This window comes from Musca autumnalis, unplaced genomic scaffold (genome assembly GCF_047663935.1).
Source record: "Musca autumnalis isolate F117 unplaced genomic scaffold, ASM4766393v1 scaffold_1, whole genome shotgun sequence".
In the NCBI taxonomy this organism is placed as follows: domain Eukaryota; kingdom Metazoa; phylum Arthropoda; class Insecta; order Diptera; family Muscidae; genus Musca; species Musca autumnalis.
This window is the reverse complement of record NW_027411644.1, coordinates 200,907,564-200,966,449: the sequence shown is the minus strand read 5'-3', so window position 1 is coordinate 200,966,449 and position 58,886 is coordinate 200,907,564. Positions and strand designations below refer to the sequence as shown.

Below are 58,886 nucleotides of genomic sequence, written 5' to 3'. Positions count from 1 at the left end.
TAGTATTAGTGTTTTGTAGAGCGTTATTTTTGTTTGACGAGATGTGGCTTTGTTTTTAAACTGCTTACTTAAACCAAAGTAGCATCTGTTGGCCAATAAATTCATCTTTTTATTTCACAACTGATGTCGTTTGTTGTGTTTACGATGGTGCCGAGGTATACGAAGTCTTTTACTACCTCAAAATTTTAGGAACCAACTTCCACTGTTGGTCCGAGCTCAATGGACGCATTGACCGTCGACACTGTTAACTTGGTCTTCTCACCGTTTACCGCCAGACCCACTTTAGCAGATTCTCCTTCGACCTTTATAAAGGTATCAATTACTTATTTTACTGATCGTCCCATGGTGTCTACTCGTATTTCATCAGCATAAGCAAGTAACATGTGGCTATTGATTTAGATTGTGCCACTTCTTTTGACGTTTGCCTCTCGTATAACCTTTTCCAGCAGGATGTTGAAGAGATCACACGAAAGGCTGTCCCCTTGTCTGAAACCTTCTTTGGTACAAAACTCTTCGGAGAGGTTCTTTCCTATTTTAACTGAGGACCTGGTGTCAGTTAAAGTAATTTTACAAAGCCAGATGAGCTTTGCGGGGATACCAAATTCAGACATGGCTTGGAATACCTTTGGACGCAGCGGGCTGTCGAAGGCTGCTTTATAATCAACAAAAAGGTGCCGCAGAGTAAATATCTGGTCAATGGTGGACTTGCCAGTTCTAAAGCCGCATTGGTATGGTCCAATTATCTCGCTGACCATAGGCTTTAGTCGTTCGCACAATATCCCTGACACGATCTTGTAGGCAATAGGGAGTAGACATATGCCCCTATAGTTAGAGCATACAGTCTTATCTCCCTTCTTGTCAACGGGGCACAGGATACTCAGGTTCCATTCGTCGGGGTATTCGTTCTTCCTGCCAGATGGTGCTAACTAGCTGATGAATACACCTTATCAGCGTGTCGCCTCCGGCTTTGAACAGCTCGGCTGGTAAGCCATCGGCTCCTGCTGCCTTATTATTCTTCAGCCGATTTATTGCTGTCTTTACCTCATCTTGGCTGGCCGGTATACATTCAATACAATCTTCTGGGATTGGATCTGTGGTATCTTCGTAGTCTTCGCTGCTATTGGATACCAACAGTTTTGAAAAATGTTCTTTCCACATCCTGAGCACACTATCTTTATCAGTTACCAAATTACCTTGCTGGTCTCTACAGGAGGATGTGCCTGTACCAAAGCCATTCGTTTGATGCTTGACTCTTTGGTAGAATTTTCGGACTTCATTCTGGTTCCTGTACATCTCGATTTTTTCACACTCTCGCTTTTCCATCTCCCTCTTTTTTCTGCGGAAAAGACGTCTCTCCTCTCTACTTTTCTCCCGATATCTCTCTCGTGCGCTACGCGTTGCTACGGATTGTAAAGTAGCCCTATATGCATTTTCCTCTTCGGTAGCAGCACGATACTCCTTATCATACCATGGATTCCTTGGTGGAGGTCTCTGGTATCCAAGTATGGATTTTGCGGCTGTTTGCATGAGTGGGCAATACTGTAGTGGTCCGAGTCTATGTTTGCTCCTCGGAACGAACGCACATCCATCACGCTCGATGAATGTCTTCCATCCATCACAACGTGATCAATTTGATTTCTTGTTTTCTGATCAGGAGACAGCCAGGTGCCCTTATGTATGTCGAGATGTTGAAATCTGATGCTGCTAACTACCATGTTTTTTGCCGCTGCGAAGTCTATCAGCCTCATACCATTGTCAGATGTTTCACTGTGGAGACTGAATTTTCCGATTGTTGGGCCAAAGATATTTTCCTTTCCAATTTTGGCATTAAAATCGCCTAGAATAATTTTAATGTCGCCTAGAATAATTTGAATGTTTAAGCGCTCATAAAATATATCTTTGGTCAGTTCGTCCTTGTTTTCATTGGGAGCATGAGCGCAAATAAAGCTGATGTTGAAGAATTTTGCTTTTATTCGAATTGTAGCAAGTCTTTCATTCACTGGTGTGAAGCTGTTTTAACCACCGACCGACCAACTACAAATCCGCAACCAAACTCATGCTTTATGTCATGGCAGCTATAATACAGTGCGTCACCTTTAGGTGTTGTTGTGACGCCTTTCCCATTCCATCGTATTTCCTGTACACGGTGTGCCTGATGGTGCTCATAGGTCCACTCCTTCCGGCGCCTCCCCCATAAAAGTTCGAAAATATTCCCTTAAATGGTAAGCGCAATATCTCATAAACGGAGCACCCGATTTGGAGCAAACTTTGAATTTCGAAATATTTTGGCGAAACTTAGTTCATGCTTAAAAGTGGGGCCTATTGGTCTATTCATTAGGGTACCACCCACATAAATGATCAACGCTTTTGTTTAAGTGCGGCTAGGGGTATGTGCGAAAATTCTTTGGAAATTTTTACAGAAGGTACTCCTAGTAGCCTTGTATTTGAACAGAAGATGATGTAGCATCATTTTTAAATGAATATGAACAATATCGGCTACCGATTTTCGGTATAATAAGGATTTAAGCTACAATTTTCAAAAATTAATTATTTCGCCTTTGTCCACTTTTATTTGGGATTTAAACTGTTATTTTGAATTTTTGTTTTTTTGAATTTTCATTGAATATATGAATGGTTTAATTAAATAATAATAATTAGTTTCTTCATTATTCCAATGAAATTTCCTCAATTATGCAATGATACTTCTTTATTAATTCAATAAAGTAGCTAGAAATTACAATTCTATGGGCCATTATTATATGTGTTCTTTTACTATCTGATGGATTTGAAAATGCAAAATAAACTAATTTGGAGGCATTAAAAATATAATTTTCACATTTAAAGTTAATGACAAGAAGTTCCTCCTTGAAATTCAATCATCACTTTTAACTTTAAGTTATCCGGAACGCTATAAATCTGTTCGGTAAATCCAAACTATAACAAAAGAAGACTTATAATAATGGGGGTATTATTGCTATAAAACTTTTACATTATTACTATGAAACAATAATGAAAGTTATTTTATGAAACTCAATGAAACTTCTTCATTAATACAATAAAGTCTTGCGTTGGTTCAAAATCAATGACAAATTTCTTTGATACAACGTAATTTTCTTTCAGTGTAGATATAAATAAATAAAAAGAATAATACAAAAATATTTAGAATTTGTTTTGGGTTTGTATTTGTTTGCACCCAAACATATAATTTGTTCGCACCCAAACATATATTTGTTTGCAGGACCGAAACATATGTTATGTTTGGGACTGCTTGCAAACAAACATATGGGACATATGTTAGAGAGGCCGTTTTTTTTCTGTGTTTACGCTCCATATTACAGAGGACGGTCTCACAGTCATTTAAGACACATGCAGTATGATATCTTCCAAAAGTATTCTGTGGACAGAAAACCTTCAAAAAGTCTTCCATAGACAGAAGACATTCAAAAGGTTTGCTATTGACAGATGACCTTCAGAAGTTATTCTATAGATAGTATACCTTCAGAAGTTATTCTATAGATAGAATACCTTCAGAAGGTATTCTATAGAAGGTCTCAAACGGTTCAAAAGGTCTTCTGTGGACACCCGTAGACAGAAGCCCACTTATTTCCTTCAAGATACAGAAGACCTTCAAAATGTCTTCAAGAGACGAAATTCTTCAAAAGCTGTCCTATAGAGAGAAAACCTTTAAAAGGTCTTCTGTAGACAGAAGGTCTTCACAAGGTCTCCTATGGAGAGAAGATCTTCAAAAGGTATTCCATAGACAGAAGACCATCAGAAGATCTTCTATAGAGAGAGCACCTTCAAAAGGTCTGTTATAGACAGAACATCTTCAAAGGGTCTTCTATAGACAGGAGACCTTCATAAGTCTTTTACACACCGATGACCTTCAAAAGGTCTTCTATAGATGGAAGATCTTCAACACGTCTCCTATAGACAGCAGACATAACACCTTCGAAAGGTCTTCTATAGACAGAAGACCTTTAAACGGTATTCTATAGGCAGGAGTCTTTTAAAAGGTCTTCTATAGACAGAATAGCTTCAGAAGATCGTCTATAGACAGAAAGCCTTCAAAAGGTCTTCTACGAGTATAGACAGATGACCTTCTAAAGAAAGATATGCAATAGAGAGAGAGAGATGCAGTGCCCTTAATCCCAGTTATACCATTGGTTAAGGCAAATTGTGATTCACAATTGATACCCTCAGAATAAACTCAACTAACACATTCTGCGTTTCTTTGAGCTTTACCACCTTTGAATTGAAATGCAACCAAATTAATTTCTCTATATTCATTCAGTTGTTTGTCGTCGATGTGCATAATCCACTTCTCCACATAAAGCCACCTTCTCAAGTACACCTTTACCCGTGCAGCTTCCTTGTAGATATGTGGATTCCTGACTGAAATGAATAATCCTTTTCCCAAAAGAAACTAGTTCCTTATAATTCCATAGTTCCAGATAGTTTCAAAACCGAAATAGTTTATTGTCCCGAATAGTTCCTTGGAACTAGTTCTTTCCGGATCTACACAACTCTAGTGATTTCAATACTCTTAGCGGATAGCAGATGGCACACCGTTGCTGCTTGTAGGGACGACAGATTAGAGCTTTCTATTGCTCGATGATGCTGCATTGTCATTCCCTCATAGGACTAACTGTACTATTGTCGGATCAGTCAGAACTACTTTCGTAAAAACAGATATCACTGAGTTAGAAAGTATGGACACAGTCGCTTCCATTATCCTGTTTTACATGAATGGGTGTATGGTATTGGCACTAGCCGTAATCAGTGCGGCCTTTGTTCTCAATTTGCAGTTTGTAGAGGTTTTTCCCTTTTGTATACCCATTCACCTTTTATTTTGGTGATGTCAAAGAATTCCTTCGATGATTTAACAATTTGTTATACCCTCCACCATAGTATGGAGGTTATAATATTTTTGGTTTTCTGTTGGTAACTCATCGAAATAATCAGTTGAGACCCCATACGACCCCACAGCGCATCAGGGTAAAATTCTAAGTAAATGTAGCCATGTCCGTATGTTGCTATCACTCTTGCGTCCGATATAGTGTATTGTTTCCTTAGGCAGTTCATGTTCGAATATGAGCTATATCAGTCCACGTTTTGGTATAGCCCCATATAACAGTACCTTTCGATTTTAGGAATTTTGAACTTGTGGTAAATGAACATTTGAGGTTCCTAATGGTCACAAAACTTCTCCACCAAAATGTGTAACTAAAAATTCCTAATTTCGTATAGCCCTTCATGTAAAGGTATCTAAAATTCCTAATTTCGTATAGCCCTTCATATAAAGGTATCTCCCGAGTTTATATATATTAAGGATTTTAGCTACATTTTCATACCGTGTTAGGTGTAATTTCACATTTAATGTTCTCAGCGAACAAAACACTTCTGCATCAAATGTGTGGGCATAGTTTTATGTTTTTAAATATCTGCCATATAACGGTACCACCTGATTTCACGTTTCACGGAGAGGTACCCTAAGGATAAGACCGATATGTATCATTTTCGAAGTTAAACTACATAACGATAAAATATTAGGAAATCCAAAGTTTGTACCAAATCGGTTAATTCGTTCAACAGATAAATAAATAAATTTTAGTGGCTTTTTTTAACATTTTTGGAGGGGGGTTGAGGTACGGATATTGCTTACCTTCGAACCTAAACTAAGTTTGGACAAAATAGTACGAAGGCCAAATTTTGGACCAAATCCAGCGCTCCAGCCACTACACATTTTCTCGGGAAGTATGAACTTGCCCCTAAACAAATTTGTACCGTCGCACATAGGAGAAATGTAAGTTTAAAGGTGATTAAAAACCCTAAAACCCTCATATATAATCCGATTGATATAATATTTTACACGATTCATATCTTCGGTCCAAGGAATATTTCTATAGAAAATTATGAAAATCGGTCCAGATTGGGACATAGCTCCCATATATATTAGAATCTGATATGAGGTAAATAATGCACCAAAAACGCAGTATAGTCCAATCAAGCTGCAAATTGATATATGCATTCAGAACTAGCCTAGAATACAGTGTGTCAATTTTGGTTTAAATCGGTTCAGATTTAAATAGTCCTATGTATATCCATTCGATTTATTTCTACTTAAATTATTCCAATTTTATATGAGGAAAAACCGTGATTTTTTCGGCATGGCGCAAACATATATCAATAATTTTGATATAGTCTGGTATATAGGAGTTCAGGTTATAATGCAGAACAAAATGTAGTGTTGGCAAACGTCACCAAAATATAATTTTAATTATTTTACATAATTTATTTTAATTTTACTTGAGAAAAAGCCATGATTTTTCGAAATGGCGCAAACATTTATCAAAAGTTTTGATTTGGTCTGATAAAAAAGAGTCCGGCATATAAGAAAGATAAAAATGAGTGTTGACAAACGTTGCCAAAAAATTTTAATTTTTTTAATTGTTTTACATAAATTATTTTTATTTTTTATTTTTAAATTTTCTTCAGAAAGCACGTAATTTTTTCGAATGGAATACAAAAACAAAAAACTTTGAAAAATATAATTTTTCGCGAAAATTATTTTATTTTGATGTTCACCTAATTTTACGGTATTCGAACATGTACTTTTATCCTTTCATTATGGCTAATTTCAATCGACTGCTGTGTTGGATTGGTTAACCGCAGAAAGTTGCGGATGGTCAAAACAAATGGGGAAAAGGGTCAGGGTACTGTTTACCAACAGTTTGTTTTTAAAAATTTTGAGTTTTGAGCAACGTTTAGCCTATGTTTCCCGTATGTGCGTCGTAACGTGGACGGCGAAAACACGTTGCTACAACAAAAATCAAAACTATTTGAAAGCAGGTCTTAAACTGAATTTGTTCGAAATTTTGTGTGGGAGGTACCCAAAGGAGTGGACCGATCCACATTGGAACCTCATATATGTCTGGTAGAATTTTCACGATGTGCAAAGTATGGAACATATCATTTACTGCACTGTGTGGAATTTGAGTCATGGTTTATTAACCATATTCTGACACCACAGCGTAATAGAAGACAAAAAATAAGAAGATACGTGTCCAGGCGTTTTTCCCTATCACTTCAACCTCTGCGGTCATGGGCTCACAAAGACTTGAGGCCTTGATGTCAAATGGGATCATTTTGTCAGGTACATCTCTTCTAAACTGCTAGGAATTTGGGTTTACTCGTAGAGAAAAACTTGTAGCCCTCGTCTTAAAGAATAATAATTGTGAACAGATGAAATGCATTCAATTTCACCTTCAAGGTCATAATCGTCAAAGTCAAATTGCCCTTTTAATTTTTTCTCGGATTTTTATCAACAGATATCAAACAGATCAAAATTGAAGCAAACAACCTCCTAGAAAAATTTACCCTAGATTTTAATAAACAACTTTCTATAAAATACGAACTCTGTAGAAACGGTTCTTAATGGTCAAAATTTCAAATCAAATGCGATTTTTATCCACTTTCCTCGGTTCCTGCTCCATAGATACTTAACCGTTCAAAATTCAAGAAAACAATGGACCACAATAATGTAGCAAAGATATCAGCAAACAACTTTCTGGAAATGTGAAAATAGCCAAAAACTTTTGAAAATATTAGATTTTTATACTTTTTTCTCCGATTCCGGTCTACAGATTCCGAACAGCCCAAAAATTAAGGATACACTCAACTACAAAAGTGTATCTACGATTTCAATAAACAACTTTCTAGAACATAAAAATTCTAGGAGCGGTTCTTCATCGAATATTTTCAAAAGTTTTTGGCTATTTTAACATTTAAGAACCGGTCATGGACAATTTGTATCAACTAAGAACTCACCGAGTTCTGTAAGTTTAAAAGTGCTGATAGTTGTTTGCAAATATTTTTGTTCTGATGTTTTTTGGGAAAACCGAAAAGTGAGTGTGATTCTCGTTTAATTAAGAATGCTAGACACTTAAAGAGTTCGGTTTTTCGCTAAAAAAAGGCATCATTTCAAAAAGCTGAAAAGCCAATTAATAATTACCTTCGCCGGGATGAAATCATGATATTGGTAGCGATCAGTAAAATTTTGCAACACTGTCAGTTCGTTTTGAAAAACATTACTCTCTGTAACAGAAAGTAATGATGAAGTTTAAGCCATTGGGGTAATACTCCAGACTTAAAAACAATCAAATGAGATTGAAACTTCAAACAAAACAAAACAAGTCACAGAATTCATTCAATGAATTAACGTTTTATTATACTCTCGACCATAGTATGGTGGTTATATTATGTTTATTTTTCTATTTGTAACTCATCGAAATAATCAGTTGAGACCCCATAACGCATCAGGGTAAAATTCTAACTAGATGTTGCCATGTCCGTCTGTTGTTATCACTCTTGGGTCCGCAATAGTGTATTGTTTCCATAGACAGTTCATGTTCGAATATGAGCTATATCAGTCCACGCTATATCAGTTATACATATTCAAACTAATAATGATAAAAATAAAGAAAAAACTAGTGAAAAATAATAAGAAATATAAATTGATAATAAAGGATAAGTTTGTTTTTAGTAAATAATTTAATTGCATCACAAAAAGGTATAGCCCCCAAATAACGGTACCTTTCGATTTTAGGTATTTTGAGAAATTTGGACAAAATATTACGAAGGCCAAATTTTGGAACAAATGGGTTCATCCGTTCGAGAGTTATGTTGTGCTCTAGCCAGGTAGACAGACGTACGGACATTGCTAAATCGACTCCATATTGTCTGAAACGGATTTCGTCCAAACATATTTGGGGTCTCAAAACCCTTATTTCAATGAGATACATTTTTTGTCAACAAAACTATCGAGAAACTTTTTAAGACGATATCGTTATCGATAGTGTTAATATCTATTGACAATTGTGTATAGCTGTGTAATACCACGATTTAAGATTAAATGCTAGTGATTACCATCGTTTGACGCACACTGTATTTTAGCTACTGACTAATGCTCATTGTTAGCGCTCGTAGAATATTTCCAATGATCCATTATTATAATAACAAAGAAAAAATTGTTTATTTTTTATTCATTTTATTAAAATTTATTTTCGTTTTATAATAGTAATACTTATTTAAATATATGGCACAGTGGAAGTGTGTTTTGCTTAGAATAAATTCATTTTAGATTCCATAAACAGAAACACTTTTCTTTAATTGAATTCTTTTCAATTATTTCTCTTTTCATTGACAACATTCACTGTCATAGACATCCTGTTTAATCCATCCGAAGAAGAGATAACCCAAGGAAAGACCCATCACCACAGCCAAACATAACCAATAGTTATAGGTCATGAAGACTAACATCAGCAGATAGGACATTATAACTTGTATGACATTTATGGAGGCTTGAATTAAATGTGGTTTAGCAAGAATTTTTTCAAGGTAGGTCTTCTCATTTATAAGTGGCATGCGGCTGGATGTGGAGGCAGGCTCATCGGCGGGAGCATTACAAATAGATTGCGGACTATTTGAATTTTTCGCCCGAAGTTGTGCTGCTTCAATTGCGGTGCGACGTTGTAAATATTCACGTAAAAATTTAATTGCCTCATAGATGAATGCCGCCACAAAGAGAGCCAATGCAGAGAACACAAATTCGGTAACAGTCTCTGTAAGCCAATCATGCCAGAGAATGCATTCTTGGTAACCGGTGTGGAACTGAAAATGGAAAGGAGATAATTTCAATTATACACAAGGAATAAAAAGGAATTTTTAAATTATTTTTTGATGGTTTCTTTTTGATGTCCCCTTGATCATCGAGGAACCGTTGACATGTGCATATAAGAACTCAATTCTTTGGCTATATATCAATTTACATATCGAATATTAAAAATATTCGATATTTAAGGATATGTAAACCGCTGTTTATATACAAATATTTATGTATGAAATTGGATTATAAATTATTAATTTATACTTACAGCCATATTCATGGGACAATGACCCATTCCGCCCATTCCGTTTCCATTTCCCATTCCGTTGCCGTTTCCCATGCCATTGCCCATTCCATTGCCATTTCCCATTCCGTTGCCGTTACCGTGATTCATGATGATAATGATGCTGCTACTGAGTAATTAAAAGTTTACAATTTGATCAGGAATAAAATAAATTCATTGCAATAAGTAGAGAACTTTCTTCCACTTGTTACAATTGAAAGACAATCGCTTACTGATGCCAGCTAATGGTCTGCTGTGGACTTTTTAAAGCGTTTAGCTGTTCGCTAATCGTTTATTCACATATCTCCATACTGCATGTGTCGTCACAACGACTTTTGCTACCTACCGACTGACCGACCTAGGCTACGAATCGCCATTTAAAAAACAATAAACCTTTTACAATAACAATAGCGGTAATCAACAACTTCATCTGGCAAAAAAAAAAACACCAGAGAGATAAACATTTTCGAAATTGTTGCCAGATTTTCAGGTATTGTTTGCGAATTTAGCGGGACAGCTTATCTCCTTATCAATATTTCGCTTTGTTTTATTTTGTCACAAACGTATCACAAGGATAGGAGAGCCACAGAGGTACAATGAATATTATGGCCGCATGCACACAAAAGGACATGTTTTTGGTTTTCTGAGCAGTGTACGGAAAAAAAACTTTTTGAAACGTTTACCAACGTTTCGTTTAGTATTTTTCATAAATAAAACAAAACGAAACTTAACCCTAGTTTACCGAACTCGCTGTTTAGTTTCGTTTTGTTTATATTCGTGACTGCGAAGAAAACGAAAAATTAATAGTTCTCAACTTCAAAACAACTCATAGAAAACGAAACCGTACTATACACACTGCAAGCGTTTGCAAACATTTGGTGGTTTCAAGTATTTCATGCTAGCTTATAGGGTTGTTAAGCAATCAAATGTGTGTGTGTCTGAATGTATTATTGATCGTTTCTAACGGCAAACGTTTGCAAAGGATTCATTTTGTTTCGTTCGTGAATGAAACAACTCGGAACAGCATAGCCGAAGTACATTTCAGCAATCGTACAGTTTTGTTCTTCTTCAGTTGAAAAGTTTGTGGTTTTGTTTTGAGAATGAAACAATTCAAAAAAATTAAGAGTTTGTGACTTTGTGTGAATGGTACGGGAATCGTTTCGTTTGTTTGCGTTCATTGATTCTGAGGGTAGAGAATACCCCACAACATTGCCTAAAACCCACAAATAAGGCAACGTTTATTAAAAGTATTTTGTGGTTTCACCACATTTTCTAATACAATTGGATACCGACTTTCATTTTGTGTCCATGGAGGGTAGAACACATGCTTCCAAAAACGCCCATTTCGGTACACGTTTATCTATAGCCCCATATAAGAGTTCAGCTCGACTAATTGCCTATTATCTTTGTACATCCCCCCACCATTATATGGAGGATATATTAAGTCTCTTTTTCTGTTTTTAATTGATCTAAATAATCACTTGCGACCTCATAGAATATATACATATATTCATGATCAGGGTAAATTTCTGAGTCGATCTACCCATGTTAGCCTGTTGTTATCACTCTAGAGTCCACAATAATTGATCTAGAACTCTATATATTTGCAGCCAAGCGTACTTATTCCATAAGCAGGTCAAGTTTGAAGATGGGCTATATCGGCCTACGTTTTGACAGCGATACCTCCGGATGTTCGTTGTTCTAAGGATTTTAGTTTAAGTTTTTGTCCGAACTAGCTGTAATTTAATATTTGAGATTCCCAATGGTCACAACCATTGGTATAGCTTCCATATAAGCCATGGCATACCAGCTGATCAAATATGAAAAGTCAAATCCCTTTATAAAAAATTACTTTTGTTGTAATTTCCGCCACCGTGGTGCAATGGTATGCACACCCGCCTTGCACGCTGAAGGTGGTGGGTTCGATTCCCCCGCCAGTCAACATCAAAATTTTCAACGGTGGCAAAATACCCCTCAGTAATGTTGGCGACATTTCCTGAGTATTTCAGCCATGTAAAAACTTCTCTACAAAGTGGTGTCTTAAGACACGCCGTTCGGACTCGGCGATAAACAGTAGGTCCCATATCATTGAGCTAATATGAATCGGGTGCACTCATTGATATGAGAGAAGTCTCCCTTGTCCCGTATGGGATGTTTGTGGAACAATTATTATGTAATTTCCCCAACAACATAAAGTAATATTTGACATAACATATTCAAAATTTTAAGATGCCACTAACTGGGTAATTGTGCCATGATATAAGCGTACCTCTGGATTATCGGTATTTTGAGGATTTTAGCTCCAATTTTTAACGGAATTTGACATTTGAGCTTACCAGTGGTAGCCAAACTTCTACACCGAAAGTTGGCAACATAGGTCAATGTTTTGGTATAGGCTCCATATAATGGCACCCCCAGATTATCGGTATTTGGAGGGTTTTAGCTAATTTTTTTAAACTTAATTTTGCATTTGAGCTTCCGAGCAGTCAAGAATTTTCTCCACCGAAAATGGACAACATAGATCCATATTTTGGTATAGCCCCCATCTCACGGTACCTCCAGATTTTCAGTATTTTGAAAATTTTATCTAAAACTTTTTAACCGAACTAACTGTAATTTGAAATTTGAAGTTCGCAGTGGTGACAAAACTTATTCAACAAAAATGGACAACATAGGTCCATATTTTGGTATAGCCCCCCCCCCATCTCACGGTACCTTTAGATTTTCAGTATTTTGAACACAAAACTTCTTCACCAAAAATGTTTAACATAGGTCCATGTTTTGGTGTAGCCCCCATATGACGGTACCTCCCGATTGTCGGTATTTTGAAAATTTTAGCTACAATGTGTATCCGAACTAACTGTAATTTGAAATTTGAAGTTCCCAGTGGTCGCACAACTTCTTCACAAAAAATTTTCAACATAGGCCCATGTTTTGGTTACGGTACCTCCCAATTTTCGGTATTCTGAGGGTTTTAGCTAAATTTTTGGCTGAACTACAGGTAATTTGACATTTGTGATTCCCAGTGGCCACAAAATTTCTCTACCAAAAATTGTCAACATAGGTCCATATCTTGTACAGCCTTCATATAAGGGTACCTCCGGATTTTCGGTATTTTGAGGAATTTAGTTCGAATTTAACGGAACTTACTGTAAATTGACATTTGAGATTCCCAGTCGTAGCAAAACTACTACACCAAAAATTGGCAACATAGGTCCATGTTTTGGTATAGCCTCCATACAATGGTATCTCCAGATTTTCGCTATTTGGAGGGTTTTAGCTATATTTTTTTAACTTAACTACCCGTAATTTGGCATTTGAGCTTCCCAGCAGTCAAGAATCTTCTCCACCAAAATGGGCAACATAGGTCCATATTTTGGTATAGCCCCCATCTCACGGTACCTGCAGATTTTCGGAATTTTGAAAATTTTATCTAAAATTTTTTAATTAAGGTTCCCAGTGGTAACAAAACTTCTCCATAAAAAAATGTCCACATACACAGGCCCACGTTTAAATATAGCCCCCATATAACGGTACCTCTCGATTTTGGAATTTGGAGGATTTCACATGATTTTTTTGACAGAACTACCCGTAATTTTGCATTAGAGGTTGCCAGCATTCAAAAAACTTCTTTACCAAAACTGGTCAACATAGGTACATGTTTTGCTATAGCCCCCATATATCCCGATTTTAGATGTTTTGAGGAGTTTATCTACATTTGTTCACCGAATAATCTGTAATTTGACATTTGTAGTACTAAGTGGTCACAACACTTCTTCGCCAAAAATTGTTTGCTTGGTCAATATTTGGTATAGCCCCTATCGAACGATACCTCCCGATTTTCGGTATTTTGACGGCGTTTGCTAAAATTTTCAACCGAACTAGCTGTAATTCGACGTTTGAGGTTCCCGACAGTCACGAAACTTTTCCACCAAAAATGATAAACATGGGTCCATGTTTTGGTATAGCCCCCATATAACGGTACGTTCCGATTTTGAGTATTTTGAGGATCTTAGCTACATTTTTTGACCGAACTACCAGTAAATTTAATTTTTAGGTTCCCTGCGGTCACAAAGCTTCTCGGCCAAAATTTTTCAATATAGGTCCAAACTTTTATATAGCCTCCATATAAGAATACCGCTCGATTGAAGACATGTTTTAAATACATACATTTTCCGATCTAATTTAGGCATTTGGGTTATCAATGATCGAAAAAATTCTCCACCTAAAAATGTGGACAGGAAGGAAAACTTATTATTCCATTAAAAAAATACCTGGCCTGGAACTTAACAATTTTTTTCTTGTTCGACTATAATATCGCCGATTTCAATAAAAAATAATCCCAAAATTTATTTCCAATAACTAGGCAGTGACAACCCTTAGCATTACTTAAGAGAAAATTACCAATTGCGTTAAGTGGGCATTCGTAATCATCCTAACGTCTGAGCAAATTGAGCGTAATGAGTACGAAATTGTTGTGTTATCAATTGCACGGAGAGTGTGATCAACTTCAAAAATCTACAATTGAATTGCTCTTGTATTTCAGTTATTTACTCAAATTCGAATTCAATGCTCTACTCTTATCTGTTAAATGATATCAAAACAGTTTGTAAATGCTACAATAACAATAACATTGGGACTACAAAAGCATAATGACCCACCAACAGTAGTCGTCGCTGATATCAATCACAACACAGGTACTTAAAAGAATGTATTGTTTGTTTATTTGGAAAAAAGGTTGTTGTGACAAAATTTAGGTAGTAAATATATTGAATATTGAAGTGCTTCGAATAGGCTAATATTCCTTGCCTATTGAGATGTCAATTATAAAGAAGGTAAGGTTAGGGTAGAGGATCATTCGAAGATCATCCTGCCCATATGTGATCATACAATGATATAAGAAAGGCAGTACGGGTTGGAGTAGAGTACATGTAAGCTAAAAAAGTTTGGGGTAAATAAGTTCAATTGTGCTATAACTGGATTAAGGAAGTTCGAGAAGATGATCGAAAAAATCGAGTCGGGTCTTTGGGCCCCCAAATAAGTACGTATGGTCGGAGACTCGAAAATTAATTTGAAACCGATACATTCGTTATTTTTGCAAATATTGTTTTTATACCCTCCATCATAATATGGAGGGTATAACTAAATACTTAGTCTTTGTTGGGTGTATAAAACTTTCCCCCAAAATTTTGTCGGTATAGGTTCACGCTTTCATATAGCCCCCATAGAACGGTACCTCCCGATTTGAAGAATTTTAAAGTTGTGGTTGTGGCATTAATATTTCGCCGAAATGGCTGGCAGTTGGTGTTTAGTGTTTATTTGGGGTACTAAACATTTCATATGAAGTTTGTTGGTAAAGGTCCACCCACGCCTTCTTATAGCTCCCATAGAACGGTACCTCCCGATTTCCAGTATTTTGAAGGTAGTGACCTCAATATTCCACCGAAATGGCTGAAAATTAGTATTTAGTCTTCATTTGGGGTATTAAACATAGAGCGGTACCTTACGATGTTCGTTATTTTTAAGGTTATGTCCTCAATATTGCTTCGAAATGGCTAAAATTTGGTATTTAGTCTTCGTGAGGGGATTAAACTTTCTAAGGAAAGTTTTCAGTACTGATCCACGCCTTAATATAGCCCCCACAGAACGGTACCTCCCGATTTTCGGTATTTTGAAGGTTATGGCCACAATAATCCATCTCCCATGGGGTTGTATCTTTATCTTACCGAAATATCGGAAATTTGGTATTTAGTTTTCTTTGAGTCTAAAAACTTTCCACCAGCGACATTGTTTTACCGAAATTTCTGAAATTCGGTATTTAGTCTTCTTCATAAACGAGGGGAAACTAATTGTTCCATTTTACTTCAATACAACTTGTTGGTTATAAAATTCGCATATAGAATTTTTAAATATTTTAAATATAAATGCAACATATAATAATTCAAGCTAGTGCTGATAGACTCAACATATGTGTACACAAAGTTTACATTCTTCTACTATAAATACAAAATGATAACAACAGCGAAAATCATAAGAAACGTTTGAAATTACAATCTTCCAATAAAAAAACATAAGCGGTATTCACTCATGGTGGTAAATTGGCATTGTAGATCTTGTACATCTTGTTAATATTGTAGATCTACAGCAGTTTACAATACCACAACAACAAAATAATTGAAAGTTTAATTTGCCACAGGGTTGTTAATTTACTCGACCTAAAAGTCTTGTAATCTTTGCACTGTACTTTACACACCCTTGTAGAACAGCTGATTGTTTTGCCGCCACTTTGTTTTGAGTTTTATTGTATGACGGAGTTTTGTTTTGTGGTAAAAAATGGGAAAAATAAAAAGAATAAAATAATGGAGGCCACGAAAAAAGTAATAAAACTGAAACTAAAAGATAGACTGAAGACGATGTTAAGATGTTTTGATTTGTTTACAATATTCACAAAAAAGACGTTCACACTTCGTTGTAAAAAACTCTAGTACATATACAAGAGTTGTAAATCTACTACCATGAGTGAATTCCGCTATAACAAAAGAGGCATCAGAGAAAATTGTTTTCCTTCGAAATTCGGAAGGTACCTCCGATTTTCATACGACATTATTCCGAAATAGTTCAGAAATCTGTACGAAAATTCGGATGAAAAAAATCGCCTTCCGAATTTCCCAAAGATTTTCTTTCGATTTCTTTCCGAATTCTGACCGAAATCAATCCGATTTCGGTCCGATATTTCGTTCTGAAATTATGTCAACCATTTCATACAACTTTCGTTAAGATATCATTACGATCGGACGTAGCATCAGAATTTTGTTCAGATTTCGTTACGATGTCGATACGATTGGTTTGCTGGGATACGAGCGAAGAACAACTGAGAATAGCATTATTTTCTTCTTTTTAATGAGAACGAACATTTATGTATACCAACGCCAATCGGCGACAGTAGTGAATTTGTGTGTCACCAGACGCTTCTGTTAGTTTTTGCAAATATTAGGTCCGTCTGGTTACCCTAAAATTTGTAACACTTACTTACTTAGCTGGCCCATTACAGAACATTTGTTCTATAGGCCGAACTAAGAAGAGATCTCCATTCCTCTCTATTTGTTGCTTCGCACTCTGGAATACCGCGCCTTTTCATCTCATCATCCACTTGTTTGCGCCATCTATTCCTTGGCCTGCCAATTCTGCGTGCACCGCCATGTGGCATGTATTCATACGCCTTTTTAGCGGGTTCACCATCGCTCATTCTTATGATATGGCCTAGCCAACGCAATCGCTGCATCTCGATACGTTTAACAGTATTGATGTCTTTGTATAGCAGATACAGCTCGTTGTTCATGCGAAGTCGATATTCACCGTCAACGCAGATTGGTCCTTAGATCTTTCGAAGAATTTTTCTCTCAAACACACCAAGCACTGCCATGTCTGCTTGCGCAAGTACCCAGGCTTCCGAGCCATACATCAGCACGGGCAGTATCAGTGTTTTGTAGAGCGTTATTTTTGTTTGACGAGATGTGGTTTTGTTTTTAAACTGCTTACTTAAACCGAAGTAGCATCTGTTGGCCAATACAATTCTTCTTTTTATTTCACAACTGATGTCGTTTGTTGTGTTTACGGAGGTGCCGAGGTATACGAAGTCTTTTACTACCTCAAAATTATAGGAACCAACTTCAACTGTTGGTCCGATCTCAATGGACGCATTGCGCGTCGACACCATCAACTTGGTCTTCTCACCGTTTACCGCCAGACCCACTTTAGCAGATTCTCCTTCGACCTTTATAAAGGTATCAGTTACTTCTTTTACTGATCGGCCCATGATGTCTATATCATCAGCATAAGCAAGTAACATGTGACTATTGGTGTAGATTGTGCCACTTCTTTTGACGTTTGCCTCTCGTATAACCTTTTCTAGCAGGATGTTGAAGAGGTCACACGAAAGGCTGTCTCCTTGTCTGAAACCTCTTTTGGTACCAAACTCTTCGGAGAGGTTCTTTCATATTTTAACTGAGGACCTCGTGTCAGTTAAAGTCATTTTACAAAGCCGGATGAGCTTTGCGGGGATACCAAATTCAGACATAGCTTGGAATACCTTGGAACGCAGCGGGCTGTCGAAGGCTGCTTTATAATCGTCAAAAAAGTGGTAGGTGTCGATCTGCATCTCTTGGGTCTTCTCCAGAATTTGCCGCAGGGTAAATATCAATGGTGGACTTGCCAGATCTAAAGCCGCATTGGTATGGTCCAATTATCTCGTTGACCATAGGCTTTAGTCGCTCGCACAATATGAATGAATACACCTCATCAGCGTGTCGCCTCCGGTTTTGAACAGCTCGGCTGGTAAGCCATCGGCCCCTGCTGCCTTATTATTCTTCAGCCGATTTATTGCTGTCTTTACCTCATCTTGGCTGGGCGGTATACATTCAATACCATCTTCTGGGATTGGGACTGTGGTATCTTCGTCGTCTTCGCTGCTATTGGATACCAACAGATTTGAAAAATGTTCTTTCCATATCCTCAGTACACTATCTGTATCAGTTACCAAATTACCTTGCTGGTCTCTACAGGAGGATGTGCCTGTACCAAAGCCATCAGTTTGATGCTTGACTCTTTGGTAGAATTTTCGGACTTCATTCTGGCTCCTGTACATCTCGATTTTTTCACACTCCCGCTTTTCCATCTCTCTCTTTTTCCTGCGGAAAAGACGTTTCTCCTCTCTCCTTTTCTCCCTGTATCTCTCTCGTGCGCTACGCGTTGCTACGGATTGTAAAGTAGCCCTATATGCCGCATTTTTCTCTTCGGTGGCAGCACGACACTCCTCATCATACCATGGATTCCTTGGTGGAGGTCTCTGGTATCCAAGTATGGATTTTGCGGCTGTTTGCATGGAGTGGGCAATGCTTTGCCATTGCGCTGATATGTTATCGGGATGAGGAGTGCTTTGATTAAGCAATTGTAACAACTTGTACCAATTGTTGCTGGAAGTCGTCTGTTAACACAAAAAACCAGCAAAAGAGAGCGATTCGAGAGAGACATTTTGACAGTTCTTTCACTGAGAGTTTGCAAATTCTTGCTGGACAAATTTCTTCTAGCTAGCACTAGCAATTCTCCTTCTTCCTGAAAACAGTCAATCATCTATTTTTAGTTTTTTGTTGGTTTATGTTTGTGAAAATTCAAAACAATTTTATTGTGGAAATAACATAGTCTAATTGTATTGTTTTATGGAGAGCAAATTTGCAAAGTGGAAAAATACTTTTTTGTTTCATTTTCTTTTTTATTTTTAATAAAATACAACGCGTTTGCTTCCTTTATTGGCGTACAAATTGTTCTGTTTTGGTAAGCCAGCTGATTACTTGCTGGTTTTTGCTGGGAAGGTGTCTGTTTACTTTTTACAATTTTCTAGCAAAAGAGAATAAAAACCCCTTACTCTCTGAGAAAGTTCTTGCTGGACAATTCTTGCTGGAAAAGTAACCAGACAGACATATTCATGCATACATATTTATATATGTGTTCTTTTTATGTTTATCAAAAATTTAATTTGTTTAATAAAGACAAAATAACTAGAAGACACATTTTATAAATTAACAGATTTATTAGATAAGATAGTATTAGGGATTTCAAAAATGTTTCATTTATTTAATGAAGCTCTTTCATTTATCTAATTAAACTGTTTCATTTATTTAAAGAAATTGTTTCAATTTTTTTTTTTTTTGGAGCAAACCAAAAACATCGAATACATCTTTTTTCTTAAATTTATAGAAATTAATAATTTCACTACATCAATGAAATGCGTTTCATTTATAAAATGATACCAAAAACCATTAAATTTTAAATAACGTAAAGTTTTATAACATGAAAGAAACCTTTCATTATATTAATGGAACGTTTCATAGAATCAATGAAACCCGTTCATTGATACAACGAAGCATTTTTCTTTCAGTGCAGTAGAAATCAAGCGACATAGTATATTTTGGAAGTCACTCCTTTCGATAGTTTAGAAGTAATTTTACGATATTTGAAGGAGTGGACCGATACAATCAAAATTAGGTTCGATCTATGTCTGGAAGAAATATTACGATGTGTAACGTTTGAACCGAATCGATAACTCCCTTCGAAAGATATCGTACGCACCATATGACTTAAATTCGTAGTGATGCATATTAATCTACAAGATGCGTATTTGGCGCTTACTACTCTTACGGGTTTTAGCGAGATGGCGGAGAACCGAGTCCATACCGATGTAGGGAGATCTGGACTTGGGAGTTCCAGCATTTTCACGGGTGAACCCATGGTGATAACATCCTTCTGGAAGGTATCTCAGTTATCTTGATTAGCCCCTTCCCAAAGTTCACTGCCAAACTGTCGGTCACCCAGATTTGCCATCGCAAAAACAAAGACACGCCGAAGACCGGTTTCCAATAGCAACCAGTGACTTTCGAGGATTCTGTCATAAGGGTCAGCTTTGTCGATGATTGCCACCCGTAGGTCTTCATCGGTAGCCATTGTGGCCGGTCTGGTAAAGGGTTTTTGCGCCTTTAACCATGCGCCTTGGAGGTCGCTTTTCCCGTGGAGGTAGATGCCTTCTATGTACTTAGTACTTCTCCTTAGCTTTATGATCAATGACATCTACATAGGAAGTCAATGGGTGACCGCCTGAGAAGTCTTCGTCTTCTTGGGCGAGGGCTGTCGGCCTTCGGAAGAACGAACGCGTTGTACAGATTTTTGCTGTGGACCATTGTTCGCCTTTCCAGAAGATGGTGGTTTGTCAAGATTTCGGTTTTGCCCCTTTGCCTGAAGCAGTGGGTTTCGCCGTCTCTCCTTTTTTGTTTGTCACCGGGGTCTTCTTAGAGTCTCTGGCTTGAGCAACTACGGCAACTAAAGTTTGCGTCGAGGCGCATGAGGATAAATTCTTTTGAATCTTCTTATGAATCTCAGCTTACCTTTGATGAAGAGGGCCTCCTTCTCAGTATGCTCGTCCCACCAACTTGCGATACAAGTTTATAGTGTTCCGTGTCCGTAGCTTATTGGGCAGTTCCGTCCTTAGACATCGGCCAGAGATTCCGTGCCATTCTGCCTTTGAAGCCTTTTATAGGCATGTGCCGTCATAGCTTTAATGGTTCCATATAGGTCGCCCCAGCCCATATCTGCGATTCTGTCAGAACGGTTTTTGCCAGTCGTCTTCATTAGAAATAACAGGGTTGTCATCTTTTTCAATTAAACGAGATGCACTAGTAACAGGTACAGCTGTAGGCATCCACACCTAAGATAGCCGGATCACAATCGCTTGATCTCGTCGACCCATGGGCTTGCCGCCTGTACTGGGTCATTTAATACCCACCGTTATTATTTGTTTAAGGGATTTTTTGTCAATTTTTTGTTTTATTTAGGTTCTCGCAGATTTGTCTCCGTCGAAAGCCACATACCCAGGCTAAGAATGTTGATGATCTGAAAGACCTCTGTAGTTTAAGAGGCATGTTGAGTCAGGTCTGGCGTCGGTTGCCCTCAGACGGTTCTGGTTCAACTCGTCACAAAAACCCTTCCCCATCCGCTAACCTGGAAGACGCCCCAGGTAAAAGAATGGCAACTCCCCAGGGAAAAAACAATGAGATTGGTAATTGGAAAACACTTATACAACTATATAAACCTCCAAAGTTTTCGGCATTTTTAAAAGCAGGTCAATTTCATATAAATTTTAAGTTTTCTCGTAAAAAAATCTCAGAGCTAAGTGGGCTAATCCATTATAGTTCAAAATATTTTATGATAAAAAAGTTCTGCCCAGCCGAACTTAACGATTTAAAAGTTAAAGAGACCTGTTGAATCAGCTCTGCCAGAGACTGCCTTCAGACAGTTCTGCAAGTCAACAAGTAAAAAGTCGTTAAGTTCGGCCGTGTCGAACTTTTTATACCAACAATTTTTCGCCCACGGATGCTTAAATTATATAATCTAATCTAAAAAATGTGTCCAACCAGGTGAAAGGTACCACCTATGTGGCTATATCAAAGTGTGGGCCTATCGTGACAATTTTTTATGGAACAGTTCTGTAACTGCAGGGAATTGGGCAGTACCGTCAAATAGTGTAGCTATAACCTTCAAAATACCGAAAATCGGAAGGTACCGGATTTGTAGTAAAGATGTTCCGTGACCACTGAGAACCTCAAGGGTCAACTTAAAGCTAGTTCGGTTTAAAATGTTGGCAAAAATCCTCAAAATACCGAAAATAAGGAGGTACCGTTATATGGGAGCTATATCAAAACATGCTCCTATGTAGTGTAATTGTAGGTAAAATAATCAAAATACCAAAAATTTGGAGGTCCCATTGTATGGGGGCTATACCAAAACATGGTCCTATGTTAACAATTTTTGGTGGAGAACTTTCGTGACCTCTGAGATTTTCAAATGTCAAAATTACAGCTATTTCGGTTACAAATTGTAGCTAAACTCTTCAAAATACCGAAAATCGGGTGGTACCGTTATATGGGGGCTATACCAAAACATGGACCAATGTCCATAATTTTTGGAATATAAGTTTAGGGGTCACTATGAACCCTAAATGTCAAATTATAGCTTATTCGGTCTAAAAATGTGACTGAAAACATCAAAATACGTGAAATCGGGCAGTACTATTATATGGGGCTATTCCAAATCATAGACTTATGTCCGCAATTTTTATACCCTACACCACTATGTGGGGAGGGTATTATAAGTTGGTTTTGGCCAAAAAGTTTGTAACGCATCGAAATAATGGTCGTAGACCCATACTTATATATATCAAAATGAATGTCTCGACGAGCTGAGTCGATCTGGCTATGTGTGTCCGTCCGTCAGTCCGTCCGTCCGTCCGTCTGTCCGTCTGTCCATCTAAACCTTGTAATCACGCTACAGGCCGCAATTTTGATCGGATCGTCACGAAATTTTGCATGTTGATGGGGGTCCCGGAGGGGAAGAAGCCTATTGATTTTGGTGATGGTCGGATAATATTTAGGGGTCGAAAAGGGCAAAAAACTAAGGTGGATAAAAAGACAACGTTTTTTTCCAAAGCGAATATCTCAGCTTCTATATGGGGTATACCAAAAGCAAAACCTGACAATGAAAGCAGAAAATATCACCTTTCTAATGATGTAAAGTAGGTTCTCGTAGGTGATCAAACAACGAAGATATCGCAATAGTAGGAAATAAAACCCCAATTTTAATTTTTGCGATTTGAACTATATTGACAAGTATCACAGCTTTGGTTGAAAATTTTCCAAAAGCAAAGCCTGACTATGAAAGTAGAAGATCCCGTCTTTACAATGATGCAAACTAGGTCGGCGTAGGTAACCAAATAACGGAGATATCGCAATAGTCGGTAATACATCCCATTTTTCTATTTTTTTGGAAATCACGCTACAGGTCGCAATATTGATCGGATCGTCATGAAAATTTCAGGGTTAATGGGGGTCTCACAGATGAAGAAGCATATTGATTTTGGTGATGGTCGGATAATATTTAGGGGTCGGAATGGGCAAACACTTATTTGGAGAAAAGTCAACATTTTATTTCAAAGCCAATATCTCTGTTTCTTTAAGAGGTATATCAAAAGCATAACCTGGAAAGGAAAGTAGAAAATATCACATTTACAACGGTGTAAAGCAGGTTGTCGTAGGTGGTCAAATAAGAAAGAGGCATATTATTTTTGGTGGTAGTCGGATTATATTCCCTAAAAGAAATGTTTACCAGTGCAGTGAAAAGATTATGCACAGGGGTAGTGGTGTAGGGTATCACATTGTCGGCCCCGTCCCGACTATAGCCTTTGCTCACTTGTTTTATATAAGTTTCTTGGCACTTAGGAACCCTAAACGTAAAATTATAGCAAATTCGGCCTGAAAATGTCAAAATACTGGAAATTGTGGGGTTACGTTATATATACCAAAACGTGGACCGATATAACTCATCAACAAACTTGACCTACCTGCAAACAAAAGACGACTCTTCCCAAAATTCAGCGCCCTAACTTCATTTTTGTTGATGCTAGAGTGATTACCACAGACGGGCGGATGTACGGTTATGCATAGATCGACTCAGAATTTTACCCAGATCAAGGATATATATATATATATATATATATATATATATATATATATACACCGTAGAATCTCGATAATTCGTAATACAAGGGACCGGCCTTTTTATACGAATTATTGAGGTTTTCGATTTAGCGAGGTTAATGCGATGGAAATAGTTTCAAGGGACCGCCAGCTTATACGAATTATCGAGAATTTCGATTTATCGAGGTACGAATTATCGCGGTTCTACTGTACTTTATTGGGTCGCAAATGATTACTTCAGTGCGTTACAAACGGGAAAAAAAATCCTTATATACCCTCCATAAAAAACCCAGCGAAGACGTGCCCATATCGCTTAAAAACTATGTTAGTTAAGTCGTATTATCCAATCTCAAAGCATGACTTTAAAACTGAGAGAGATAGATTTGAAATCCATTGTTATTTAGAGTAAATTGAAAAAATGTTTATTTTTCGTATAAAAATATTTTATTTATTTTTCGTATAATTATATAAACATATTATCGTAAATATTAATTAAATATGGCACTTAAGAATTCAAACTTAAAATTAGGGCTCACAATTACAAATGTAATTGAATATATAAAATCGGGATTTTTCACATTTTAAATCATAATATGAATTTTAAAAAATAAAAACATTTTTTCCTGCATTTAAAAATTTTGTTTTGAAGATAAAACAAAACAATAATACTATTAACAAAAATATAAAAATAATGAATGATTTAACAAATCATTCATGTGCAACAACAGGATGCCCTTTTTAGTGACAACATTCACTCTCATAGACATCCTGTTTAATCCACCCAAAAAAAAAGTAACCAACACCAAGACCCAAAACCACGGCCAAACATAGCCAATAATTGTAGGTCATGAATACCAACATCATGAGGTAGGACATTATGATTTGTATCAGATTAAAGAAGGTCTGTATCAGATGTGGCGTGGATAAAATACGTTGGGCATATGATTTTTCACGTATGGGTGCTAGACTGGTGCTACCATGACAAGCACCACCTGATGATGTCACTTGGGTTGAGGGTGTAGCAGTTTTTGATTGTAGCTCCAAAGCAACACGTTCAGCTTCACCGCGTACAGCACGACGCAAGAAAAATTCTCGGGTAAATTTTAAAGCTTCATAAATAAAGGCGGCCAAAAATAGGGCCAATGCGGAAAAAACAAATTCTGTAACTGTAGAGGTCATCCAACCTTCCCACAAAATGCATTCCGTATAGCCAGTGTGGAACTGAAAAGAAATAATAGAAAGAGAAGTAAAGCGGTTAAGAAATATTGAATGATATGAAATTTGTTTGGTTATATTTAATTGTTGTTAAATCGATTAATGGAATTTTTTATTGAATGTTGGTAAGAAAAATTTTTAAGAAAATGTCTAGTAATATTTAATTGTTGTTAAATCGATTAATGGATTTTTTATTGAATGTTGGTAAGAAAAATTGTTAAAAACCTTTGTTGGAAAAGGTAAAAGTGTAAAGGTTAAAATTATTTTTCCAATAAACAAAACAAAGAAGATATAAATGCAAATATATTTTTAATATTTGTTTATTTTATTAAAAATATGTTATTTTTTTTATCCAAAACATTTTATTTGGGTTTTTAATATTTGCTGAGAAAAATCTATTTTTTTTTTAATTCAGTCAGAGAAGAATTTCTCTCTCCATCAATAGAAGAGATAACAATAGAGTTGCCATGTATTCATTTGGGATGGCAAAATTTGTTTTGTGTTTAAAATAACAAAAATAATTTAAACAAGAAACAAGTAAGAACGGTGTTAAGTTCGGCCGGGCCGAACTTGTTATACCCTCCACCACGAGTTGTATCGAAGTAGAATGGAATAATTAGTTTCCTTTCCTGTATGAAGAAGACTTAATACTAAATTTCAGCAATTTCGGTTAAACAATGTGAGGCACCATTCTATGGGGGCTAGTTCAAAACGTCGATCTATACCGGCAGATTTCTGACGGAAAGTTTTTAGGCTCAAAGAAGACTAAATACCAAATTTCCTATACGCTTCTATGGGGATATAGGAAGACGTGGACCTATACTGATAATACTCTTCTGGAATATTTTATAACTCTTGGAAGGAGAAATAACGAATTTCAGCCATTTCGGTTGGATATTGACGTCACAATCTTCAGTATTACGAAAATCGGGAGGTACCGATCTATAGGGGCTATATGAAGGCATGGACCAATACCGACAAAGTTCTCGGGGAAAGTTGTATACCACCAACGTAGACTAAGTACCAAATTTCAGCCATTTCGGTGTGATAACGAAGCTAAAACCTTTAAAATACCGAAAATCGGGAGGTACCGTTCTATGGCATAGCCGACCAAGAAGAGCGAGCGCTTAAATTGTTTATGTGTGGGTAAAATTACACTGACAGAACAGGGTGATGATTTTCATATTGAGTGTGAAATGAAAAATATATTGTTGGCGCGTTCGCTTTGTATGACTTAAATTAAAAATAATATAAATAACTTCATAATTTGAAAAGTATTTTTCTTCATATGTTAATTTTTTTGAGAGAAAAAGCAAATTGTATTTAAAAATGATTTTTTAAGACTTTCTAAGCATACATAAATTTTTTATTGTTGCATTGCAGACGAGGCATTCTGCGTCATTAAAAATATTAATACAAAACAAAAATCATTTTCAAATTCTTCCCTCCACATATTTGCTGTACAACTGCAAAATCTTTTCTGTGTACCCAAAAATAAACAAATAAAGCGGCATCAACCTGCTTGCATGAAATTCGTACAAGACTGAAGTAAAAAAATCAAAACATTTGCTCTCTTACTTTGCGTTCGGGTCGCGTGTGTGTGATTTGCCGAAAAACTTCGTAACCAAATCAATACCCACGAACGGGTTTGTTCTATGGGGCTATATGAAGGTGTGGACAGATACCAACAACATTCTGGGGGAAAGTTATATACCCCTAAAGAAGACTACGTACCAAATTTCAGCCAGTTTTGGTAGGATAATGAAGCTAAAACCTTAAAATATCGAAAATCGGGAGGTACCGTTCTATGGGAGCTATATGAAGCTGTGGACAGATACCAACAACATTCTGGGGGAAAGTTGTATACCCCTAAAGAAGACTACGTACCAAATTTCAGCCAGTTTTGGTAGGATAATGAAGCTAAAACCTTAAAAATACCGAAAATCGGGAGGTACCGTTCTATGGGGGCTATATGAAGGTGTGGACAGATACCAACAACATTCTGGGGGAAAGTTATATACCCCTAAAGAAGACTACGTACCAAATTTCAGCCAGTTTTGGTAGGATAATGAAGCTAAAACCTTAAAAATATCGAAAATCGGGAGGTACCGTTCTATGGGGGCTATATGAAGCTGTGGACAGATACCAACAACATTCTGGGGGAAAATTGTATACCCCTAAAGAAGACTACGTAACAAATTTCAGCCAGTTTTGGTAGGATAATGAAACTAAAACCTTAAAAATACCGAAAATCGGGAGGTACCTTTCTATGGGGGCTATATGAAGGTGTGGACCGATACCGACAAAATTCTGGTAGAAAGTTTTATATCCCTAAAGAAGACTACGTACCAAATTTCAGCCATTTTGGTAGAATAATGAAGCTAAAACCTTAAAAATACCGAAAATCGGCAGGTACGGTTCTATGGGGGCTATCTGAAGGCATATACCGATACCGACAAAGTTCTGGGGAAAAGTTTTATACCACCAACGTAGACTAAGTACCAAATTTCAGCCATTTCGGTGTGATAATGAAGCTAAAACCTATAAAATACCGAAAATCGGGAGGTACCGTTCTATGGGGGCTATATGAAGGTGTGGAGCGATACCGACAAAATTCTGGGGGAAAGTTTTATACCCCTAATGAAGACTATGTACCAAATTTCAGCCATTTTGGTAGGATAATGAAGCTAAAACCTTAAAAATACCGAAAATCGGGAGGTACCGTTCTATGGGGGCTATATCAAAACGTGGACCGATATATCCCATTTTCAATACCAACCATCCTGCAAGTAATAAAAACATCTGTACCAAATTTTGACTCTCTATCTTTAAAATTGCGAGCTGTATCTTGATTTCAACAGACAGACAGACGGACGGACTGACGGACGGACAGACGGACATGGTCCAATCGACATAGAATTTTATGCTGATCAATAATATATATACTTTATAGGGTCTCCGACGAATATTTCGATGTGTTACAAACGGAATGACAAATTTAATTATACCCTCCATATGGTGGAGGGTATAAAAAGTGTTACTAGGCGTTTACAAACAGACAGTATTAGCAAAGTTACAAACCATTTTCACCAATACATTCCTAATTTTCTCTATACATATTTAAAAATTTATAAATGAATTTGTGAAAAAGGTTTGTATTTTTGCTATTGCCTTGCCAATACTGGCATTTGTAAACGTAGAGCAGCGACGACCGCCGAAATACAACCAAAGCGAAGACATGTATGAACGTATGAGTGAAAAAAGCAACAACCACATTATGTTTTTGTTTGTTTACATTCATTTACACTGTACGTGAGAGAGAGAAGCAAATGCAAAAACAACTCAGTGGGCGCCCTCACTATACGATCTAAGCAAAGAAGCCGTCCCTGACGTAGAGTTAGGTTTGGACTGGCCGAAGTTTTTATACCTTCCGCTATGAAATATTCAAGACAATAATGAATATTTCCCTCGGATTTTTTTTTTAAAATACCCAAAATCGGGAGGTACACCTATATGGGGCTATACAAAAGCATGGACTAATGTTGAAAAATTTTGGTGGATACGTTTCGTGACTATTGTAAACCTCAAATATCAAATAACAGGTAGTTCGGTAAAAAATATATGTAGCTATAATTCTCAAAAGACCGAAAATCGGAAGGTATCATTTTACGGAATCTATACCAAACATGGACTTATTATATTGACCACATTAGGTGGAGAATTGTTGAGGTCACTTAGAATCTCAAATATCAGATAATTCGGTTAAAATTCTAGCTAAAATCCGCAAAATATATATATATATATATAATATACTATGCCAAAACATTGACCTATGTTTTCAATATTTGGTGGAGAAGTTTTGTGACTACTGGGAACTTTAAATGTCAAATTACGGGTAGTAAGGTCAAAAAATGTTGCTAGTGTAGTGGGAGCTACATCAAAACATGGACCCATATTAACAATTTTTGGTGATGAAGTGTTGTGAGCCCTATGAACCTCAAATACCAAATTACATCTAGTTCGGTTAAAAATTGTAGCTAAAACCCTCAAAATACCAAAAATCAGGAGGTACCCTTATATGGAGGCTATACCTAAACATGGACCTATGTTGACAGTTTTTTGTGGAATAGTGTTGTGACCCCTAAGAACTTTAAATGTCAAATTACAGCTAGTTGTGTCAACAAATGTTGCTAAAAACCTCAAAATACCGAAAATCGGAAGGTACCGTTATATGGGATCTACTCCAAAATATGAACCCATATTAACAATTTTTGTTGATGAAGTGTTGTGAGCCCTATGAACCTCAAATACCAAATTACACTTAGTTCTGCTAAAAATTTTAGCTAAAAATCCTCAAAATATCGAAAAATGTATTTAAAATTCCCAAAATACCTGAAATCGGGATGGTACCATTATATGGGGTCTATACCAAAACATGGACCTATATTGCAAATTTGTAGTGGAGAATTGTTGTGACCACATGTCAAATTACAATTAGTTCGGTGGAAAAATGTATGCCAAATTACAGCTAGTTCGGTTAAAAAATTTAGATAAAATCCACAAAATAGCGAAAAATCGAGAGGTACCGTTATATGGTGGCTATAGCAAAACATGGACCTATATCGACAACTTTTGCCTGAGAAGTGTCAGATGTTAAATTACAGCTAGTTAGGTCTTAAACTGTAGCTAAAATCCTCAAAACCCCGAAAATCGGGAGGTACCGTTATATGGGGCCTGCACCAAAACGAGGACCAATATAATTAATGTCTGGTGCAAATGTTTTTGTGTTTTGACCACTAAAATCTCAAGCGTCAAATTACAGTTAGTTCGGATAAACTCCTCAAAATACATAAAATCGGAAGGAACCGTTATATGGGGACTATAACCACTTTTTGGTGGAGAAATTTCACGGCTGCAGGTAACCTTAAATGTCAAATTACGAGTAGTTCAGTCAAACAATTTAGCTAAAACCCCCAAAAACCGGAAAATCGGGAGGTACCGTTATATGAGGGCTATACCAATACATGGACCTATGTTGACAATTTTTTGGTGAAACAGTTTCATGACTGCAGGGAACCTTAAATGTCAACTTGGGTGTAGTTCAATCAAAAAATTTAACTAAACCCTCAAAATACCGAATATTGGAATGTACCGTTATATGAGGGCTATAACATTACATGGACATACATATGTTAAAATTTGTTTGGTGGAGCAGATTCATGACAGTATGGAACCTCAAATTTTAAATTACAGGTACATAGTTCGGTAAAAATGTAGCCAAAGTTCTCAAAATACCGAAAATCGGCAGATAGCATTATATGGAGGCTGCATGGACCTATGTTGACAATTTTTGGTGACGATGTTTCGTGACTGCAGGGAACCTTTAATGTCAAAATACGGTTCAAATTGTAGCTAAAATCATCAAAATGCCGAAAAACGGGGAGACCGTTATATGTGTGGCTATACCAAAACGAATGCCAATATATCCCAACTTCAAACTTGTCCTTCATATGGAAAAAAAGACACTCGGGTGAAAAATTGTAGCGTTGTAGCTCAATTGTTGCGGACGCTAGATTGATTTCAACAGACGGACTGGGGTATATATACTGGGGTTTTAACACCTCATAACCCTGTATCGTAGCGTGATGAGTTTCTACATAAGATTACATAAAATCTTAATTATAATTTGATTCGATGAATCAAAATGATTTTAAAATTTGAATTTATCAAAATTATGGGCAGTTTCGTGAAGTCACTGAAGGCAGATATATAATTGAGAATAAACTATAGAGCCACATGAGATAACCAAACTGACATAACATTTGTTTCTCAGTAGTTTTCATTAATTCTGAGAATCATAAAAATGTCGTAAACGTTTTTTTCAAAGATATAAATTTTTAACAAAAAAATGAAAAACTCAAAATTTGTTCAAAATGCTTTGTACATGACCTTTTTCAATATTTGAATGTAATAAATGTTATTTTAGTTATAAGTAGCCTTAACTCTATGCATTCGTGCAACAAGAAATAAATTTTGAAAAAAAAATTCATACATTTTTTTTAAATCGGTTTGTGCGTGCACTTCTTTATATATCAATGGAATAAACGTTAGTATAGTGATTAATAGGCAAAAGTTCATTCATCCGTGCTACAGGAAATCTTTTTTGAGAAAAAATTTCGAAAAATCGTGATTTCAATGTGTTACAAACGGAAAAGTTACCGAATAGGTCTACTGAGCCTGGATTCTTGTTCTTAGAAAATTTGAAATGAAAAATATGTTCTTTATAAAAGTTTTCATTTCAAATGTCCATAGAATAAGAATTAAGCCCATGTTTTTCTTAATTTTCCAAACAAAACACTTGGCAACTCTATAGCTGATTTTTCAAGAGTATCTTCACGTTATCAAAGTCAACTAATAAATAATTTCTTAACAAATCTCAAATGTTATCTCTCACTGTTGTCTTGATTTCGGTTGATTCTCTTTCACAATTCACTCTCACAATTCCCCCCGCTCGCTCTCACACTAAGCAATTCACTTAATTCAATTATGCCATTAAAGATGTTTTCAATTTGATATTTAGAAGATAATCAATAAATGAATGAAATAAAACAACAACAACAAAATTCTCAATACTTACTGCCATATGCATGGGACAAGAACCATGACCATCGTGTCCACTGTCGCTGCCGGTACCATGATCATGATCGTGATCCATTTTTTGCAAAGTTTTTTTTTTAATAAAAAGTATTTAGGTGGGGCAAAGAAGATAAATTTGGATCAAGGTAATTATTAGTGAAAACTACTTCCACTGAATGACAAAACGCACGCAGATATTTGGAACAACAGAAAAAAAACAATGTATAGTGGCGAATAAAAATGAAATAAATGTCAGCTGTCACTCAAAATTCTTTCTTTCTTTTGTGTACACTTGTTGCAAGTGAAAGCCAATTGAATACTGATTCCAGGTGTTGAAACGTTGTGGTCTTTTTAAAGCGTTTTTTCGGGCCGATAATTGTTTTTGCACGTCTTCAGAGCAGAAAATGTCGTCACTTCGGTTCTTGATTGAGTATCTCTCCACCTGTATTTTGGAATCACCGTATTCCAACAACAATTACACAAAAAAACAAATAACAAACGATCAACTACGATAACAACAATAACCGAATACACCATAATTTAATCCAGAATACTAAACTGATAAGAACCCCACTACAGAGCAATTCAGTTGAAGTGACCAAGCAAGAGTAACTACGAACCCAAACTCGTAATATGTGGAGAGTAAATAGAGCATAATGAGCTGGAATATTGCTGGGCTCAATTAGATGTGTATATGAATGTTCCATTAGTAAGAGAAGAACATTTTACAAGCTTTAATTGAAATATGCTCATGGATTTTAACCTCTCCGATTTGGCGGGGAGGAGGGTTTCGGTTCTTATATTGAAATTATTTCAATGGGAAATGTGTAACGACCAAATGAACAAGTGAAAAATCTCATGGATCTAACAAATACATATAAGGTGTAGACCGCAGATTATTTGTTGAGGCCTGTGGGAAACAGGTGAAAATAAAAAAAGAAAAAACAAGAAAAAACAGTTTTTATATCCTCCACCATAAAATATTCTGAACCAAAATGAATAATTAGTTTCCTTTCCTATGTTGACATTTTGTTAGTGTAGAAGTTTTCCGACCACTATTGTCATATTACAACCAATTCGGTTAAAAATTGTAGCAAATATCCTCACAATACATAAAATCCGGAGGTATTGTTCTATAAAGCCTATACCAACATGGAGCCATGGACCTATACTGACAATTTTTTTGAAAGAGTACCGGAGGGTACCCTTATTTGGGACATATATCAAAACATGAACTTATATCGCCACTTTTGACACAGGGAACCTCAAATGTCATATTACAGCCAGTTCGGTTAAAAGATGTAGCTAAAATCCTCAAAATACATAAAATCCGGAGGTACTGTTATATGGGGGCTATTCCAAAAAATTAACCTATATTAAAACATTTTGTCAAAATCCTCAAAATACTGAAGATCGTTATATGGGACCTATACCAACACATAGACCTCAGGGTGCTCTTGAACCAACTTTGAATGAAAGGAGCAATGTTCATAGATGAGAAAAATTAAAAAAAGAATAAATCGCGGTTCATATTTTTAGGTTTATTTTAGGTTTTCGCGATTTTGGTTGGAAACCGCAAGTCCCATAGAAATGGTGCCAAAGAAAATGTTGTAGCTGTGAAAATACTCTATATTATTGACGGTTATTATTTGTTCCTAGGTTTTACCATGTTTGAGATATAGAAGTTCAGAAGCTCAATTCTGTTTTTATGAAAATGTGAAATGAAAACTTTTATAAAGGAGAAAACTGTCAAATGAAAAAATTATAAAGGAAATATTTTTCATTTCAAATTTTCCTAGAACAAGAATCCAGCCCCAGGTCACATTTTTAGGTTTTTTATACCCGCACCATTTATGCTAACGAGGGTTATGACTTGTTTACAACCTCATATCCCTGTATGATGTTTTGATGCGTTTTTACCTAAGATTACATAACATCTTAATTATAAAGTGATTCGATAAAAAAGCTTCCGCACAAAAAGCTTTTAAAGTTTTTATTTTTCAGAACTTTTGAGAATTTTGAAGTCGCTGTAACCAGATATTTAACTAAAAACAAGGTATAAGGGCACACGACATAACAAAAATTACATAACCGTTTGTTTCTAACTAATTTTATCGTCGTATATATATGGTATAATATCATTTATATTATATATAACTTTATTTCATATACCATAAAAGTTAAAAGAGGTTTGTGCCTGACCTTTTTTTCAATTAACGTGGAATAAAAGTTATTCGTTGCATTCGCGCAACAGGAAATAATTTCTCGAACGGATCAATCTATTCGAACCAAATTTTGGGTATCGCAATATTTTGCCCAAAACTTAGTTTAAGTTCGAAGATGGGTTATATCGGTCCACTCTTGAAGGGAGTAACCGATTTGTTCCATACTTTGCACTTCGTAAAATTTCTATCAGATTAAAATGAGGTCCTAATATGGATTCAATCGGTCTACTCCTTCGGGTACCTCCCACACAAAATTTCGGAAAAGTTCAGTTTGGGACCAGCTCTCGAATCGCTTTGATTTTTGTTTTAACAACTTGTATTTACCGCCTTCCATACGACGGTATAAGTTCCGTTAGGGGCAGTTCCATACTTCCTGAGTAAATAGCCTGGAAGGTGCAAAAACCCCTATGACACAGTGAGTAGTGATTGGAGCGCAAGATAAATCGCGAACGGATCTGCCGATTCGGTCCAAAATTTGGCCTTCGTAATATTTTGTCCAAACTTAGTTTTAGTTCGAAGATGGACCCTATCGGCCCACTCCTTCAATTACCTCCCCCACAAAAGTTCAGAAATGTTCGGAAATATTGTGCACACGATAACTCTTAAAGGGAGTGACCGATTTGGTCCATTGTTTACACATCCTAATATATCTACCAGATATAGACCGAATGTGGACTACATTTGTCCACTCCCACACAAAATTTCCGATAAGTTCACTTTAAGACCTGCTCTCGAATCGCTTTGATTTTTGTTGAAGCATCTTGCATTCGCTGCCTTCTTTACGACGGCGAAAGTTTTTTCAGGGACAAGTCTATACTTGAGAAAACAGCCTGAAAGGTATAAAAACCCCCTATGGCACCATATGTAGTGGGTGGATCACGGTAACCATCGAACTGTCAAATGTCCTATAGGATATGACAGATACCAAGCAACGGCCCAGACCTGTTTTAACATGGCAAAACCCAGGACTTATATTAGTCCCTCCTTCATCTAAAGTGGACACAGACCTCCCCGTTGGGTCACCGAGAGAGCTGCCTTTAACACCCGTTAAAGGTAGTGAGCTAGCATGTGCCGCGCGTTCACCCATGAGATCGTTAAAAACAAGGGTTGGGCGTTGGGCCAGTAACCCATCCCTCTAAAAAGCAACGTACTATGAAAAAAATAACAAAAGAAAAGAAAAACAAAACCTTCTAAAGTTGACGACCCCCGCAAATATTTTAAGGACCATGATCTGCGAATCTGCACCTAGATTGTTCGCCAATATTAATGCCATACAGGATATTCGATGGATTACGAAATGCGTTACAACAACACCTAAAATTGGAATGAAGTTGATAGATTTCGCAGCAGCAAAAAGCATGGTAGTTTGCAATACCAGATTTAAACATATCGACATTCATAAGGGCATCTGGATGTCTTCAGACCAGAAAACAATAAATCAAATTGATCACGTTGTGATAGATGGAAGACATTCATCGAGCGTGTTGGATGTACGATCGTTCCGAGGAGCAAACATGGACTTGGACCACCACCTTGTTGCAGCATAGGTATGTACCCGCAAATAAAGTACGAACATACACTACAGGGAAGTTGGACATCGGTACAGAAGTTCCATTTGGACGGCATCTTACACTCAACTGGTCCAATTTCTTTATCAATGCACTCCTCGTCCCGATAACCTGTCGGCACAGTGGCAAAGTATTGCCTGCGTCATGCAAACAGCCTCAAAATCGACCTCCAGGGACCTCCACCAAGAAAAATGCGGCATATAGAGCTACTCTACAATCATTAGCAATGCAGGTATCGAAAGAAATGGAGAGCGGAGAAACGATATTCGCGCAGTAAAAAGATAAATATGGAAAAGCGGGAGTGTTAAAAAATTGAAATGTACCGGAGCCAAAATGAAGAACGAAAATTCTACCAAAGAGTGAAACATAAAACTGATTATTTTGGTACAGGTACATCCTCCTGTAGAGACCAGCAAGATGATTTGATAACTGATACAGTCAGTGTGCTGTGGATATAGAAAGAATATTTTTTAAACTTTTGGTATCCAATACTAGCGACGACGACTAAGATACCACAGATCCAATCCAAGAAGATGGTATTAAATGTATCTGGCCTGCAACAACTTAAAATTTCTTCCAATCGTACATCAAATTCCACAATGGTATATATTGGGTAACATTTTCGGGTAATTCTTACACAAAAGTTACACATTTTTAACAAAACTACTTCCTGTAGTCATGTTTACAGCTATATAAGGTTTTTTGTGGACAAGTCCATGTTTCCTGAAGTCTATGTTTTCTGACGTTACAAACTAGCTCGCAATACCTCATTTTGACAGTTTTTTTTTTTTTTTGTTTTTCTTCGGAGTAGAGTTGTGAAAATGTAAATGGAGTCGGCGTCGATCCATTTTTTTGTTGTTAGCTCTGGACCAGTGACGTAGCCATAAATGCATCTCGACACCCATTTGGGAGGCCCAATGGACAAATCTTAACTCATGCAAAAAATGTGTAACAAATAAAAAAGTATCAATCAGTGTGAATTGAGATATATGTGAATAAATCAAATGCCGGCTACACAACCGATATCCTTTTTAGTCCCCTACTCAGAATTATATTGAGTTGTTTGGATGTATGAACTTGCCGACAAAAATTTCGAGACTTTTTGGGTATTTATCTAAACGATTGTGGACGTTCCGAATAAACGCTTGGGCCTGATATTTTTTATGAAATAGTGCGACCATATCGGTTACTCCCTTCGAGTGTTATATTGCGCACCATTTTAGTGAACCTTTTTTATCTTTTGTGTGGGAGGTACCCTAAAGAGGGGACCGATATGGTTCATCTTCGACCTTGATCTGAGTTTGGAAACGGGGTTCGGTTATTTCGAAGAGGCGCATTTTTGATTCTAAAAAGATTATATACCCCCGATAAACACAAAACCTAGAGTATAAAAATTATATATGAAAGACATACCGATTTACCCATGCAAAGAAAACAACTATTAAAAAGTTTTATTTTTGTTATTTTTTATGAGTTATAGCTTAATTACAAATATGTATATGCATATATGTGCTTATGTACATACCAATTATTTCTCTATTCAGTGTGCTCGTCATTTATCAAAATGTATTTGACATTTTAAAATTTCAATTAGTTTAATTATAGAAAGTTTCACCAAAATGTCTCTCCCCCCGAGGAAGTACACATTTCAATCAAACAAAATAACCAACCAGTAATGTCACAACATACCCGCCTGCACTTTGTTTCATCCCTCTTCCAAGTATGTATGTGGGTACATTATAAAGTAAATGATAAACATTAAATCAAACCGGCAATAAAAACTTGCTTCACTGACAAATTTACCTTTAAACCGCACTTACACACGTGTGCGGTTAAGATTTTCATATCCACCTTCGTACCCCAACAACAACATGTTCCATTGGTATGATTGTAATTATGAACATATAGAAGTACGAGTATATATATTTGTATCTTTGTACAAGCAACTTTTCAGTAATAAAGAAGGTACCCACATACATATAGCGACATATAATTATTATTATTTTTTTTAATATACCCATTGTTAGTGGTGATATTTGATAAAAGCAAGGTACATTTGAATACATACATACGTATACATGATTGTGTGTACATATGTATACACACATACGTATAACTGCTAACGACCATACAGTATAAATTATAAATAATCATTTTTAATAAAAACTTTGATAACAGCCTTCAACATTTTAAAGAATGGCGTAGCTTGCCCTAACAGAGGTAGAACAATTTTCTTATAATGAGTTAACTTTTTATACCCTCCACCACGAACTATATTGAAGTAAATAGGAACAATTAGACATGACTTAGAATACCTTTGAACGTAAGGGGCTGTCGAAGGCTGTTCTATAATCGACATAAATGGTAAGTGTCGATCTGCATCTCTTGGGTCTTCTTATGGATTTACCGCAGGGTAAATATTTGGTCAATGGTGGACTTGCCAGGTCTAAATCCGCTGTGGAAATGAAACTAAAAAATGTTGTAACAGTGAAAATTCTCTACAAGATTGTTGTTTATGATATTTTCGTAGGTTTAACCATTTTTGAGATATAGAAGTTCAAATTGGGACACTACACTGATTGTATCGCCTTACTTACTTACTTACTTACTTAGCTGGCCCATTACAGAACATTTGTTCTATTGGCCGAACTAAGAAAAGATCTCCAATTCTCTCTATTTGTTGCTTCGCACTCTGGAATACCGCGCCTTTTCATCTCATCATCCACTTGTTTGCGCCATCTATTCCTTGGCCTGCCAATTCTGCGTGCACCGCCAAGCGGTCCGTGTTTATACGCCTTTTTAGCGGGTTCATCATCGCTAATTCTTATGATATGGCCTAGCCAACGCAATCGCTGCATCTCGATACGTTTAACAATATTGATGTCATTGTATAGCAGATACAGCTCGTGGTTCATGCGACGCCGATATTCACCGTCAACGCAGATTGGTCCGTAGATCTTTCGAAGAATTTTTCTCTCAAACACACCAAGCACTGCCATGTCTGCTTGCGCAAGTACCCAGGCTTCGAAGCCATACATCAACACGGGCAGTATCAGTGTTTTTTGTTTGACGAGATGTGGCTTTGTTTTTAAACTGCTTACTTAAACCAAAGAAGCATCTGTTGGCCAATAAAATTCTTCTTTTTATTTCACAACTGATGTCGTTTGTTGTGTTTACGGAGGTCCCGAGGTAGACGAAGTCTTTTACTACCTCAATATTATAGGAACCAACTTCCACAGTCGGTCCGAGCTCAATGGACGCATTGCAGATTCTTCTTCGACCTTCATAAAGGTATCAGTTACTTCTTTTACTGATCGGCCCATGATGTCTATATCATCAGCATAAGCAAGTAACATGTGACTACTGCTGTAGATTTTGCCACTTCTTTTGACGTTTGCCTCTCGTATAACCTTTTCCAGCAGGATGTTGAAGAGATCACACGAAAGGCTGTCTCCTTGTCTGAAACCTCTTTTGGTACCAAACTCTTCGGAGAGGTTCTTGCCTATTTTAACTGAGGACCTCGTGTCAGTTAAAGTCATTTTACAAAGCCGGATACCAAATTCAGACATGGCTTGGAATACCTTTGAACGCAGCGGGCTGTCGAAGGCTGCTTCATAATCGACAAAAAGGTGGTAGGTGTCGATCTGCATCCCTTGGGTCTTCTCCAGGATTTGCCGCAGGGTAAATATCTGGTCAATGGTGGACTTGCCAGGTCTAAAACCGCATTGGTATGGTCCAATTATCTCGTTGACCATAGGCTTTAGTCGTTCGCACAATATCCCTGACACGATCTTGTAGGCAATAGGGAGCAGACTTATGCCCCTATAGTTAGAGCATACAGTCTTATCTCCCTTCTTGTGGACGGGGCACAGGATACTCAGGTTCCAATCGTCGGGTACTCGTTCTTCCTGCCAGATGGTGCTAACTAGCTGATGAATACAACTTATCAGCGTGTCGCCTCCGGTTTTAAACAGCTCGGCTGGTAAGCCATCGGCTCCTGCTGCCTTATTATTCTTCAGCCGATTTATTGCTGTCTTTACCTCATCTTGGCTGGGCGGTATACATTCAATACCATCTTCTGGGATTGGGACTGTGGTATCTTCGTCGTCTTCGCTGCTATTGGATACCAACAGTTTTGAAAAATGTTCTTTCCATATCCTGAGTACACTATCTGTATCAGTTACCAAATTACCTTGCTGGTCTCTACAGGAGGATGTGCCTGTACCAAAGCCATCAGTTTGATGCTTGACTCTTTGGTAGAATTTTCGGACTTCATTCTGGCTGCTGTACATCTCGATTTTTTCACACTCCCGCTTTTCCATCTCTCTCTCTCTTTTTCCTGCGGAAAAGACGTTTCTCCTCTCTCCTTTTCTCTCAAACACACCAAGTACTGCCATGTCTGCTTGCGCAAGTACCCAGGCTTCCGAGCCATACATCAGCACGGGCATTATCAGTGTTTTGTAGAGCGTTATTTTTGTTTGACGAGATGTGGCTCTGTTTTTAAACTGCTTACTTAAACCAAAGTGGCATCTGTTGGCCAATAAAATTCTTCTTTTTATTTCACAACTGATGTCGTTTGTTGTGTTTACGGAGGTGCCGAGGTAGACGAAGTCTTTTACTACCTCAATATTATAGGAACCAACTTCCACAGTCGGTCCGAGCTCAATGGACGCATTGCGCGTCGACACCATCAAATTGGTCTTCTCACCGTTTACCGCCAGACCCACTTTAGCAGATTCTCCTTCGACCTTCATAAAGGTATTAGTTACTTCTTTTACTGATCGGCCCATGATGTCTATATCATCAGCATAAGCAAGTAACATGTGACTATTGGTGTAGATTGTGCCACTTCTTTTGACGTTTGCCTCTCGTAAAACCTTTTTCAACGGGATGTTGAAGAGATCACACGAAAGGCTGTCTCCTTGTCTGAAACCTCTTTTGGTACCAAACTCTTCGGAGAGGTTCTTTCCTATTTTAACTGAGGACCTCGTGTCAGTTAAAGTCATTTTACAAAGCCGGATACCAAACTCAGACATGGCTTGGAATACCTTTGAACGCAGCGGGCTGTCGAAGGCTGATTTATAATCGACAAAAAGGTGGTAGGTGTCGATCTGCATCTCTTGGGTCTTCTCCAGGATTTGCCGCAGGGTAAATATCTTGTCAAATATCTGCCAGGTCTAAAGCCGCATTGGTATGGTCCAATTATCTCGTTGACCATAGGCTTTAGTCGTTCGCACAATATCCCTGACACGACCTTGTATGCAATAGGGAGCAGACTTATGCCCCTATAGTTAGAGCATACAGTCTTATCTCCCTTCTTGTAGACGGGGCACAGGATACTCAGGTTCCAATCGTCGGGTACTCGTTCTTCCTGCCAGATGGTGCTAACTAGCTGATGAATACACCTTATCAGCGTGTCGCCTACGGTTTTAAACAGCTCGGCTGGTAAGCTATCGGCTCCTGCTGCCTTATTATTCTTCAGCCGATTTATTGCTGTCTTTACCTCATCTTGGCTGGGCGGTATACATTTAATACCATCTTCTGGGATTGGGACTGTGGTATCTTCGTCGTCTTCGCTGCTATTGGATACCAACAGTTTTGAAAAATGTTCTTTCCATATCCTGAGTACACTATCTGTATCAGTTGCCAAATTACCTTGCTAAACTCTACAGGAGGATGTGCCTGTACCAAAGCCATCAGTTTGATGCTTGACTCTTTGGTAGAATTTTCGGACTTCATTCTGGCTGCTGTACATCTCGATTTTTTCACACTCCCGCTTTTCCATCTCTCTCTTTTTCCTGCGGAAAAGATGTTTCTCCTCTCTCCTTTTCTCCCTGTATCTCTACGGATTGTAAAGCGTTGCTACGGATTGTAAAGTAGCCCTATATGCCGCATTTTTCTCTTCGGTGGCAGAACGACACTCCTGATCATACCATGAATTCCTTGGTGGAGGTCACTGGTATCCAAGTATGGATTTTGCGGCTGTTTGCATGGAGTGGGCAATGATTTGCCATTGCGCTGATATGTTATCGGGATGAGGAGTGCTTTGATTAAGCAATTGGGCTAGTTGAGTGTAATATGATGTGGCTGTCTGTTGTGATTGCAGCTTACCGATGTCTAACTTTCGTGTTGTGTCTGTTCGTACTTTGTTTGCTACGTTTAGGCGGGTGCGTACCTTTGCTGCAACAAGGTAGTGGTCCGAATCAATGTTTGCGCCTCGGAACGATCGTACATCCAACACGCTCGATGAATGTATTCCATCTATCACAACATCATCAATTTGATTTCTTATTTTCTGATCTGGAGACAGCCAGGTGCCCTTATGAATATCGAGATGATTAAATCTGGTACTGCTAATTACCATGTTTTTTTCAGCTGCAAAGTCTATCAGCCTCATACCATTGTCAGATGTTTCACTGTGGAGACTGAATTTCCCAACTGTTGGGCCAAAGATATTCTCCTTTCCAATTTCGGCATTAAAATCGCCTAGAATGATTTTAATGTCATGGACAGGGCAGGTACTTTTCACTACCTTTAACGGGTGTTAAAGGCAGCTACCCCAGGTGACACCACGGGGAGGTCAGTGTCCACTTGAGATGAAAGAGGGACCACGATAAATCCTGGGCTTTGCCATGTTAAAACCGGTCAGGTATCTTCCATCCCCTACGTCGCCTCCTTATAAAAAATGTTATATAAAGTGCGCCTTAACCAACTTTAAGTAAAACCGCTTAAACCTGGGATTCTGAAACACCATAGATAAGAAAAAGTCAAAAAACAAGAAAAAATCGCTGGAGGGATATTTAAATATATCGCGGTCAAAATTCACATTTATAGGTTTATTTTAGGTCTTCGCAAATTTGCTTGGAAACCGCAAGTCCTATCGAAATTGCGCTAAAGAAAATGTTGGAGCAGTAAAAATTCTCTACAAGATTGATCTTTATGATCTTCTCGTAGGTTTTACCATTTTTTCAGATATAGCAGTTCAGGACACATTATTGGTTTTTTTTTTTGTTAGATTTTTACGATTTGCTTCAAAACGAAGTCTTATCGAAATTGTACTAAAGAAAATCTTATAGCTGTGAAAATTCTCTACAAGATTGGCTTTCGTAATATTTTCCTAGGTTGTACCATTTTTTTAGATATATGAGTTTAAGTTGGGAAACTGCAATCATGACATTGTTTTATAAGGAGACGATACAGTCAGTGAATACACTGCTACAACATATTCTTTAGTCCCATTTTGATAGGGCTTGCGGTTTCACAGCAAAATCGTGAAAACCTCAAAACAAAAACATAAAAATTTAAAAAGCGCCCGGCGATTTTTTTGTTTTTTTTTATTTTTTTTATCTATGATCATACCCACCCAAATAAATTGGAAGTAGTGCAATGTAGACTAGTTCGTTCACGGCATGTTTTGATGCAGTTCAAACGGAGTCGTGAAAGATACACTCCATTCCTCACATTTTAACCGCATTCGGATGCGATCCAATGAATGCCATCCATTTCTCACATTTAAACTGCTTGCGGATGCAGTTCAATTACAGTCGTGAAAAATGCACTCCAATTCCTTACATTTTAACCGCATTCGGATGCAACCCAACGATTGACATCCATTTATCATAATAATAATAATAATAATAATAATAATAATAATAATAATAATAATAATAATAATAATAATAATAATAATAATAATAATAATAATAATAATAATAATAATAATAATAATAATAATAATAATAATAATAATAATAATAATAATAATAATAATAATAATAATAATAATAATAATAATAATAATAATAATAATAATAATAATAATAATAATAATAATAATAATAATAATAATAATAATAATAATAATAATAATAATAATAATAATAATAATAATAATAATAATAATAATAATAATAATAATAATAATAATAATAATAATAATAATAATAATAATAATAATAATAATAATAATAATAATAATAATAATAATAATAATAATAATAATAATAATAATAATAATAATAATAATAATAATAATAATAATAATAATAATAATAATAATAATAATAATAATAATAATAATAATAATAATAATAATAATAATAATAATAATAATAATAATAATAATAATAATAATAATAATAATAATAATAATAATAATAATAATAATAATAATAATAATAATAATAATAATAATAATAATAATAATAATAATAATAATAATAATAATAATAATAATAATAATAATAATAATAATAATAATAATAATAATAATAATAATAATAATAATAATAATAATAATAATAATAATAATAATAATAATAATAATAATAATAATAATAATAATAATAATAATAATAATAATAATAATAATAATAATAATAATAATAATAATAATAATAATAATAATAATAATAATAATAATAATAATAATAATAATAATAATAATAATAATAATAATAATAATAATAATAATAATAATAATAATAATAATAATAATAATAATAATAATAATAATAATAATAATAATAATAATAATAATAATAATAATAATAATAATAATAATAATAATAATAATAATAATAATAATAATAATAATAATAATAATAATAATAATAATAATAATAATAATAATAATAATAATAATAATAATAATAATAATAATAATAATAATAATAATAATAATAATAATAATAATAATAATAATAATAATAATAATAATAATAATAATAATAATAATAATAATAATAATAATAATAATAATAATAATAATAATAATAATAATAATAATAATAATAATAATAATAATAATAATAATAATAATAATAATAATAATAATAATAATAATAATAATAATAATAATAATAATAATAATAATAATAATAATAATAATAATAATAATAATAATAATAATAATAATAATAATAATAATAATAATAATAATAATAATAATAATAATAGCATCTGGATGCAGTTCGAACGGAGTCGTGAAAAAGGCACTTCGTTCGTTACATTGTATTGGCAGTCACTGACATAGCCAGAGGAGGGGCCCAGGGAACCTTGCTCTTTGAATTGTATTTTGGGAAGTACTTTCAATGGATGCACATTTCTAGAAATGATTCTCTTTCTTTCTTCGGCAAACGAAATCAAAGAAGACAACTTCTTTTTCGTCAAAATCTCAACATGTATCAGTGGACTTTGCGGACAGGAATATACCCTGACCCTGTGTGAACTGAAACTTTCATCTATAGACAGACTACAGCGACTACATAACCAAAATCCTTTAACGCAAAACTATGAATTAGGAGATTTTAAGAATTGTGTATCCAATTTCGGACGTATGAACATGCCAACAAAATATGGATTTTGTCATTGATCACAAGTGTTGCGGAGGAGGTATCTAAAGAAATATCATTTTGGAAGTAGATCTTATTTTGGGAGTCATTCCTTTTAAAAGATATTGCGCCCACCAGTCATTTCAGTTCGTCACAGTATAATTTTCAGTTTTTTTAGGAAATATGGACTTGCCCACTAAAAACATAATACCGCTCTAAACACAAGAAATACCTTCAGTAAAAATGTCTAAGGATTCTCGAACAGACCTTAAATTGCATTAAACAATTATTTTGAAGGTTTGTGAGGGATGTACCTAGTATGGCCTATTTTCGAGCTAAAACTAAGTTTGGACAAAATATTACTAAATCCAAACTTTGGACCAAATCTGTTGCTCCGTTCAAGAAAAATCGTGCATATCATTTTAGCTAAAATTCTTGAAATTTGGGGAGAAATACTAGAAGGAGTAGACGGAAAATCATCATCTTCGCACTTTATATAAGGCAGAAATATTGCGATTAACAAAGTTTGGACCAACGGAGTATACGGTTCGAAAGTTGTCGTGCGCACCAGCCACTACACATTATGGCCGTAGGTGTTCTTTACCGAGAGAACCGAGAACACTTGTTGCAAAAAAGCAAAGCGTTTCCAGAGAGGTATTTTTATTTATTGATTTATTTCATGCTTTGAATTATAACTAAATTTTTACCATAAAGGAAGTGAAACCATGACTACTGAGGTCTTAAGCTTACACAGGTACATATATTTACTAATTATCCAGAGAGGTCTTAAACTGCACTTCTCTGAAGAATGTTGAAATCTCTGTGGAAGGTTACCGAAAGAGTGGATCGATAAGGCCCATCTTCGAATTTGATCAAAATTTGGACAAAAATATCACGAAGCCCAAATTTTGGACCGAATCGGTTGGTCTTTCGTGTTGTCCCGGCAGTCAACCAAAAGGACGAACATAGCTAAGTCGACCCCAAGTTTTCTGAAGCAGATTTCTTCCAAACACACCAACACACTGACCCTAAAACCATTGTTTCGATGAAGCACATTTTGGCTAAAGGCTGAGAGTATAAAAAATGTAGATTGGGAAAAATTGTGTTTATGGATTTTTACTAACAGAATGTATACATGTAAACACCTTGGATTGGGCGTCAGAATTTCATTTTAAAATAATTCAAGTCTGGTTGCCAGAGTTTTCCTGATCAATTTATGAGAAGATCCACGATAGGAAAGAGGAATTTCTATAAGAGAAGTCCGACGATTGGGCGCCAAATGTAGTCTATTGACAGATGCACGATTGGGCGACAGAGTTTGTCATTTACATACCCGCGATTGGGTGCTAGAATTTCATCATGGATAGACTCACTATTGCTCAGCATTAGTATCTATCAAGAAAACCACTATCGGCCTTCATAAATGCTTTGAGATGAGATCTACGATTGGACATCAAAATACCTTTAGAGAAATAACTACAATTGGTTTCTTTATGACAATTACAACGATTGGACACCTAAATTTCCGAAATTGAAAAATTGGCCATATTCTGAAACCGAAGCGTGAAAAAATACAAAAAAAAAGAAGACACGTGTTCCGGCGTTATTTCTATTATTTACATAAATAAATATAAATTCTACCTATAAATATAAAAAATACCAGTGGATAATGCCATGATATCCCAATGTTCCCTCTACATAAATCAATTCTCTACTAATCTCATTGATTGTATACTCTTTCTTTTGGTCTTACCGAAGTGATATCATTGAATTACGTAACATTCACTGTAGTTGTGAGTTATTTTATAAATGATACACCTTACTTACTTACTTAGTTGGCCCATTACAGAACATTTGTTCCATAGACCGAACTAAGAAAAGATCTTCATTCCTCTCTGTTTTTCGCTTGACTTTTTGGAATACCGCGCCTTTCCATTTCTTCATCCACTTGTATGCTCCATCGAAGCTTAGGCCTGCCGATTCTGCGTGCACCGCCATGTGGCATGTATTCATACGCCTCTTTAGCGGGTTCATCATCGCTCATTCTCATGATATGGCCTAGCCAACGCAATCGTTGCATCTCGATACGTTTAACTATATTCATGTCTTTGTATAGGTTATATACGTCGTAGTTCATACGACGTCGATATTCACCGTCAACGCAAATCGACCCGTAGATCTTTCGAAAAATTTTCCTCTCAAACACACCAAGCACTGCCTTATCTGCTTACGCAAGTACCCTTGCTTCGGAGCCAAACATTAGCACGGGTAGTATCAGCGTTTTGTATAGTGTTATTTTTGTTTGACGAGATGTCGCTTTGTTTTTTTTTTTTAAATTGCTTACTTAAACCATTGTAGCATCTGTTGGCCAATACAATTCTTCTTCTTATTTCACAATTGATGTTGTTCGTTGTGTTTATGGCAGTGCCGAGGTAGACGAAGTCTTTACCTCAAAATTGTAGGTACCAACTTCCACAGTTGGTCTTTTCTTCGTTTACCGCAAGACCCACTATCGCAGATTCTGCTTCGACCTTCCTAAAGGTATCAGTTACTTCCTTTACTGATCGGCCCAAGATGTCTATATCATCAGCATAAGCAAGTAACATGTGACTATGGGTGTAGATTGTGCCACTTCTTTTGACGTTTGCCTCTTGTATAACCTTTTCCAGCAGGATGTTGAAGAGATCACACGAAAGGCTGTCTCCTTTTCTGAAACCTCTTTTGGTACCAAACTCTTCGGAGAGGTTCTTTCCTATTTAAACTGATGACCTCGTGTCTGTTAAAGTCATTTTACAAAGCCGGATGAGCATTGCGGGTATACCAAATTCAGACATTGCATGGAATACCTTTGATCGGAGGGGACTGTTGAATGCTGCTTTATAATCGACAAAAAGGAGAAATGTGTCGATCTGCATATCTTGGGTCTTCTCTAGGATTTGCCGAAGGGTAAATATCTGGTCAATGGTGGACTTGCCAGGTCTAAAGCCACATTGGTATGGTCCAATTATTTCGTTGACCATTGGCTTAAGTCGTTCGCACAATATCCCTGACACTATCTTATAGGCAATAGGGAGAAGACTTATGCCCCTATAGTTGGAGCATACAGTCTTATCTCCTTTCTTGTGGACGGGACATAGGATGCTCAGATTTCAATCGTCGGGTACGCGTTCTTCCTGCCAGATGGTGCTAACTAGCTGATGCATACACCTTATCAGCGCGTCGCCTCCGGTTTTAAACAGCTCGGCTGGTAAGCCATCGGCTCCTGCTGCTTTATTATTCTTCAGCCGGTTGATTGCTGTTTTTACCTCATCTTGGCTGGGTGGTATATATTCTATACCATCTTCTGGGATTGGATCTGTGGTATCATCGTCTTCGCTACTATTGGATACCAGCAGATTGGAGAAATGTTCCTTCCATATCTTGAGCACGCTATCGGTATCTGTTACCAGATTACCTTGCTGGTCTCTACAGGAGGATGTGTCTGTACCAAAGCCATCTGTTTGATGTTTCACTCTTTGGTAGAATTTTCGGTCTTCATTCTGGCTCCTGTACATCTCGATTTTTTCACACTCCCGCTTTTCCATTTCTCTCTCTTTCTTGCGGAAAAGACGTTTCTCTTTTCTCCTTTTCTCCCGATATCTCTCTCGTGCGCTACGCGTTGCTACTGATTGTAAAGAAGCTTTATATGCCGCATTTTTATCTTCGGTAGCAGCACGACACTCCTGGTCATACCATGAATTCCTTTGTGGAGGTCTCTGGAATCCAAGTATGGATTTTGCGGCTGTTTGCATGGAGTGGGCAATATTTTGCCATTGTGTTGTTATGTTATCGGGACAAGGAGTGCTCGCGTTAAGCAATTGGGCTAGTTGAGTGGAATATGCTGTGGCTATCTGTTGTGTTGCAGCCTATCGATGTCCAACTTCCGCGTTGTGTCTGTTCGTGCTTTATTTGCAACGTTTAGACGGGTACGTACCTTTGCTGCAACAAGGTAGTGGTCCGAATCAATGTTTGCGCCTCGGAACGATCGTACATCCAACACGCTCGATGAATGTCTTCCATCTATCACAACATGATCAATTTGATTACTTGTTCTTTGATCTGGAGACAGCCAGGTGCCCTTATGAATATCGAGATGATTAAATCTGGTGGTTGCCCCGTATAAGAGATATCGAGCATACCATTTTAGTCAAAAAGTTTAAATATTGGGGGGAAGTACCGGAAGTTGAAGACCTGAGTTGCCCATCTTCGAAGTGAAACTAAGTTTGGACAAAATATAACAAATTTTGGGACCAAATCGGTTGATCAGTTCGAGAGTTATATTTCTCTCCAGCCACTACATATGGTGCCATAGGGTTTTTTTACAGTTTTCGGACTGTTTTCACAAGAAGTATGGACTTGCCCCTGGAAAAACTTTTACCGTCGTAATTGAGACAGCGAACGCAAGTTGCTACAACAAAAATCAAAGTGATTCGAGAGCAGGGCTTAAAATGATCTTATCTCAAATTTTGTGTGGGAGGTACCCGAAGGAGTGGACAAATATAGCCCATATTCGAACCTGATCTATATCTGGTAGATATATTAGGATGTGTAAAGTATAGACCAAATTGGTCACTCACTTCAAGAGTTATCGTGCGCACAATTTGTCCGAACATTTTTGAACTTTTGTGGGGGACGTACCTAAAGGAATGGACCGATATGGCTAATCTTGAATCTAAGTTTGAACAAAATATTACGTTCGAGAGTTATCTTGCGCTCCAACCACTACACACTGTGTTACAGCGGTTGTTTGGAACTTTCAGGCCATTTTCTTAGGATGTATGGACTTGATCCTGATGGAACTTGTACCTTCGTATGGGGGTCAGTGAATACAAGCAGCTGCAACGAAAATCAATGCGATTCGAGAGCTAGTCCTAAACCGAACTTTTCCGAAATTTCATTTAAGTCTGGTAGAAATTTCACGATGTGCAAAGTATGGACCAAGTCGGTTACTGCCTTCAAGAGTTATCCTGTGCACAAATTTTCCGAACATTTTCGAACTTTTGTGGGGGAGGTACCTGAAGAAATGGACCGATATGGCCCATCTTCAAACTTAAACTAAGTTTGAACAAAATATTACGAAAGCCAAATCGGTTCATCCGTTCGAGAGTTATCGTGCGCACCAGCCAGACAGATGAAGAGACGGACATTCCTAAATCGACTCCAAATTTTCTGAAACGGATTTCGTCCAAACATACTTGGGGTCTAAAATCATTATTACGATGAGGCACAATTTGCCCGTATGAAAGTGTATATACCCTCATTAGCATAAATGCTGAGGGTATAAAAAGGTGGGATATCGATGAGTTAAAAACTTTTGAGCCAAAACCAAGTTATAATACAATATAGCGGTATAACTTGTTTAAGTAACTCAGTACAGATGGAAACAAAAATTCTATTTAAATTTATATTTCAGACGTTATTTTCCCAAGGGTACTACAGCATATCCTTTCAATATGAACAAATTTAAACTAATATGAAAACTGGAAAAATTAATTAGAACAAGAATCCATAGCCGTTCTTTTATATCCCATTCGGTTCACAAAATATCAATCATTAATTAAAAAACTTATTTTGATTTCAAAAAATATAATGAGGTATAAAATGTATTCTTCTCTACCCAATTTCAATAGTTATGACAAGTTATTGCTCAGTAAGTGTTCCAACAAAATACAATGTTACCATTCATTGTAGCCTTTACGCATGAGCACTGATTGGGCTCTTGCTGTGGTGGGAATGGTAAAAAGTAAATTCAACAATTCCTTAATAAGGTAAAATTCATAATTGTATCGAAATGTTTCAATTCAAACAAACAAAAAATAGCATTGCAGAACAAAAGCAGCGAATTTATAAAATATTATTAGAATATCCCAACTAGTGGGGAGACATGCGGCGGCATGTTACTCACATGCAACTGCGCTTATGAATTGTGAGCTATTATTTTTTTGTGTATTTCACCGCCAGAATCTCTCCAGCTGTTTGTCGTCCTAATGAAGTAAAGAACTGACAAAGAAATTTTTACGTTATTCACTAACGAAATGCCACTCTGCTGCTCATAGCTACCAGGTTTCTTTCTCGATGTTCAGTTGTTGTAATGCATATTGTTTGTCTTATTCGCGCCAAGAATAACGTTAAGCAGCGGTCGGTGTTGGTGGTTGATACTTTGCTTGATATATGGGATGTATGGATTGTATTTTGCCATTGTTTCCGAATGTTAGTCGTTTGGCTTTTTTCTTTTTGTTTATTTGTTGAAAAGTTGGTAACTGTCGCTGCTGCTGCTGTTGCTCCTCTTTTGTTTTGATGGTTGGCCTTTACGGTGGTTATTTCAGGCTATTAATTTGCCGCGCTTAAATTTTTCGCCACTTTAACAAACCAAGCTGGCTGGTCAGGGCTTACGTCATACATTTAGTCAGTCACTCACACAACCTATTCATTCATCCCGAATTTTTTCAAATTGTATGAGGGTTTTACAGATAATGCTGGACATGCATTTTTAATTGGGTGCTGAAGAAACGGCTTCTCGCCACTGTCTCTAGAAGATAAATCGGCCTATAATATTAACTATGATGACATCCTTGCTTGAAAATAAAAATCCACGTTCTTGAAAAAATATTTGTAAGAAATCCACATCTTTGAAAAATATTTTTAAAAAATCCCAGTCCTTGAATAATGACTTTTCAAAACTTCCCCGTCCTCGAAAAAAAAATTTTAAAAATTCCATATCTTTGAAACAATATTTTTAAAATATCCATGTCCTCGAAAAAAATATTTTTAAAATATCCACGTACTTGAAAAAATATTTAAAAAATCCACTTTCTTGAAAAAAATGTTTAAAAAAATCCACGTCCTTAAAAAAATTGTTTAAAAATCAATGTCCTTGAAGAAATATTTTTAAAAAATCCATGTCCTTAAAAAAATATTTGTAAGAAATCCTTGAAAAAAATATTTTTTAAAAAATCCCAGTACGATTGTTTAAGTCTGGAGTTTCCCCCATTGGCTTAACTTCATCACTTTCCTCTTTGCAGAGAAAAATGTTTACATTTACATAGGGAATTATCAATTGGCTTTTCAGTTTTTGAAATGATGAAAACAGTGAAGGCTCGAGCAAAACGGAATTTTGTAAATAAAATTCCAACGACATACTCACAGGTAACTGTGTTGATGTTATTTCAACTTAACAGAAATCGATGATTTCTTAGTTGAATCGTGCTGTCAGCTTTCAAATATTTTGTTCTGGTGTTTTTTTGGGGAAGCCGAAAAGTGAGCATCATTCTCATTAACATGAGAATACTCGATGCTTAAAGAGTTCAGGTTTTCACTAAAAAATCATCATTTCAAAAACTGAAAAGCCAATTGATAATTCCCTTCGCCGGGATGAAATCATGATATTGGTAGCGATCAGTAAAATTTGCAAGCTGTCAGTGCGTTTTGTAAACATTTTTCTCCGCAAAGAGGAAAGTGATGAAGTTAAGCCAATGGGGGAAACTCCAGACTTAAACAATCATATGATTGAATCTTCAACTAAAACAAAACAAACAAATCCCAGTACTTGAAAAGAAATTTTAAAATATAGACGTCCTTGAAAAGTATTTTTAAAAAAACCCCAGTCCTTAAAAAGATTTTTTAAACAGTCCTTGAAAAATATTCTTGAAACTTCCCCGTCCTAGAAAATTTTTTTTTAAAAATCCGTATCTTTGAAAATATATTTTTAAAATATATGTACGTGTCCTCAAAAAATTTTAAAAAACCCATATCGTTGAAAAGATATTTTTAAAATTCCCAGTCCTTGAAAAAATAATTTTAAAACTTCCACGTCCTTGAAAAAAGTAGTTTAAACTTCCATGTCCTTGAAAAAATATTTTTAAAAAATCCATGTCTTTGAAAAATATTTTAAAAATCCACGTTCTTGAAAAAGAGTTTAAAAAATCCAAGTCCTTGAAACAAATCGTTTAAAAAATCCATATCCTTAAAAAATATTTTTAAAAGAAATCCATGTCATTTAAACGGTATTTTTAAAAAATTTACGTCCTTGAAAAAATTGTTCAAAAAACCCATGACCTTGAAGAAAGAGTTTTAAAAAATCCATGTCCTTGAAAAATATTTGTAAGAAATCCACATCCTTGAAAAAATATTTTTAAAAAATCCCAGTCCTTGAAAATATGTGTTTAAAATATCCCAGTCCTTGCAAAAATATTTTTAAAACTTCCCCATCCTTCAAAAAAATTTGTTTAAGCAATCCACATCTTTGAAAAAAAAAATATTTTTAAAATATCCATGCCCTCGAAAAAAAAAACATTTTAAAAAATCCATGTTCTTGAAAAAGTACTTTTAAAATATCCACGTCTTTGAAAAATATTCAAAAAATCTACGTCCTTGAAAAATAATTTTAAAACATCCACATCCATAATTTTTTTTAAAAAATCTACGGCTTTGAGTAAATTATGTTTAAAAATTCCACGTCCTTGAAAAAAATGTTTAAAAATTCATGTCCTTAAAAAATATTTAAAAAAAATTGTTCAACAAATTCATGTGCTTGAAGAAATAGTTTTATAAAATCCATGTCCTTGAAAAATATTTGTAAGAAATCCACATCCTTGAAAAAAAAATCTTTTAAAACTTCCCTTCCTTAAAAAAATTGTTTAAAAAATCCATACCTTTGAAAATATATTTTTAAAATATCCATGTCCTCGAAAAAATATTTTAAAATATCCATGTCCTTGAAAAATTATTTTTAAAACTTCCACGTCCTTAAAAAAAATTGTTTAAAAATCCATGTCCTTGAAAAAATATTTTTAAAAAAATCAATGTCCTTTAAAAAGTATTTTTAAAAAATTTGCGTCCTTGAAAATTTTTTTTCAAAAAATCCATGACCTTGAAGAAATAGTTTTAAAAAATCTATGCCCTTGAATAATATTTGTAAGAAATCCACATCCTTGAAAAAATATTTTTAAAAAATTCCAGTCCTTGAAAAAATATTTTTAAAAAATCCCAGTCTTTGAAAAAATATTCTTAAAACTTCCCGGTTCTTCGAAAAAAATATTTTAAAAAATCCATGTCCTTGAAAAAGTACTTTTAAAATATCCACGTCCTTGAAAATTTTTCAAAAAATACACGTCCTTGAAAAATAGTATTAAAACATCCACATCCAAAAAAATATTATTTTTAAAAAAAAACACGGCCTTGAAAAAAATATGTTTAAAAATTCCACGTCCTTGAAAAAAATGTTTAAAAAATCCAAGTCCTTAAAAAATATTTAAAAAAAAAAATTGTTCTAAAAATCCATGTCCTTGAAGAAATAGTTTTATAAAATCCATGTCCTTAAAAAATATTTGTAAGAAATCCACATCCTTGGAAAAATATTTTTAAAAAATCCCTGTCCTTGAGAAAATATTTTTAAAACTTCCCCTTCCTTAAAAAAGTTTTTTAAAAAATTCGTATCTTTGAAGACATATTTTTAAAAAATCCATGTCCTCGAAAAAATATTTTAAAAAATCCATCTCCTTGAAAAAATGTTTTTAAAATATCCACGTCCTTGAAAAATATTTAAAAAATCCACGTCCTTGAAAAATATTTAAAAAATCCACGTTCTTGAAAAAATATTTAAAAAATCCACGTTCTTGAAAAAATTTTTAAAAAAATCCACGTCCTTAGAAAATATTTTTAAAAAATCAACGTCCATTAAAAATATTTTTTTAAAAATCCACGTTCTTGAAAAAATATTTAAAAAATCCACATTCTTGAAAAAATGTTTAAAAAAATTCACCTTCTTTGAAAATATTTTTAAAAAGTCCACGTCCATTAAAAATATTTTTTTAAAAAATCCACGGCCTTGGAGAAATATTTTTAAAACTTCTACGTCCTTGAAAAAATACTTTTAAAAAATTGACGTCCTTTAAAAAGTATTTTTAAAAATTGTACGTCCTTAAAAAAAATAAAAAAAACACGTCTTAATCCTTGATTTGGTTTTTTTTTTATTTAAGTCCTTAAAAAAATAGCCTAAAAGCGGAGGATGTAAAATACAAGCGGTTGGGACACGTCAATTGCAAACTGATAAGAACAGCTGCCGTACCATTATTCGGATCCGTTAGTCATTATGTAACCTATTACAAAGTAATGTATCAAGTTTAACCTTCTTACTTCACTACCTACTAAGTAATGAGTACGGTGCACAGAGCGTGTGTGTCCGACTAAAAATCCTAGGGTTGTGTGTTCAACGCTCACCGTCCGTACACATTTTTTAATAGTCCATATTTACATTATGCAATTTTCCTTGCGGCAATTGTCAGTTTGAAGGATAGAGGGGTGAGGCATATGGTAACCCTTTGCCTCTCAACACCCTCTCTCACCTACAAACTGACAATTTCCGCAAGGAAAATTGCCTAATGTAAATATGAACATATGGAACATATGGTGGTGTACATGTAAGCGTTTAAACAACCCTTAATGTTCGAACGGGTGGCCTAGAGTGACAATTTTCGCTCAACTTATATGAGAGTCGTTGAGGGTATCGCTTTTAACGCCTGCTCTGGTTCCCGGTCGTGCGGTCCTAGTCTGCACTGAGGGCAGATATATTTAACGCCTGTAATTATTCTAGTTTGGTAGGTGTGAGAAACGTTGACAGGTCTGATATAAACCGTGGTACTATGGTTCTGGTTCGACTCCTACGACCGCTGGTAGTTGACAATTAAAAATGAGTTGCTTCATGCTCGTTTACAGCTTGCTAAACTGGTTGAACATGCTTGTCCATATGATGCAGCCATAAACAATCGGTCGATATCCAGTATTATGAGATTCTGAGCCTGTACCACTTGATGTACTTCCAGATGTGTTTAGGGGATGGGTCCTGAACAATAATATGGTGGTTGGTATGAGTGGGCAGATGGCATGCCAGCAGAAATTGTCGAGTGAGCAACACATTATGTTGCCGCGCTGACAATATCGTTGACTCCTGATACAGGTGATTCACACTCGTCATCTGGACACATCCGGTTTTGGTTCGCAGGGTGTTATGAGCGTTGTTTGCAAACCCCTTTATTAGATATCGCTTATGAAGGAGGTCCATACGGGTACAGAGTAATTAAGGACTGATCGGCTGACTTATTTGTTAGGCAAAATAATCTCCTTTTCTTTAAAACGTGGTACCCATGATGTCTTTAAACTTCAGGATTGACGCACGTTTGGAGAAGAATCTCTTTATCTTTACGCGAAATGACTTTAAGCACATTGTGATTGATCTTGAGTTGCTGCTTCACCTCCTTATTCCATGAAGTGAAAAAAATTGCTTCTGGTTTTGGCCTTTAGGAGTTATAGAGGTTTACATTGACCTGAAGCAATCATCATATTCATTTTCAAAATTTCGAATCTGTCCATTTGGCCAATAATAATATTACAGTTTTTAGTACCCGATAAGTGCTTTCGTAACATTATGGTACGAATTTTACAGGATCATTCGATTCCTACGCTAATAAAAACTATTTGATTATCATTTGCCAAACTTTTCATACGACCTTTTTTATATTTACATATGTATATTTGACTTTAGCAATAAATGATAAATTTTCCTGTACCGAGTCGCATATGGTTTTGTTATTGTTTTGCCTCTTGTGACCGACCATGCCGCTTTACTGACCGGCCAAGTGTCCGAATAAAGCACCGTCATTACAATTTCCCGGTAAAAATTTATTTCATTTCACAACTTTATCGTCATTGTTAACGTTAGCGTCAACGTCAGCATAGGGATGGTAGGGATGGCTGCCACATATGTATGTATGAAATTTTGTAGGTGCTGCCTGCTGGTCTGGTCAACTATTTGAAATCCCAATTATTTCATTTACTTATTTTGCAATGAATTCTGGAAACAACAACAGCAACAGTGGCGGCGCAGTAACAACCACATGAGCATATATTTCCGTTGGAATTGAGTAAAATTTTACAGATCTCTCTCTCCCTTCCTGGACTAACCTATAAAATAATTGTTGGTGGTTGTGTTTCAATTTTTTTGCTTCTTCGGGGGGTTTTACTTCCAATTCTATTGGGCGTGTGGTGTGGTGCAATGAACTTGAACTGACTGCTGCACCACACCTTTGTTACCTTTGTTACAAATTTTCATTTAGTCTACTGGCCATGGGCACACACAGAGGAACATTTGCCATTCAACAGGTCTTCTCCTCCGCAACTAGTGGTTAGTCGTTTATTTGAGCACATTAAATTGCAATTGATATTTTTCAAGTCAGGAAACAACAACAACAAATTATTTGACTACATTACATTACACAATCAACGGAAGTCAATCGTTTGAGGTTTCGGTCACGAAATGTTCTAAACATTAATCTCTGAGGAGAAGGATTGAGGGGTGATAGTAATCAAGAAAGTGTAGCTCTTAAAGGGACTAGATTTATAGGGATAAAGATAAAAATGCCATAGGGTGAGGTTTATATCTGTTAGAGCAGAATTTCCTAGACGTTGTTTGCCAGTTATCTTGTCAACTTTCCAATTTGGTAATGCGGAAAAATTAACATCGCTTGTAAAACATCAAACTAAGGCACATAAGGCAATGCCTCATGGAATATTTAACAATTAAGAACGGCATTAAGTTCGGCCTGGTCGAACTTAATTGATAAAAATCACTTTATATTGATAATTTTCTACGTAGAGGTTGTCTACCCATTGAGAGTCCAAAATACCAATTTGCAGCCCCTTCAGAAGGAAAATGTAGCAAAACCCTTTAATAGACCTCACATGGGGCGTCACGTCATCGTTGTTCCAATATTTAAAATTTTCTGAATCTGACAACACGCAATACCCAATTAAAGTAATTTCGGTTCGATAATTTGACAAAAAACCCTCGAAATAATAAAATTGAGCACTACCGGTTCACGGGGGCTAGACTTAAACCTGGATACACGTGGTAAGTTTTCATTTTCTAGGAAGACAAAATTCCAATTAAAAACGGGTGGTACTCTGTCTGATTTTTTGCAATAGATGTTTTTCTCCTCTTATAATGTTTTATACCCATAGTGGAGATTAAATACCAAATTTCAGTCATTCAGGTGGGATATTTAGGCCACAAACTACAAACTATCGAAAATCGGGAGGTACCGCTCTATGCGGGCTATATGAAAACGGAGTAATATAAACATCTATACCTATCTCTATCGTACATTTCTGACGTATATTACATACGTCGGAAACGTCGTAAACCTAGCCAAACTAACCAGGTTTTTGACAGAATAAACAAACGAATTTTATAACCTACAAGTCGATGTTTTTTCATAACAATAAAACTCATTTTATTATTATTTTTTTTTTTTTTTGAAATCCTATTTTCTTAAAAAAGGATTTCACTCTAAAATGTACATTTTATATATATTTTATATTATAGGAACATTGTACACCCTCAAATTCTTTGAATCGTACGTAAAGTAGTGGTAGTGTTCGGAATATATGTATTGAAGATGGCGTGCTAAGTGCGTAATCCAATTTATTGTTCAAATATTTCAGTTATTTTAAAAATTAAAATACGAGTATTAATAAAAATATGCTTATTTTCAAAAAAGGTACGGACGCTCTTCAATAACAAAGAACGATTAATATTAAGTGAAAACAAGTAAAAAAGTGTCAGTCGGCTTTGCCGACAGATATATACCCTCAGCCAATGTGAAGTGAAATTTTCAGATCGAATTATTAAGGTCTCTTCAGAAATTTGTGGCCCTTTTTGCACATTTGAACTTGCCGACAAAAATGTGGATTGGGAAATAATTGCACTAACACACAAATGTTGAACTTTTGTGGGTAGAGGAACGATATGGGCCATTTAGAAGTTAAACTAAATTTTGACAACATAGGA

At 35.9% G+C, this 58,886-nt stretch overlaps 2 protein-coding genes across 3 annotated transcripts; both read right to left on the bottom strand.

Moving 5' to 3' along the window:
- Positions 1–9,073: 9,073 nt before the first annotated feature.
- Positions 9,074–10,282, bottom strand: LOC141391048 (high affinity copper uptake protein 1-like). 2 transcript variants are annotated; one of them, XM_073963968.1, is made up of 3 exons: positions 10,032–10,043; positions 9,936–9,974; positions 9,074–9,672 (listed from the first exon to the last, which is right to left on the bottom strand). In XM_073963968.1, the coding sequence occupies exons 1-3, from the start codon at positions 10,035–10,037 to the stop codon at positions 9,199–9,201; spliced, it is 519 nt and encodes a 172-aa protein (XP_073820069.1). In that variant the 5' UTR covers positions 10,038–10,043; the 3' UTR covers positions 9,074–9,198. The 2 variants fall into 2 exon arrangements, with proteins under 2 accessions (XP_073820069.1, XP_073820068.1); XM_073963967.1 differs by having other exon boundaries at positions 9,936–10,282.
- Positions 10,283–24,449: 14,167 nt separating this feature from the next.
- Positions 24,450–32,206, bottom strand: Ctr1B (Copper transporter 1B). The gene is made up of 2 exons (XM_073963966.1): positions 31,881–32,206; positions 24,450–25,249 (listed from the first exon to the last, which is right to left on the bottom strand). Exons 1-2 carry the CDS (start codon positions 31,956–31,958, stop codon positions 24,767–24,769), a joined length of 561 nt encoding a protein of 186 aa, XP_073820067.1. The 5' UTR covers positions 31,959–32,206; the 3' UTR covers positions 24,450–24,766.
- Between the last annotated feature and the right edge of the window lie 26,680 nt (positions 32,207–58,886).

Excerpts from the sequence above, each read along its gene's own strand:
- LOC141391048 (XM_073963967.1), bottom strand. The coding sequence starts at position 10,061 with ATGAATCACGGTAACGGCAACGGAATGGGAAATGGCAATGGAATGGGC. Across the intron at positions 9,673-9,935 it reads ATTGTCCCATGAATATGGCT|TTCCACACCGGTTACCAAGA; the intron begins GTAAGTATAAAT and ends TTCCATTTTCAG.
- Ctr1B (XM_073963966.1), bottom strand. The coding sequence starts at position 31,958 with ATGGATCACGATCATGATCATGGTACCGGCAGCGACAGTGGACACGAT. Across the intron at positions 25,250-31,880 it reads CTTGTCCCATGCATATGGCA|TTCCACACTGGCTATACGGA; the intron begins GTAAGTATTGAG and ends ATTTCTTTTCAG.